Source organism: Papio anubis, chromosome 14 (assembly GCF_008728515.1).
Source record: "Papio anubis isolate 15944 chromosome 14, Panubis1.0, whole genome shotgun sequence".
NCBI lineage: Eukaryota > Metazoa > Chordata > Mammalia > Primates > Cercopithecidae > Papio > Papio anubis.
The window spans coordinates 52,362,108-52,434,196 of NC_044989.1; the positions used below are offsets into that span (position 1 = coordinate 52,362,108).

At 35.9% G+C, this 72,089-nt stretch overlaps 1 long non-coding RNA gene across 1 annotated transcript; it reads right to left on the reverse strand.

Annotated features, from left to right (window-relative positions):
* Window positions 1–9,652: 9,652 nt before the first annotated feature.
* On the reverse strand, window positions 9,653–38,323 carry LOC103876944. Its single transcript, XR_001894110.3, has 4 exons — window positions 37,833–38,323; window positions 33,733–33,846; window positions 13,146–13,213; window positions 9,653–9,760 (listed from the first exon to the last, which is right to left on the reverse strand). It is a non-coding gene; the product is annotated as an uncharacterized LOC103876944 (long non-coding RNA).
* Window positions 38,324–72,089: the final 33,766 nt, after the last annotated feature.

Genomic DNA, 72,089 nt, shown 5'->3' on the forward strand with positions numbered 1-72,089 from the left:
AAAACAAGACAGAGATGAGGGATAGGAAGTGTTGGGATAGGATGGTTTTAACTTAGTATTGGGTGGTTAGGAGAGGCTTTGTTGAAAAGTGACCTTTAAGCCAGGATCCAAAGGAGTTAAGGGAGAGATCTACATGAGGAAGAGGAAACAGTAGATGAGAAGGCAGCCTGTGGCTAGCATTTCTTGAGTTATAACAGAACCTCTAGGTTACAGTGAGCAAGTGGAGAGTAGCAGGAGATAAAGGAAAAGAGATAATGCGGCCAGATGATGCAATGCTCTGTAGGTAATAGTAAGTGAAGTGACATGGTAAGACCTTGGAAAGTTTTGAGCTGAAAAGTGACGTTTTCTGATATGTCATTTATATAAATAAATACACACACACACACACATATAAACATATATATATATATAAAATCTTTTTTTTGAGACGGAGTCTCACTCTGTCACCCAGGCTGAAGTGCAGTGGTGTGATCTTGGCTCATTGCAACCTCCACCTCCTGGGTTCAAGCAATTCTCCTGCCTCAGTCTCCTGAATAGCTGGGATTATAGGTGCCCACCACCATACCTGGCTAATGTTTTTCATATTCTTAGTAAAGACAGGGTTTCACTATATTGACCAGGGTGGTCTTAAACTCCTGACCTCGTGATCCACCCTCCTCAGCCTCCCAAAGTGCTGGGATTACAGGCGTGAGCCACCGAACCCGGCCCTGAGTTATATTGTATAGGTATTTCAGGCTTCTTCCTATGAAAATAAATTGATGTAGGCAAAAAGCTGAGGCAGGAAGGCTAGTGAAATAATCTAGACTTCAAATATAAATTGTGGTGTTGTAGAAAATGTGGGCATTGATAACACCTGACAATCTTTAGTTATAAAGTGGTCATCCAGGTACTGCTTCCATTCATTTTGTTTTGTTTTTTGTTTCGTTTGTTTGTTTGTTTTTGGTTATCACCAACATTGAAACACTTGTTTAAAAACTCTTAGAATCTTGAAAATAAGTTCAAAGACCTCTAACAGAAGTGAGAAGTAAATAGTTCTGTGGCATACATTTAATTTTAATTTTGCAGTTATATTTTTTGTTGCTTTTAAATAAAAACACTCAGAAAACCTAAAAAATCACCCTATCTCAGTCATGCATGGCCATCACCTAAGAGAGTGCCAGAAATGTAGAATCTGATGCTCCACCCAAGACACCCCCAATTTATATGCATGTTAAAGTTGTAGTACCACAGCTCTATTCCACATTAAATTTATAGATTACAAAAGGGACTTCAGCTAGCAAGAGAACAAAGACTCCCTAGATTCTTTACATTCATTTGTGTCTCTGGTTGTTTTAAATAGGTCTTTCCCTGTCTTTGTAACAGGATAATAACCATTCGAAGGCAAATTTCTCATCACAGAAAAGTGTAATATTGTAAAATTTCTTGTAAAAGGGAGATGGGGGCTTGAGCTTTGCTCATTTCTGTGTCTGAAGCAACTAGAATAGTGCCTTAACCAAAGTGGGTGTTTACCAATTTTGAATGAATTAACATACAGATTTGTATGCATACCTCTCATTCTTACTGAAAATGCAAACAATCCAAACACAAGAATGGACAAATAAATGTAAATCTAAAATATAATTAATCAAAACAGTTATCTGCTTGCTTTTGAAGGTTTTGTAAGAAAGGGTTGGCAATGTAAGGATAAGACCCAACTAAATGCGCAAAATAGAATTATACTACATAAAGTCCAGTTTCTTTCTTCATTAAAAAAATTATCTAGAAAAGATTATTTATTTTCTCAATAATCTAATTTTTATTGGATCTGAAGCCACAATTAGCAGTGAAGATAAGAACAAAGGTATAATCATTGGTAAGGTGGTAAGACTTTTTCCTACTTTAAACTTGAAAAGTCATGCAATTTCTGTGTCAATATACATCTAGCTAACCTTTATTATGCTCTTATTATCAACCTCTTCTATTAAATTATCTTCTCCTATATTTGGCTGGTTCTTACTAGTGATATTTAGCTTGTAACTATAAGAAGTAGGAGGTAGGAAGGAGGGAGAGAGGGAAAAAAAAAAAAGAGTAAGGGAAAGGCTCTTGCCTTTACCATATCAGGGAGAAATACAGTTCTTTATGCTAGGTTTGTAATACTGAACAAGACCCTATTTATTAAACATAAGGAGGAGGGAAAAGGAAGATTGCTTTTAAAATTAATTCAAAATGAATTATAGCTCTAAAGCTCTGTAAGAAGATGCAATAGAAAATCTACATGTCTTCTGGATAGGCAAATATTTCTTAGAGTATACACCATAAAAGATAGATGACATACTATAAAAGTTTGATTAATTAAAATGTATTAAAATTAAGAAATATGCTGATTAAAAGATATGATAAGAATAAAATAGGCAAGCCACAGACTGGATCTACATTGACATGGAAATCACATAGCTTTTCAAATTGAAGGTATGAAAAAAACCTTAATATTCTATCTAATGATTATTTATTTATAACAATGTGCTTATCTTTATGAAGAAAGAAACTTTAGAGTTTATAGAGTCTATAGTCTATTTTGCCTATTTAATCTGGTGTTATCCTTCTATTACCAAGCCTTTCTTACAAAACATTTTAAGAACAAATAAATTGACACAATGTATTTCTGACAGACAACTTACATTCAGATTACCTAAATAATAAAAGTTTTGAACAAATGTTTTCTAATAGAAGATAGACAGATGGCCAAGAAATACACAAAGATTCTCAACTAAATAAATAGCAAGAAATTTCAAGGTAAAATCACAATGAGCTACTACTTTACATTCACTACAGTAGTTAAAATTAAAAAGATGGGCAACACCATGGATTGGAAAACATTTTATCAGTTTGTCATAAGGTTATACCTACCCATATCATGACCCAGCAGTTCTTCTGCTATGCATTTACCCAAGAAATATGAAAATCTATGTCTACACAAAGACTTGCACACCAATTCATGGTACCTTTATTTAGAATAGCCAGAAACTGCAAGTAATCTGTGCCATTTGTCAGTTTATTACCTCTCAACTACGAATACACTGTTCATTCACTGCTCTGTGAAAATAGGGCTGTGTGCTTTAAATATTTCTCTTTTGAATAATAACACAATGTTAAGATTTCTCAGTAGAAGGTGCCAGAAGAAAGCACAAGGTGAAAGGACACGTGTTGATTTCAGCAGGCCCCTCTTACCAAGCTCCTTCCACTTGCAGTTTCACTAGTGATGGGCACATGGAGAGTCTAGCTTTTCAAATGTCCAGCCCCTGCTGCATACATTTCCCCCAGTGCCCAGCCCCCAGAATTAGGAGCTTCTCCAGACACAACTTCTTATAATGACTGATAGCCATTAGGGACCCAAATCTCCCACCATACTTCTTACCTGGGTTGGTGAACTGATATCAATAGAGTCCCTCCCCAATGAACATCTTCACCTATACCCCATCAGTTGATTTGCAATGAGTTCCAAACGTAGCATCTTTCTTGGCATGGCTTCTACCAGCACCAGAGAGGGTATATTTTCAGCAAGTTCCATGGATATCTTACTGTCTTCTCTGTCATCCAGTGAACCACATCTATTTCTTCTCCAGTGAAGTCTGGATCTCAACCTTTGATGAAAGAATTCCTCTTCCTTGGGTACTCTATTACATCCCTTGGGATAGTTTGACTTTTCCACTGTCTATGGTTCTTATATTCATTTGAGGTCTCTCTACTTCTTGCTAGCCAATCACATGTTAATTCTATTCTTTGTTATATTTAATACTTTTTCATACTAAAACTTTCTCTGTTTAAATTACTGTTTTTTTCTCCTAGTTGGACCCTGACTGAAACACAACTAAATTGTCTACCAATTTAACAAGTGAATAGACAAATACATAACGGTATGTGTCTAAAAGTGACTACTACTTAACCATAAAAAAGAAGAATGAAGTAATATGCACCAACCTGAAAAATATCTCAAAAACATATTGAATGAAAGAAACCAAATGCAAAATAATTCTTACCATAAAATCCCATTTCTATAACATTTTAGAATAGGCAAAGCCATTACATAGGGAGAGAAAGCAGGTCCATGTTTCCTTGAGGCCATATATAAGGGGAGGGGGAATTAACTGTAAAAGAGCACAAGTTTACTGTGTAGGGTGATTAAAACATTGTATTTGTTATTTATTATGTTGGTAGTTGCATGAGCATATGCATTTGTCAAAAGTCATCAAATTGAAGCAGGTGCATTTTATTTTCTCTAAATTATACCTCAATAATTTGGTTAAAAATTAAAACAAAAATCATTATCACACTAGTAAATATTCACTTATAGTGTTATATTAAGTATGATTGAAAGTCATGGCAATTGACTCTTCTACATCCATTTTGCCCCAGATAATTAGTCTAATCTCTTTGCATTTTGCCATCAATTTGTTAGAGAATGGACATATGATTCAGGACTGGTCAATGAATCATGAGTTGAATTATTCTAGAAGGGTTTGTTGAGAGAGTTTTCTAACTCCTGAAAAAGTGACAGTAGAAACATAATCTTTCTTTTCTTTCTATGTTCTCATGTCTGGAAATGGATTCTGTGAATGCCTATAAACATCTGGTGGGATAAACAACCACAAATCTAACTCACAGACAGCTAGAAGTATGTATTGCTCGTGCAAATGGGGCAATTGGCAAGGCAGCTCTATTAATGTTGGCTAGACTTAGTTATATATCTGAGGATTGACTGGGCTATTGGTTGATCCAGACATGCCTTGCTTAAGATGTCTGGGGTGACTCCATGTGTCTCTCATCCCCCAGCAGGCTGGCCCAATCATATTCTCAAGGCACAAAAGCAAGTCCTTTTTTTAAAAAACCATAGTTTATTTTATTAAGTTCTGGGATATATGTGTGGTACATGCAGGTCTGGTACATAGGTAAATGTGTGCCATGGTGGTTTATTGCACCTATCAACCCATCACTTAGGTATTAAGCTCTGCATGCATTAGCTATGTGACATATGCTAACAATCTGCCAAAGCAAGTTGCACATCCAAATCATTATCAAGGTGCATATGCATAGAGTCCATCTCTTGATTAAGAAGCTGAAATGTAACTTGATAAATGATGTAAAGAAAGGATGAGACAAAAATGTAAGCTTTTAGTCCAGCTAATCTGCCAATTATGCCTATCCTGTTTTAGATCTGTACTTGTCTCATGCAAAGCTGATATACATCTATCTCAGTCTCAAAATTCCCATAAAACCTTCCATGCGCTGCTCAAATATCCTCGTCGTGAATACATCTCTGGTCTTCCCAGCAGGAATTAATCTTTCCCTGTCCTTTGTGTCTCCATATTACTTTCTCCATATCTATAATTCAGCACTCCTTCTTGTACATTATTTTACTTATTTGGGCCTCTTTTCTCCCACCGACTCAACCACTATACATTGCAAAATCTGACAGGTTGCCAAGATATTAAAAAATACTAGTAGACTTCTAACAGAAGGGAATTCTCTAAATTATTACAGAAGAGAGAGAGAGGGATGACATGTTTATGATTTCTATCCTTCCTCTCTGATTTTAGAAGTCCTTATGAAAATTTTATTTTCACTAATTTACTTTGAAAGCAGCCTTTCAAATCAAGGGTTACCAACCCATGGTGCTTGCACAAACTCTGTGCAATTTCTAATTTTGGCTCACCTTGATTTCCCAAGGTGCTACTCTGTGACAGAGTTTGCATTTTCCCTCCTCCCCTTCTATCACTTTCCCTGGTTTCCCAAGCATACTTACCATTGGGATAAACTAAAAGTCATTTTCTTGTAATTAAATGCATTCAAAATGTAGTTCACCAAGCATAAAAACTCCCCTAATCTTCTATCAACAAAAGCCCAATAAGGCAATCTGTATGAATGAGTTCTTAAGTTTAAACCCCACAGGTCAGGTGAGTGGGTTTCACAATTAGTTTTAAAATCACTGAAGTAGGACACAAACATTTTACATACTATTAAAACATAGTAAAGTATTTGTGAAAGTGAAATCATGTAAAAATGTCTGACTCAAGGACATAAGTCATCATTAATGGCAGTAGGTACTTATGAAGCATCTACTGTGGCTTGGCACTGAGGTAGAGATGATAGGAAAGCTAAAAATGAACACGCAACCAATTAGCCAATATGCTACGTTCAGTGATGAGATGTGGACGAACACTTTACATTATCACTAAGGTGATTATAATCATTAATTTTCATATCTGTTAGCTTTATTCTTCTACTTCTGAAAGCCACTTGTGATTCTCTGAACACACATCTTTCTTTTTTACTGAGAAGATGCCAAAAAGGATCGATAACATCCTATTCCATAAAGATGCTGCTTCTTAAATGACATGATCAGAGTGATTTAGGGTATTTAAATGAATTGGTCCCAAGCAAGACAAAATATGGATTTTACCACTTTGAAAGAATTAAAAACAAGTTACTCTGGTTCTCGAATACACTTTTTCTATTACTGTGTGTATTAGTCTGTTCTTGCAGTACTACAAAGAAGTAACTGAAACTGAGTAATTTATAAAGAAAATACGTTTAATTGGCTCACCGTTCTACAGGTTGTACAGGAAAAGTGGCTGGGGAGGTTTCAGGAAACTTTTGATCATGGCAGAAGGGGAAGCAGGCATATCTTACATGGCCAGAGCAGGAGGCGGAGAGCAAAGGGGAGGTGCTACACACTTTTAAACAACCAGATCTCATGCGAATCCACTCACTATTATGAGAACAGCAAGGAGCAAATTTGCCCCCCATGATGTAATCACCTCTCACCAGGACTCTCCTCGAACATTGGGGATTACAATTCAACATGAGATTTGAGCGGGGACACAAATCCAAACCTTATCACTGTGCATTCTGAGGTTCAATTTAGACTTTGATTTATTATTATTTTTTTAAGAGACGACCGCTGCTTTTCAAAGGATGATTTTTTATGTTGCAATTTTGATACAAAAACACAGTGAGGTAGTGTGAATAGATGCTACTATACTGGGTTATCCCCAAATTACAGATGAACAGAGGAACAAGGATTTACGTGATAAGCCCAAGTTCACACTGGTATGCCCGGGAATACAAGTGAGAGTTTCTAGCTTTATGCTCAATGCCCTTTTCAATACAAAAGAGCTCTGGTTACTTTTATCAAAGCAGAACGCCTGAGAATCTAATTATGCACTAAAAGTCTCAGACAGATGGGTTTGTGCTCTTTTCTTATATTTTGAAATTAAATCATCTCTGGATTTTATGGCAAAATATCCTTATCAAACACTAATATTGTGTATACAGTGTACACATTTTATTCGTTTTGTGGCTACCTTAGTCTCAACATCTTTAGCGAAGATCTATTTTCACTATATTGGCATTTTCACAAATAAATTAGTTAACTCATGAACCTGAAGAAAATGACTGGATATAGAACCAAAAAACAATTCAGACAGAATAACAAAATGCTAATTGTTTGATTATGATGATAAATTTAAGATGATGATTTTCTATGATCAACGGCAATGCCTCTGAAAACTGGCTGTCATAGTTCAGTCTAGGGTCGCTTTTTATTAGGTGTGGCTTGGGCTAAGTTATTAAACCTTCTTTATGTCTTAGTGTACTACTTTATAAAATGATGACAAAAGTTAATACCTGACTCATAAGCTTGTAGTAGATTAGATGAACTAATGTATGTAAAGCACTTAGACATGTCATGCATATAAATAAGTACTCAATAATAGTTGGATATTTTATTATGGCCCTAGTATGAGAGCCCACAGGAATTAATTATAGTTATTTTTTAAACTACGACTGAGATGTTCTTTTTCCATATGTGTTTTACAATCTGTCCTATGTCTTTTTATCAATATTCTTTTACTCTCAGAATTTATGAAGATAAAACAGGCTTACAGAAAATTATGCAGCCCTTTACTTTTTATGAAAGATTGTGAAAAAAAAACTTCTAGAGGCATAACCATTATTTAATGTTAAGTGTTAGAACTTTGAAAATCTAATAAACTCCAAGTTATGGAGAGTAGGGGTGAGTTGTTATTCTTATGCAGTCATCTCTCCTTCCCATTCTTTAATCCCCTCTTTTAATTACATTCCTCATTTTCATTTTATTCTTTTAATATTTTTATCTCATCACCTTCCTTCTATATCATTTTGGTATACTCTACTGTCCAAGAGAATAATAAAAAATAGGTATTATTATTTTTAAATAAGTGTATATTTCTTTTTCTTACTTTTTATAATTTGTATATTACTGAGTATATGTCTCTTACAAATGATTCTTTATTTCTATTTGACTCTTGGCTATCTCAAAAGAACCTATAAAACTTTGCCATAAATAACCTCCCAAAAAGATAAAGTCTAATTTGCACTTAGGATGAAGGTAATCTTGATTTTACTAGTCTTTTTCAGCTTTTGTAATTCCTACTCCCACTTTTATATTAAAGAACTGCCATGATGTTCATTTGACATTTGTTCTTCCCTTGAGAGCCTAGGAGGTAACACTTATAAAGTAAATGATAATTTCCTGTTTCTCTGTTACTGTCTAGACGATCCTGTTCCTTGGGGGTCAGTAAAACACATGGTCAAACTGATTTTCTGAGGCCCCCAAATCTAAAGTCTTTGTGGTATTTCAGATAATCCTTTGATGCCATTGTGGTTTGTGAATGCTAAATGGTATTTTTGATCTATGCCAGTACTCATCCCTAGTCAGAATGTCATTAACTTTCTCCTTTGCTGCAAACTTTCATAGAAAGCCACATGGAGGGGATACATCAATTTGGAAATAGTTAATTAGCAGCCTGCTTCTCTTTGCAGTTCTCTCCAACAAGGTCATACACATTAACAGACATATTTTGTGGCACTAAGTCGCCATAAAATTTAGTTTGACAATTTTATTTCAGTATGGGTATTGGTCTTTTCCTTAGTATGTTCAAAATAAAAAAAAAAATGTGTAAAGATGTCAAACATTCAGCACATTAATAGAAGAGTCAGGCACATGCCTTAGAAATGAGAAAAATATACCAAAATGCTCTTTCACTCCTTCTACATTAAAAATACTAACTTGAGGGAAAAAGTCATGTTTTTATAAAAGATGGTTAAAAATTAAAATATATGTGATATTGTTTCAAAAATGGCTATGGCATAATTTTCAACCCATAAATAATGGGATTTTAAACATAGATGTGTGTGCTTTATTGAAAAATCAAGAAAATTATCTCATGCACTTGTCATTAAGGAGTGTATGAAACTGACACATTCAACACCGACAATAACCGGTAGTGATAACAATGGCTTCATACAGTGACATATACAACTATCATTACTGAGAATAATGACAAAATTTATGGTGATACATAGATTCTCAAGAGTCTGAAGAATTTAATATTTTGCCACATATCAGATATCTTACTCTAGTTCTCTTTAATTAACTTAAAACAATCTAACATTTCTCAAATTTGCTTAGCTTTTTATTATGTTTGTTGACACAAGAGAGTTACATGAAATTAATTCATGAACACACCTATCAGAGGAAATTATGCTCACATGATGGGAAAAAAATAAGATGAATGAGCGATGAGCGATGAGCGATGAAATGAGCGATGAAATGGGGATTATTACCAACATTCTTGGTGCTGAGACTTTATCATTTTAACAATCAGTTGCTGGTGCCAAGTGGAACAGGTTAGATACAAAACGAAAATTAGGAAATTGCTCATGTCTTCAATATTCTCAGCATCTATTTGGAGGAAAAATATAGAAGTGAGACTACTTCTAAATTGCATGATTTATTAGAGGCAAAACTGGATTACAGAAAAGTGGAGGTGTGACTGGAGTAAGGTAGATGAAAAGATTAATATGAGTGGTGAAACTTTCTAAGAAATAGTAATGTATTGCTAGCTTTCACCTAGATGGGGAAGTAGAATGATTCCATATTAGGAGAAAAGAATGCTAGAGGCAATAAGAAAAAGTGAGAGTAACTGTGGTACATTCTGGGTATCTTACAAGAAGTTCCAGTTTTATCCAAGGGAGATTTTGATACCTAGAAGAGAAAGCATGAAATTTGGAATTCAAAAGGCCTCATTTGAATTTCTTTTTCTGCTTCTTACCATCTGTGTGACTTGAGCAAGTTAATTAATATCATTTAGTCTTAATTTTTCTCATCTGCAAATTAGAAGAAGTAACAAATAATTTAAAAGTATTTATAGGGATTATATAAGGTAACAAATTTAAAAGTCCATAACAATATCTGAAAATATAATAGGAAATTCATAAATATTTTCTAATGATCCAAACTTGAATTCATAGACAAAAATGTCAAAAACTGAGCTTATGTTTTGGTTATAGATTGGGAGATTCAACATAGTAAAAATGGCAGTTGTCCTCAAATACATATAAAGGTTTAACATAATTTTCATCACATTCCCCGCAAGTAGATATAGATCATTCTAAAATGTATATAGAAAGGCAAAGAGGCTAAAATAGCTCAAATAATTGTAAAAGAGAAGAAGAAAGTGAGAGAAAAGAGTGTAACTAATTTCAAGCTTTTTCACGTACTACAGCAATCAAGTCTGTGGCAGTGCAAGAGGGACAGACACATAGATCTATTGGAATAAAACAGGTATTCTGGAAATAAGCCCAAAAATTTATCACAGAAATATGCCCAACAAATTTTTGACAAAGGTTCAAAAGCAATACAAGAGAGGAAGAATAGCATATCTTGTATTGGAAGAATAAGAATAGCATATCTTGTATTGGAAGAATAAGAATAAGAATACTTATTGATGAGAATAAGAATACTTATTGAAAAGAATAAGAATGCTTATTGAAGAATACTTATTGATGGAATAAGAATACTTATTGATGGAACAATTCACCATCAATAAGTAGAAAACTTAAACTTTTTAATTTAAAACTTATATTAAGTGTTCTGTGTTGTACAAAAAATAACTTTTAAAATGGATCAATGACTATTGAGGTTTAAATGTGTCCCCCAAAGTTCCTGTGTTGGAACTTACTCCCCAATGCAATAGTGTTTAGAGGTAGATCCCAATGGGAGGAACTTAGAGCCAAATAAACCTCTGTTGTTTATAAATTGCCCAGTTTCAGTTATTTTGTCGCAGCAACACAAAATGGACTAAGATAATGATTTAAGTGTAAGATACAAATTTATGAAAAATTTAGAAATTATATAGGAGAAAATCTTCAGAATTTGGGATAAACAAAAAGTTAGAGTTTATACCAAAAGCATAAAAGGAAACATTGATAAATTGAGCTTCATCAAAATTTAAAACTCTCACTCACCAACTACTTGGTTAAAAGATAAAAAGATAAGCGATAGATTGAGCCAAATAGTTGCAAACCACATATCCAACAAAGGACTTTTACTTAGAATACCTAAAGGAGTCTCAAAGCTCAACAGTAGAACAAAACAAAACAACAACAAAAACATTCAATAAGAAAACTTCCAAAAAACTTACACAGATATTTCACAGAAGTGGATACACAGGTTTGTATAGGGAGCAAATTAACACATGAAAAGATATTCAACACCATTAGCCAGAAGAAAAATTAAAATTAAAACAAGAAATTATTACACATCTGTTGTAAAGGTTAAACTTTTTTAAAAGTCACAATGCCAAGTTCTCGCAAATATATGGAGAAACTATAATAGATCAGTCATAAATTGCTAGTGGGAATGTAGTATTGCAGCTATTCTGAAAAATAGTTTTCCAATGTGTAAACAAACAAACAAACAAAACTAAACATGCAGCTAACATACAACCAAGCAATTATACCACTGGGCTTTAACCTAGACAAAAAGTTATGATCACACAAGAACTTATACATGGAAATTTATGGAAGTTTAATTCATAATACTACCCAAATAGAAACAACTCAGATGTCCTTCAAAGGATAAATGGTCAAAAACAAGCAAGCAAATAAACAAAGGAAAATAACTTAGGTACATCTATATAGTGGAACACTACACAACAAATAAAAGCAACAACTATTGTTATGTGTACCAATGTAGGTGAGTTTCTAAACAATAATGCTGAGTTAAAAAATCCAAAAAGACTACATAACGTATTATTGCATTTATATAACATTCTTCAAGTTGCAAATCATAGAAATAGAGAATGGATTAAGTGGTTTCCTGGAGTTAAGTTCTGGGAATTAAGGGTACGTGGTATATAGTGACAACAAGTTGAGTATAACTCTAAAAGGTCAACAGTCAGAATGCTCCTGGTGATAGAATGTTTTGTATATTGACTGTATCAGTATTAATATCGTGATTGTGATATTATAAGCAGAATCTTACCATATACATTTTTATAACTGCATGTGAATCTACAATTGTGTTAATTTTTTTTTTTTTTTTTTCTTTTTGAGACGGAGTCTCGCGCTGTCGCCCAGGCTGGAGTGCAGTGGCGCCATCTGGGCTCACTGCAAGCTCCGCCTCCCGGGTTCACGCCATTCTCCTGCCTCAGCCTCCCGAGAAGCTGGGACTACAGGCACCCGCCACCACGCCCGGCTAATTTTTTGTATTTTTAGTAGAGACAGGGTTTCATCGTGTTAGCCAGGATGGTCTCCATTTCCTGACCTCATGATCCGCCCGCCTCGGCCTCCCAAAGTGCTGGGATTACAGGCATGAGCCACTGCACCCGGCTGTGTTAAAATTTAAAAGTTCAATTTGATTACAAATATATTACAAGAGTTATTTAATTTGTTGTTTTCTATTTCATCTAAAAGTTGGGCCATTTCAGTTTGCAGAGTAGCTCTAATCCAAAAGTTTACTCCGTTATACAGTTCCTTTTCATTTTTTTGTTGTCTCATTCCTGATCCTTATTTCCTTTTCATATTCCTTCTCTGCATAGCAAAAGCTTGATTGCTGCAATATTCACATTCAAACACTGACAACAAGGAAGTAAGAAAGATACAGTGAAAAATTTCTGCTTATGCAGGTGTGGTAGATTTTCTTATTTAATGATGATTATTTGTTGCCTCTTATATCTTTCCATGTTTCCCTGTAGGTGTATACTTCAGCCACTTTTACTTTAGACTTAGCCCTGTGACTTTCTTTGGTCAACGTAATGTAGCCTCAGCTTGCATTCATTCCTTACCTCGTATTCCATCCATCCACTAGAGAATTGCATGTCCCAGATAGTGTCAGCTCCTCTAGACTTAGTTTCTATAAGGAGAAGACAAAAGGTGGTCATCTTTAGCTGATCCATAGCTCTTTTGAGATATAATCAGAAATAAATGAATCATGAGATATCCAGACAGTTTGTTACCATGAACAAATTGTGTTGTTTCTTGGTTGAGTGACACAAGTAAGATGGATGTTGCTTGCCTATTTCCAGTGAAGATCATACTAAGCTACAAGAGGGGCTGAGAAATAAGTTTTGGAAAAGAATTCACATACTCAGGAATAACTAAATCTGGTGAAAAAGAAGGAGTCTTCTACTAACCAATAGTCATACTGTACTTTTGCTCCACTAATCCATCTCTAAACTATATGATACCTTATGTTTTTGAAGTGTGTTCTAGAAGTGCTATTATTCCTTAGCCAAATTCTTTTAAATGTTCATAGTAGCAGGCAGAATTCAAAATTAGGGCAGATAAAAGAAAAATGATGAAATTATGTGAATTATTGAATAATTATATGAATAATATTAGAACAAGCTCTTACGATAAAAAAATGAAGAACTGCATGTTTGAGAAATGCAAAAATTCTTTTAAAGCTTATATTTATAATAGTGATTTGAGAAATAATTTATTTATGTTTTTTCTAACTGCCAACAAGTAAAACGCTCTGCCATGTATCTACTTAACAGAAAAAGCTTTTCAGTTGTTGACAAAGAATGTAAATTAGCCAAGTTAACTCAGGCTTTTAGAAAGCTAAACTAAAATCTCAAAAGTAAAATTTTATATAAACTTTAAATTGGCAGAATATGTGAAATCTTTTCCCTTTCTCTGAGAGGTGATGCTGCTTTTATTAGATGAAAATGCAAAAGGAAGTAGATGTTGCCAAGTGTTACAGGCATAAGAGTGCAAGAACATAAATGCTGGAAACAATATCACAGCTCATTTTTTTGATAGAATATAAGGGGAAAATTATTAGCAGGTTATTCTTCAATTTAAGGCAACAAAATCAAATACATATAAGGCTTTTCAATCAGTCCTGAAATAAATGTCATCTTAAAGGTTGCAACATTTAATTTTTTAAGAAAAGAAACAAGTTTTTTAAAATGTTAGTGAAAGAGATAATCTTAAAGGTGGATAAACAGTAGGTAAACACAAATACTTTTGCTTTCTGTCTGCAGCTACCACTCCACACTGAAAACAGTCTTAAAAAAGAGGTATAATGAGAAACATTCTTAAATAATATGAAAAATACACACACGCACGGCTACACACACATACATACACATAACATACACACACACAAGTAAAATACTCTGCTATCATCTACTTATCAGAGATACAGTTTATACTAGTTTAAGATAAATACATTTGTATGTTCTTTCATTAATTTAGATTTTAAACTAAGTTGGTGCTACACCCATCCTAAAAGAGTGAGAAACAAATATTGTTATATTGAATTAAAACAATATAATTGCACTGAGAAATAAAAAATATAAATACAACAGGATGGTTTACTTACATAATTGGCAGAATATAGTAAATTTAAACACAGAAGTGTACTAATAGAAAAGCTTAAGAAATCTTTTCCTTTTAAAGACAAATTTTAGAAATTATTATATTATTTACACACCAATTTTAAGCATAAAGACAAAAATAGAAGATCAACCTTTAAAATGTCATAACTCCAAAGAAGAGATCAACAATAGATTCAGTGAACTACTCCCTCAAATGTGTTACACTTGTTAAAACTAATTGAAGATTAAAATTTAGCTCCAGCGTTCAGTCAAATGCAGAACATTTTAACTTAAGATAGTAGAATATTATATAACCAGTCTTGGATCTAACTCTGTCATTTCTGGGTAAACGATAAAAGTGTTGAGCAAATGCCAGTGAAACATCATGTTTATGAAAAGTTTTTAAAGAGCAGTAAATCCATATTTACAATGTTATAGTCATTATAGAGTGCTGATATGTAATAAATTTTATATTTCAAAATCTTACTGGAAATGTTAAATAAGAATAGTTTTGTACTGCACTGCTTGGCAGAAATCCCATTCAAGATAGCATATGTTAGGACTCTGTCATGACTCAGCATTCATATGTTTCTTCTTAAATCATATAAAAATTAAGATGAGAGATGTGAGATGAATCATCTCATTTGCTGTTTATTCCTCATTTTTATGTGAAAAATAATGAAATACTTGTTGAGGAAACATGCACAGCTTTACACTAAAATTTTATATAGAATATAGAAATGACTGAAATTCATTCCTAGTGTTTAGTTACTTGATGTATAATAGAAGGCATAAAGATAAACCACACATATGAAATAAAATTTATTAAAAAAAAAAGTTTCTCCCTGATGAAGTCAAGGACTATACCTTTTTAATCTTTGTTTTCTTGGTATACAATATAAGACATTTATTCAATATGTGTTTGCTAAATAAACTAATGAAAATGATACTTGGATGTAAACTTTCGATTTCTCAATTATTGGTTGGGGGAGTATCTACACATAGTAGCTGAAATATTTCTGCAAATAATCTTTACCACTTCTCCAGTTTTTTTTTATTCAATTGTTTCTATCATTGTGAACTTACATTTTTTTCTTATATACATTGGGTTATAATCTATGACTGTCCTGTTAATTTTGTTGTTCACGTTTTTCCAGACTAGCATTGTGAGTTCTTCCAAATTGATTCTTATATCCTTTTAACATACCCCTATCTTATCTTTTTATTTTTTAAAGCACATCTTTATTTGCTTCGGGCCCATCTTATGTTTTCCTTTTTCCAGCAGTGGAATCAGCCGTTTATCCAAGAACCCCTTGGTTCTTTGTAGTAAATCAAAAATAAGACAAAATAAAAAATTTAAAAATGCTACACATAGGCAAAAATATGACCTGATACTTCTCAAAAGAATATTCACTAGTAAAAGAAATACAAATCAGTATCACTACACACATATAAGGAAAGCTAAAACAAAAAATGACAGACCACGTATCAAGCTTTGGTTAGGATGTGGAGCAACTCTAACTTCAGACACATTGCTAGAGTAAATGAAAAGTTAAACAGCCACTGTGGAAAACAGTATGGCACTATCACATGAGGTTTTATACGCACTTATCGTACTACTCAGAAATTTCATTTTTGAGTACTAACTCATGAAAAATAAACACAAAGGCATACACAAAGACTTGTACACTGAATGTTCATAGCAGCGTGATTTATACTAGCTAAAACCACCCAATATACACCATCTGGTGAATAAACAAATTTGAGATACTCATACAATGTTATGGTTACTAGCAATAGAAAATAACAAAATATTGGGCCGGATGCGGTGGCTCACGCCTGTAATCCCAGGACTTTGGTAGGCCAAGGCAGCTGGTTCACCTGAGGTCAGGAGTTCAAGACCAGCCTGACCAACATAGAGAAACCTCTTTTCTACTAAAACATACAAAAATTAGCCGGGCATGGTGGCGGGCGCCTGTAATTCCAGCTGCTTGGGAGGCTGAGGCAGGAGAATCGCTTGAACCTGGGAGGCAGAGGTTGCAGTGAGCCAAGATCACGCCATTGCACTCCAGCCTGGGTGACAGAGCAAGTCTCCATCTCAAAAAAAGAAGAGAAGAGATTAATACATGCAACAGCACGGAAGATACTCAAAAATATTATGCCAAGTGAAGGAAATCAAACACAAGTGACACATGCTACATGGTTCCATTACTTGACTTTCAAGACAAACTACAGTGACAGAAACAGATTAGTGGTTGTCTGAAGTTGAGTAGTAGAGAAGGGATTGATTGTAATGAGGCATAAGGCAACTTCTTAGGGTGATGAAACTATTTGATATTTTCATTATATTGGTGGCCAGATGATTTTATATAATTACAGATGATTTTATATAACTAAAAAAATTTACCTGATTCTAGAATGTTTTCTACATTATCTATATTTTAAATGTAGATGATGTTTATTGCATATAAATATGTCATTAAAAATAAAAGAAGTTAGCTATAGCCTCTCAATAATAAAATTATGTTAATATCTTAAGAAAATGTACTCTGGATATCACTTTACTTATATTCCTAAAAATTTAATCTTTCAAATATCTTTTGGAAAGAGGAAGAGAGAACTTTTTTAAGCTGTCACATTCTATTTATCTGCTATTCTTTATAGTCAGACTTCTCAAAAGACATGTATTCATACACTTTTCACTCCACTTTTTTCTCTTATTTACATTTTAATCTACTGCCATTTGGCTCCACTTCAATGCAATTCCACTTATCAGTGTTACCAAAACCCAAATATTTAGGGACAATTCCAGTGGGCTCAAACTCTCATCAGTATTCAACCATCAATTGCCCCTTATATTTTCAAACATTCTCTTTGTTTCCATGACACTGATTTCTCCCCACCTGATGGCTGATCTTTACAATTGTCTTCCAAAGATCTATATTCACTGTCTAAGTGCTGAAGTGCTTAAGGACTCATTACAAGGCCCTCTTCTCATTATATATTTCACCTTTATTCATTTCAAATTAGAATCTCTGACACAGACCCCTCCTAGCTTTAAATCCAAATATCAAGTTATCTCCTTAATATTCTTAACATGGATATAACATTCTCAAAATTAACAGTTACACAACTTAATTCTTTATTCTCTTCCCACCCTTTTCCTCACTACCCCTCTTTTCTATCACCATATTAATTTATCCCATGCACTTCCATCTAAGCAAAAACAACACCATATACTTTAGTAATCAAGCCCCATACTTACTTTCGCCATTTCCTTGTGCCTCATAATCAGACTATCAATAAATTTATTTTTATATCATTATAAAATATATCCTAGATCCCTTTGGTTTTCACCCTTTCACTGCTACAGGCAAAGTACAAACAAGATATTGAAACAATAGATTCATAATCAGTTTTTCTGCTTCTACTCTTGCTCTGCTTCATTTCATTCTCCAGAAAGTGGCCAAATTAATATTTAAAACACATAAATGAAATTAATGTCATATACTATCCTACTTTAGCACTTACAATAAAGTTAAAACCTCTTGCAGACCTATGATGCACAGCATGAGCTGGCTTTTGCCTTTCTCCAATCTCATCTCATCTCACAGCCTACCTTGTTCGGCACACTTCAGTCACACTTCCTTTTTCTCAGTTCATGTGCTATTCCCAGGTTTTCCCTTCTTCCAGTGTGTTGCTTTGTTTGAAATATATACCCTGCTACTGTTTGCAGAGATTTCTCTGTCTCAGCCTTCCATTTTCAGCTTACATTCCATCTTTAGAGAAAAAAACTCAGAATTTGTCCTTTCTTTCACACCATTCTGCTTATTTCCTTCAGACCACATCATGCAATATATAAAACTTTATTTGTGTCTTTACTTATATATTGTCAACCAGTCTTGCTAGACTGTAGGCTGCGTGAGAGCATGTATATGTATATATGTATATGTATCTTGTTTCCCACCATGTAGTAATCATCTAACATTGGGCATGGTCATGTTAGCTACTCAGTAAAGATTTGTTTATTGGAAAGTTTTGTGTAGATTTAAAGAAAATAAAATGTTTCTAGACAGTACTATATATTTTTTCATTGCAACCGTTACGAGTATTAGAACCATTTTTTCCAAATATAATAGTGATATTGTATATTATGACTCACATTCATTTTTCTAAAATAACATGTAATTTTCTGTTTTACCTTTTATAAACTCAGTGAATGATTTTCATATGATATTCAGTGGATTATTTAAAGTTTCCAAAATCCCATGAGAATGGAGATGGGAAAAATGTAAGTAAGAAAGAGTAGAGGGAGTGTGCGAGAAAGAAAAGAAAGGCAAAATGAAGAAGGAAAGAGAAGAAGGCAAAAGGAAAGACAAATAAAAGATGCTACTTAATTATAGAGGGTTAAAATGTGAACATTTTTAAAATTAGAAAAATAAAACATGGTTATCTAATATACATGTTCTCTAATGCCAGTTGGATTTGCTCAACATTTTCCCAAAATAACCAAAGGAAAGTTTAAAAGTAGTATAAACTTTAAAAATAATGGCTCTATTTTTGGAAAGGGCAAAGACAAGAACTGTTAATGTTGCCACAGTATTGAGATTCTTTGGACATGTACCAATTTTTTTAGAGTACTTGACAAGGAAAGCTAATTCCATGCATATAGTTCTCCAAATTTCATGTGAAAGACCTGAAAATATGATCCCTTGTAAAAGTATACATTTTTAGACCAATGGACCTGTGATCAAAACCATCATTATACAAGCTATAATCACATTTCGTTTGCAGCAGATGCAAATTATCCTTAAAGGTTCTTGGCAATGCATTTATTTGGAATAGGGACAAACTCAGACTTTCAAACACAGGGTTTTCTCTTGTGCATTCCCCTCAGTTCCCCATCATTTGTCTTCTATTTTTGCTTATAAATAGATCAGGAAAGACTTCCAAATCTTACTCTTTTTTAAATATGGGTAAGAATCTTTGTCTACAATTGTCTGGAGATAACCATGATCCCCCCTTCCCCGCCCAAGAACAGTAGCTTTTGTTGTTTTAGAGGAAAAAATCATTTTTGAAATCTTTTTTTTAGGATAATAATCTGAAATAATGTTACAGGCCTCTTCACAAATGTTGGTCAGACTATATCATTAAAAAATGATTATTCATCTCTTTAGCATAATGAAGTATAATAGTATACTTAGAGCATATTATTATAAAATGATTATACATCAGTTTACTAAATGTATACCCTATATATAATAGTACTGTGTTGAAGCACTACCATATTTTTTCCTCACTAATAATTTGAAAATTCATGAAAGATATTATTAAAGTAGCAACTAGTACTCAATGGGTGTTAACAGAGCAAGACCTGTTTTCCCTAGTTTCCGCTGAATTAGTAAGATATTTAATCTACCTCCAAAAAACAGAAAAAAAAATATAAAATTTTGACTTGATGATCCCCCAAATATGTCTGTTTTGGCAGTATCAATGTCCAATGAGACTTCTTAGCACTTAGGAGTCCCAGGAGACACTATTTGAGGCTATTTTGCCTGTCTTCAGATTTTAGTCCAGCACTCTCCTCCACTACAGGAAATCCTGAAGAAAAGGGAAGATGTCTCCAATGATGATTAATATCACTTACATGAATTCCTGAAGCTACCTGCTGCTGAAAGAGTGGTCAGGAATAACCTCTCTAGTGTAAAAGCAATAGTGTATTCATATTCCAATTTTTAAGTTAATGTTCATTTGGAAGTAATGTTCCCCAAAAAGATCAGTTAGTCATTCACTGTCCACTGTTGGTTTTAATAACAAATGCAGCATGATGAGAATAAATTACTACTATTTTGAAGCACTGTCACATTTTCCTCAGTAATAATCTGAGAATTCACTGAAAATGCTATTAAATAAGCTACAACTATTGCTTAATTGACAATAATACTTCATTTATCCAATATTACTGAAAAATACTGTATTCCACTAAAGATTTGTCAAGTAACTGAGGCTTAGCCTTCTAATCAGCCAATGTCATTGGTAATAGACATCTTTTTGAAGTGAAAAGAGGAGTTGTCTAACATCTTGAGCCACAGAAGCAACCAATCGTGTTTATTTAATGAGGAAGAGGTTTATCTTACCTATTATTACAGCAGCAGTTTTGCTTGGATGCTGCATAGTGAGACATGGAGGCCCTGTGGAGTTGTGCAATCTTTCCTGCTTCTGCACTATGTCACTCTAGATGTTTCTGGCTATTGGCTTTCAATGACTGCTTTTGTACAAAAATTTAATTTTTCATCTATGTTCATGTCTTGTAGTTTTATGTTTGTTTCTATACATTTGTGTCAAGTTTCACCAAGGTTTGGTAAGGGAAACAAAAAAAACCACATGAGAAAAAATATGATGAGATACTGATAATACCTTTATATAACCTGAAGGATGTTGTATTAGTCTGTTTTCATACTGCTATAAAGAAATACCTGAGACGGGGTAATTTATAAGGAAAGGAGGTTTAATTGACTCAAGGTTTCACATGGCTGGGATGCCTCAGGAAACATACAATCATAGTGGAAGAGGAAGCAGTCAGCTTTTTCACAAGGTGACAGGAGAAGGAAGAGCAAAGGAGGAACGTCCAAACATTTACAAAACCATGAGATCTCTTGAGAACTCATTCACAATAATGAAAACAGTATGGGGAAAACCACACCCATGATCCAATCACCTCCCTCCCTCAACACATGGGGATTACTGGTCCTTCCCTTGACACATGGGAATTATAATTTGGATGAGATTTGAGTGGGGACACAGAGCCAAACTACATCAGATATATCATGACAAGAAGAGTAAAATTCTAATACTTTCTGGCTTTCTAGTTGTGAGAAAGTCTCTTATTTTGCAACATGACTGAGTTTGGGCAGGATGATCTGGTATCCCTGCAACTAAAAATGTGTGTATGTATGGTAATAGAGGTACAAAAAAGACAGAGTATTATGACAGAAAGATTGTTAGCATAGTTCAAAGCAGTAATAGGGAGCCAGGTGAGAGGGAGGATCAGACAGGCAATCATCAACAAGATACTCTGAATTTAAGAATGACCACCACACAGTAAGAGAACTGGAATTTGGAGGAAAACTTCAGCTCTGTGAGTTCTGTCTCTCCCTAATAAACCTACCCTACTCTTTAGAAAACACACAAATGAATTAGAACATTAATAAATGTAGTGCCTTAGACTAGAACTCTGGAAGCCATGGATTATAGAATAAGAATCTTTTTCAGTAGTTCACATGAATTCAGAATCCATTTCTAAGATAGATTCTTATTTGGGGGACTACATTTAAATATATTGTAGATTTTTTTTCTTTTTTTTTCTTGAGATGGAGTCTCACTCTGTCGCTCAGGCTGGAGTGCAGTGGCACGATCTCAGCTCACTGCAAACTCCACCTCCCGGATTCAAGCAGTTCTCTGCCTCAGCCTCCTGAGTAGCTGGGATTTCAGGTGCCCGCCACCAAGCCTGGCTAATTTTTTTGTAATTTTAGCAGAGAGGGGGTTTCACCGTCTTGGCCAGACTGGTCTTGAACTCCTGACCTCATTATCCACCCGCCTCAGCCTCCCAAAGTGCTGCGATTACAGGTGACAGCCACCGCGCCTGGCCTATTGTAGATTTTTGAAGTCACAGAAGATCCTATTGTGTTTTAGTCCAAGACTGGATAAGGGAGGTGAGAATCCACTGCATTTTTTTGTGAATAGTGTTTTCTTGATCAGAAGTGTCAGAGAGTTGATTTTGGAAAACATGATTTTTGAAGGAGATGAGACTAAAGAGAAACATGGGTGATAAAATATAAAATATCAACTTTAATTTGCTTTTTAATTTTTTTAATGTTTTAAATACTGAATTACAAATAATTTATTAGAAATGTGTTCCTATTTTAGTATCCCAGCTAGTCTTAGCCAGTCTGTTTCTCTTGTAGTAACAGAGATATAAAGAATCAAAACTACCCTACTATTTGTATAAATGTGTTTTATAGATTATTGGTACTAGAAATAACTGATATGCTTCTTAAAAATGCTGTCATTTCTACCTGTCTCCCATAGATTTGTATTCAGTAGCTGAGTTGTAACCCAAAAATGTATGTGCTTAATAAACAACCCAGTGTGATTTTTGCGATTGAAATTAGAGAGTCACTTAACTATATTTTGTAAGAGGTGACATTTAACCAAACCAGATGAAGAATTTATTCGTACCATCTCAGAGAAGAGGTTTGATATATAATTATATGATGCAGATAGGTAAAGAGAAAGTATTTTAATTTCCTTAGGAAATTTTCGATTGGATATTTTAGCACCATTTAAATGGAAAATGGATGCTGTTAATTTCAAATGGGTCTCATCTAGTCATTGAAGGCGATCCAGCTGAATCTCTAATTATAAAATGTTTGATAGCAGTTAATTAAACTGAGTGTGTAAAAGAAATAAAATGGTATATATTTGGAATTTATAAATCATGATTGTCATTATTTGATACTCAAATTTTTCCAAATAGGTTCTAATTAATAAGGTTATAAAATATGAGAAAACTCCCTCCAATATGTTCCCTTTAGAGATTTCAAGGCAACAAATTTTACACATAATATATAAAATTTATATCAATTTTAATATAACTTAATTTCTATGTATATTTCAGTTTTACATGTCAGCATACATCCAAATGTCTTATTCTCCTTCTGTAGTATAAACTCAGGTTTTTAAAAAATATATATTTAATGCATTTAATATGTTATCCTTGTGGTGTTACTGAAGATAATTTAAAAAAACAACAGGAGAAATTATCCCTGAGTAATTGCTGTATATTTTCTTGTCTGCCATAAATAGAGACAAATGGGGTGGGAGATTCAAAACCTCAAAAAAACCAAAATTAGAACAGATGTATAGCAAGATATTTTGTGTAACTATTTTGTATATTTCATATAATTGATTATTATATTCACACTCACATGAAATAAAACATTCCTTACTGATGAATTCATGAATTTCTGTAGTGGCATGTAAAATAATCAGGAAAGAAAGAATAAACTCTACATTTAAAGACTTGCACATTTCTTGTGGTTTTATGTTTATTTCTGTACATTTGTGGCAAGTTTCACCAAGGTTTGATAAGGGAAACAGAAAAATACATTAAGCATTTCAACAGAAGACACTTTGTATAAGGTATCTAATATCTTTTTTGTAAAATATGGCTCAAACTTTTATTGATGGGGCTTTGTAAGGCTGTTGCTGGTACCTGGCTGGGAGTAGTGGGGGTGAGGGATAGGTTGTTGATGAGACTTTTTATAGGAATTCTTAAAAAGGCTAACATCTACAACCAACTGTCTCCGCTAGATGAAGTGTAGTTGGCTGAAACAAACTTCTGCTAGTGAGAGAAACTCTCCCTGCTGATACTGTGCTGAAGAGAAAGTACAGTTACTTCTTCCTGCCTGCCTTCCAGTCCTCTATACCCTCTGTTGGCAAAAGGTAACTGGAAGCCAGATAGCAAAGGTTTGTGGGGAATGTAATTTGCAGAGTTCAGTCACAGCACCATAGATCACAAAAGAGTGAGTCTGAAACTAAATGAAATTAAGTAGTAGCTAATGGATGTTGTCTCCATGAATGTTCAAAAGGACACTATTGTATATTTGTGATTATCCTTATGTAAGTGTTCTGAGATTAAAAAAATAAATAAAAGGCCAGTTAGGACAGATGAACATGTAGAAGATTTTATACTTCCTGCAAAAGGACAAGAATAAATTCTTACTGTAACACTGGCCACATTTTTCCTTACGGTTACCTGACTGCACCCCTACCCCACATTAAAAAGTGAGTTTTCTATGTGATCTTAATATTCCTGGTGCAGAGCATGTTTGGGATACGTTAAGTGTCAGGAAATGTTGAATGAAATGAGGACACGGATTAACTCAGAATGTCATCTCAGATTTGAAGATAATAATAGCATATCTTTTCATAACACTAAAGGAATGAAATTTTCTGCTGTTCCTTCCTAGTTTCTACTTTTAACTAAAATGAAAAGAACACTCTTCCAATTAAATATTAAACAAATTCAAAAATATTGCAAGTAACATTTAGCCAAAAGGAGAGGACTAAGGATAAAAATGTAGAAACTTTTTGTGCTCATTACTTTTGATTATATAACACTGAAAACAAATTGCTTATTTCAAATTTAGTAGCAGAATTCTTTATATCTGCATGTCCATCTATATGCAAAGCTTGGTGTTTATTGTGTGCAGGTTAATCAGCTCTTTGTTCCTTTTCTCCCAAGCAGTCACAGTCCCATTTTTTTCTTTTCCATTACATTTGACTCCTAAGTCACTCTGCAAAGAAAACTTTATGCCTCCTCCCACATTTTTCAAATTGAAACAATCTTCACGACCACCATATTTTTCTTTATTTTTTTTCTTACTGTGACTTGATTCTATGGTAAGCATGAACTCATCCAGTTTGAGTTTGAAACCAGTGACTTGTCTTGAACTTTAGAGCTCTATGCTCTATCTAGGTACCGTAGAATCTCAATTGGGAATTCTGTTTGCATCTTTTTGACTAAAATTGACAAGCATAAAGGAAACAATATTAAATAAGTTGATATATCTATCCTGCCTCTGTTGTCCTAGTGATTTGTCTTTCTGATGTTATGGTCAAACATTAGTAAGGCATATAAAGAACATAGATAAATGGGTTTTAAATATATTTTGTGTAAGATTGATCCTTACCTTTGCTCATATAGAATATTTGAGGTAGCACTGAAACTTTCAGTTACTATGGCTGCAAAGTTACTCTAGAACTTAGTAGCATACAACAAATTAAGTTCACAGATTCTGTGGGTCAAGTGTTTAGGTATCCACATCAGGGAAACATGTCCCTGGTTTACAATATCTGTAACCTCAGTTGGTATACACAAACCACTGGGGCTGGAAGAGCTAAAGTCTGAGGACATCTTTCTCTTTCTTTATATAGGCTTTCCAAGTGATCGCTCCAGTATGTCAACAACTAGAAGCCATATGTTTTATATAACCTAATTTCATATGCCCTGCATACAAGCATAGATGCTACCACTTAATGGACAAGTATCAACATCATGTTTTAGTAAGTCCTATGGTTTCAGTATCCCCTCCAAAACTCATGTTGAGGCTTAATTGTCCATGAGGCATTATTGAGAGGTGTAACCTTTAAAAGATGTTTAAATCGTGTGGGCTTTACCCTCATGAATAGATCAATCCACTCATGGATTAATGATTAACAGGTCTGTGAATTAACAGGTTATCATGAGAGAGGAACTGGTGGCTTTATAAGAAAAGAAAGAGAGACCTGAGTTAGCATGTTAACACTCTCAGCCCCCTTGCCATGTGATAACATGTGCCGCCTTAGATGCTGCAGAGAATTTTTACCAAAAAAGGCTCTAACTAGAGGTGCTCCACTTTGGAATTCCCAGCCTCCTTAACTGTAAGAAATACATTCCTTTTCTTTATAAATTACCCAGTTTAAGGTGTTCTGTTATAAGCAATAGAAAACAGACTAAGACAGAGGGCATGAAGGATGAGATATAGATTGGAGTGGCCATTGTTGGAAAATACAATCTGCCATGGAAACTCATAATATTATCTGCTTACATGAGCCAGATACTATGCTAGTTCTCAAGAGGTTTATCACACTAAAAAAATTATGTATAGTAGTTGTTAATAGCACCTTTTATGATATGGAAAAGCTATGATTTAGAAATGTTAGGAATTTTTACAGTGATCAGTTCATTTGTAATGCATTTATTAAGCTATGTATTTGGCTTATTGACAGTATTTTAAAAGCCTCTCTATCTGTCCCATGCTGTACAAAGTATATAACAGAAACTCAGTCTACAAGAAACTTAAAATGCAGTGAAAAATAAATTCCCAATGAGTATTCTTATGAAATGTATGTACTTTTCATTAAAGATGTAGACAAGGTATTCTGAATTTACTGGCTAAATATTGAAGGTTGAACTGAACTTAGCCAGTTAAAGTAAAAGAAAGAAGAACATAAGGAAGGAAGGATAAAAGGTAAGGTTAAAAGGTAAGGTAGCTCATTCTAAACAGATAGGACTAAATCAGAAAGACTTGGTGGGAGGAAGTAGGAAGCATGTCAAGTTTCAGTAAACCTAAAGTAATTTGTACGGCAAGAATGGACAGAAGGGAGCAAGGGAGGAAGACAGTGTTAAGATCTTCAACACGCACATGAGGGAGACAGGCTTCATCCTGTAGGCTGTGGGGCAGGGAACACAGGATTTTGACAGAAGTGTGGTGAGATCAGACAGATCCCTGTAATTTCTATGTGGGTAATGAGTTTAAAAGAGAAGGAAATGGGCAGGGGATAGGGAAGAGGCTGGACCAATGTTTGTGCATTTGGGGTATGCACGTGCACGCCTGTATGTGTGTGCATAGGCGTTTGTGTGAGAGATGGGAGATATAAGTGACAGTTATGTAGAATATAGAGGAAACATTGCTGATTCATGGAGAGAGAGGTAATTTTAGAAATACATGTCTACCTACTCTCTGATGAGGACTGTGTTGTTCGAGCCAGGGCACAGTGGTGATCTCACCAGGAGCACTGAGAGAAGCTTGGCATAAGTCCATCAAATCCTGTTCTACAAGGTGAAAAGGACAGACATCAGTAGATTGAGAGACTAGAAAATGAGAAGACAATGTAATGAGTACTGACACTTCTTTTGTATAAAAGGCGATGCCTTATGTCTGTGGGTCCGTGAAGAATGTGCCTCATTGGCACATTCTGAGAGGCTATAAATCTGCCACCAACACCCACCCTCCCTGAGTGAGAAGTGTCTTGAGTGTTAACTCTCTGGCATTTCTAGTGTGCCCTACAAGAGGGCAGATCACACTTCAATTGCAGATTTGCCTGTATGCAATATCTCCGGAACGTGCTGGCATTCCTGACAACTTCAGCAGGTGACCCTGTGGAAGGCTGCAAGGCTGGAGGCACAGAAGCAACCATGTCTGAGTTAGATAGAGAAAGCTAGGGCAACCACTACTCAGGTTTTCAATAGGATTTTTTTTTTTTTTAAATAACTTCTTTGTGTGGGCTTGTCTTTTAGGAGAAATAAAAGAAAAAAAAGTTGTCTAAAGTGACAACTTCAGACAACTTCAGAAAAGTGCCTGAACTGTTTCTGGGTAGACAGGGTCTCAGATATGAGTAGGCTTAGATTTAGGATGCTGGGGCTAGGGAAAGAAGGGATTGAGCCGGCCCAGAAAACTGGAGCAAAAATCAAGTGGAATTAAAATATAGGGTCTAGGGTCAAAGGCTTTATAAATTAAGCTTTAATACAAAGGTACAGAAGAAAAGAAAGGGGAAAATCTGATATAAGAGTGTAAGCAGAGAAAACACATGAAAGCAAACCACTTCTGCAGAGAAGAGGGAATGGAGACAGTGACCAGGGAGGCCCTACAAGGTCATGGACACAATCAGGAAGGCATTTACCGTTTTCTTTTAAAGACCCTGTACTAAGAAGCAAAAATTGTTCTTAGTGGTAGACTGTAGGGTGCTGAATATTTAAGAAGAAAACAACTCTCATTCAAATAATGCATTTAGAGAAAGGTAAGGAAAATTTTCACCGAAGGACATGGTGAGGGTGAATACATTTTCCAGGAAGTGTTGAAAGAAGATCTGTAAGAAAACAAAATAAAACTTATTTTTTCTCCTTAGTTTTGAGCAGGAATAATCAGGTATACCAGTAAATCAAGATAAAGACCAGAAATAGAACAAGGATATGTGTGATTATGTCATTTCCACTGAAAATGGTATAAAATCAAGATAGAGAACTGAAATAGAATAAAGATACGTGTGATTATGTCATTTCCACAGGAAACAGTGTAATGTTCTCCATCCTCCTGCCCTCCACTGCAGCCCCAAGCCCTCCACAATATGACATTTCCTAAATATTGGCCACTGCATTGAAGACTCAGGTCAAGTTTTCTTTCACACAGACTGGCAACATTGTATTGCTCTGTTGAGTAGACAAATTTTAGATAGTTCTCTGCTTGATTACTTCATCCGACAAAATGTTTACTTCCATTTGAGTTGATTTCTGAAAGGGAGGTTGGGAATCCAGCTTTTTATGCCACCTTTCACAAACTAGAGGGCAGTCTTTTTATAGAGCTCGTAACCCTTGACTGTGAAGGCAGGAAGCTCTCAAGTAGGCTTAGGAAGTATTGAGCATATAGGTGAGAGATGGGCAGGAACAAAGAAATCAGCTCTCATGAGACCAGATGGCATGGGGTGAAGGGCTAAGTGGAGAGACAGGATTAGAGTTTTAGATGGTAAATATTATGCTTCTCCATTTTTTTCTGCAAAAATTTTTAATTTTTTCCCATTTGGTTTTGGATATCCTCTTCTATGTGGTTGGGGCAATATAGATGATCACTGTTAATGTCCTCAATTTTCTACAAAGTTGTAAGAAAGCAGTCTATTTAGAGTGAATGGAGACAGATTGGAGGTGCAGTGCTAAGATTTTAGAAATTATTGAGAATATTGGGAAAAATATCAATGAGCAGAATAATTTCAAGAATTGTCAAGAAAAGCTAAAAGATCTCCTGAATTTGGAGACATTTAGTTCATAGCAGTTCCAATTTATCTATTTCTTTTTTATTTGTTTACTTGTTTTTGTTTCTTTGTGGTTTTCACTTTTGGTATTAGTTCAATGAGTTGATATTGGTACAGAGAGAAAAAAAGTGGTTTTGAAGAAATGAATTTACAAAGTTAGAAAGAACCCAAGGAAAAAGTTACTTTTTTGGTATCTGATATGGTTTGGCTCTGTGTCCCCACCCAAATCTCAGCTTGTAGCTCCCATAATTCCCACATGTTGTGGGAGGGACCTAGTGGGAGATTAAATTATGGAGGTGGGTCTTTCTTGTGCTGTTTTTATAATAGTGAATGGGTCTCATAAGATCTTATGGTTTTAAAAAATGAGAGTTGTCCTGCACAAGCTCTCTCTTTGCTTGCCACCATCCATGTAATATGTGACTTGCTCCTCCTTGCCTTCCACAATGATTGTGAGGCTTCCCCAGCCATGTGGAATTGTGAGTCCCATTAAACCTCTTTCTTTTGTAAATTGCGTAGTCTCGGGTATGTCTTTATCAGCTCAACATAGAGCTCAATCCGTGGCTTCAGAGGGTGTAAGCCTCAAACCTTGCAGCTTTTACATAATGTTGAATCTGTGCATGAACAGAAGTGAGGAATCGAGGTTTGAAAACCCCCATCTAGATTTCAGAAGATGAATGAAAATGCCTGGATGCCCAGGCAGAGGTTTGCTGTAGGGGCAGGGTCCTCATGGAGAACCTCTGCTAGAGCAATGCAGAAGAGAAATGTGGGATTGGAGCCCCCCTACAGAGTTCCCACTGGGGCACTGCCTCGTGGAGCCGTGAGAAGAGGGCCACTACCCTCCAGACCCCAGAATGGTAGACCAATTGACAACTTGCGCCATGCACCTGGAAAAGCTGCAGACACTCAACCCCAGCTCATGAGCTGCCCAAGACTATGGGAACCAACCTCTTGCATCAGCATGACCTGGGTGGGAGACATGGAATCAAAAAAGATCATTTTGGAACTTTAAGATTTGACAGCCTGCTGGTTTTCAGACTTGCATGTGGCCTGTAGCCCCTTTGTTTTGGCCAATTTCTCCCATGTGGAATGGGCGTATTTACCCAATGCCTGTATCTCCATTGTATCGATGAAGTAACTGATTTGCTTTTGATTTTATAGGCTTATAGGTGGAAGGGACTTACCTTGTCTTGGATGAGACCTTGGAGTGTAGACTTTTGAGTTAATGACTTTGGGGGGCAGTTGGGAAGGCATGACTGGTTTTGAAATGTGAAGATATGAGATTTGGGAGGGGCCAGGGTTGGAATGATATGGTTTGGTTCTGTGTCCCCACCCAAATCTCATCTCATAGCTCCCATGATTCCCACATTTGTGAGACAGACCCGGTGGGAGATGATTGAATCATGGAGGTGGGTCTTTACCCTGCTGTTCTCATGATATGAATGGGTCTAGTGAGAACTGATAGTTTTAAAACATGGGAGTTGCCCTGCACAAGCACTGTCTTTGTCTGCCACACTCTGCATGAGATGTGACTTGCCTTCTGCCATGCCTTCTCCTTGCCTTCTGCCATGATTGTGAGGTGTCCTCAGCCACATGGAACTCTGAGTCCAATTAAACCTATTTCTTTTTAAATTGCCCAGTCTTGGGTATGTCTTTATCAGCAGTGTGAAACAGACTAATACAGTACCCTTACACATAAGAGATTTTAGGGAAGCTTTTGCTACTGCTGTTGCTGCCACAACCTCCATCAGCATCATCACTATTGCTATTAATATATTATCTTGGTTGTTTTGTATTGCTTCTTAATCAGTAAGAATTATATTAAACATACCCTACTATTTTACAATTACATGACTAAAAACTACAATTGAATTTGTCTCTTTTTTCTGTCATTATCTGGTTCCATAAGTCTAACTCACTGGATAAAGGCACATTGCTAGAAAGCCCCAAAGCCAGCATTAGAATTCCATAGTTTTTTTTTTTTTTTTTTTTTTTTTTTTTTTTTTTTTTCCACTATACCAGAGTATCTAATCACTTATTTTTCAAGAGTCCTAAATCCTTACAGGTCTCTCAGAGACTTGCAGAACTATTTCTAACACAGAAAAAAATTATAAATCAGGACTTCCCAATGTGTGTATGAGTTGCAATGAGAAACCTGTGTGACAGTTCCTCATTGTTACTGTTATTATTGATGAGTCTTGTTATTATAAATGTTATATATATGAAAATGCAAGTGTATTTTGTTCACACAGGAGATTAATACAAAGACATTTTCTCACTTATTAATGTGTTTTGAAGTTTTTTATATATTAGCATATATAGATTTGCTCCATTTATTTTAAGAACTGCATAGAAACCTACCATATGGTAATACAATGACTAATTTGTTGATTATTCTTTCCATCTTGAAACACTCTACTCCAGACTTTCACGACACTTCTAATTCTTCGGAACCTACTGTCATGTCTGCAATTCTACTTAATACTGAATTAGCCTTGGATAATTATTCCCTGTCTTCCTCTATATATACCCTCTTCCTGAATAATACCCAATAAACCAATGGCTTTAGATATCACATCTTATCCAAATGACTTCCAAAATTCTATTTCCAATGGTAGCATCTATATTGAGCTCCATACTACACATCAGAAAGTACTTGAAATCTCAAAATTTTCACAGTGCAAACAGGCCTCTGCTGAAAACTCCCAATAACACCCTTCTGTCTCATGACAGTATATGATAACATTATGTACCTTGTTACTCAAATACAAACTTAAGGCTCCAACATTTTGTCATTGCCTCACCTCCCTTGGCCCCATATCCAATTAATCTGCAAGTGCCATTAGGTTTTCCTCAAAATGTATTCTAAATCTATCCACCCCTATTGATCGTCTCTATAATAAAGCCACTGTCACCTCTCACCTATACCATAGTTGTAGACATAATTTCCTTCCTTTCTCTCTATTCACAATCTAATTTATATACCACACATAAATATTTTAAAATGCAAAACAGAGTAAACATTCTCCCAGTTTTACAATTCCAGTGTCTTTCCATTGTGCCTAGAATAAAATTCTGACTCCTGGCCATGACCTAAGTGGCCCATTCTGAGTCAACCTTTACCTTTTCAGTCCGATCTCATAAAACTTTCTCCCTGTACCATAACTGGCTTGGCCAATCACAGTTGCCTTCTTCCTCTAAACAAAGGAAGGCTAAAAACTGCATTTCCTGGATTTCCTTCCAGCTGTGTTTCTGGATAAATATCAGGAATGTTAATCAGATATACTTGTGCAAACATTTGGAAGGTAGAAGAGTGACAGTAGGCATCTTCCTGCCAGCTTGGCCTCTTCCTTCTGTCAAGCAAATTTGAGAATGCAAAGCATTCTCACAGCCATGTTCAAGTGTCCATTCTCTAGTTTCCTGGATGTTGAGAGGCAGGTGTTGGGGAGGCAGTGGCTAAATTTCTTTTTCCAGTGTCTGTTTACCAGCCTTCTGAATGTGGAGCATTGGCACCTGTGCAACTTACCCTGACTCGCTACAAAATAGCTTTGGCAGCATGTGCTGAAACTCAGCAAATCCAGTGGTAATCTCAAAACTCCTAGCTCCCCTTCCAGGCCAAGTCACTGGTAGCCATTTCTGGAAAGCCAGATTAGAGCCTACTCCTCTAAGATTTTTAAAACCTTTAATTTTCCTTAGAATCTCAGTTCTGTTTGAAAGACTTGGCATGTTTGTTTTTTACCAGGGCAGAAAACTTACTGAAACCAATATTAACTATTCTTTATTACTGTGTCTTTCAACTGGCTCTGATCTTGAACACCTTACCCTCAAACATCGCAGAGACTCCTTCATAGTATCCTTTAGCTTTCAGCTGAATTATCATCTTCTCAGAAGAGTTTTCCATGAACACCCAATCAAAACTATTCACTCATTATATAGCTGTCATATTGCCTTATTTATTGTATTAACAAAATGTACCATTATAAAATATGTATTTTTTAAACACTTAGCCTGGGTAGCTTATAAACAGCAGAAATTTATTTCTCACAATTCTAAAGGATGGGAAACCCAAAATCAGGACAGTGACAGTAATTGGTGAGGGCCTGCTACCTCATAGAGAGTGCTGTCTAGCCGTGTTCTCACATAGTGGAGGGGGCAAAGGAGCTCTCTGGAGCTTCCATTATAAAGGCACTAATCTCATTCATGAGGGCTGTGCCCTCATGACCCGCCCAAGGGCCCCACCTCCTCATACTATCACCTTGAGGGTTAGGATTTCAACATATGAATTTTGGGACACAAATATTCAGACCTTACCAGCATCCTTACCAAGAGCATCTTTGCATAATAGGGACTGCAAGGTAGCAGTCTAGAAGTAAGATTTGGGGAGTAAAAGAGCACACATACTTTAAATTTTAGTATTTATTACCTAATTTCTTTCAACTATGTTACATCAGTTTCCACTGCAATGAATAATATGTGAGTGTCCATTTAACCAGCATGAGCCACAAAATAAATGTCAAAATTTTAAATCGTTGAGAACCTGAAAGATAAAAGGGGTTTTCATTATAATATATTTTATCTTTTAAATTATAAGTTAGGTTAAACATTTATGCTGATTAACATTTTGTAGTTATCTTTATAACTAGATGTGGATCACTTATTTTCTATATTTTTGTGTGAACTCTGTTCATTAAGACAATTAATGTTTGTCACCTATGTTGCAATTTTTAAAATCTTTTGATTTTGCTTTAGATAACATTTTTCCTTGTGGGTGCTCTTATATTTTTTAGGCATTAAATTTATTACTTCTCTTTTTGTGGGTTTTGGTTCAATTATTATTCTTCACAACAGTATTTTTTGATAGATTTTCTGTGTTTATTTTTTATTGTGGGAATCTCAGCCATGTGACAAATTTGTATAAAGATACAGCTGTGTGCTTTTGAGGGTAAAATTTTTGCTTGATTATGTAAAGGCAGTCATTCTAGCGTAAAGTTCAGATCAACTTTAAATGAGTTCCTATTTTCTCTGACTTTATTTCTCCCTTTGTTGTCCTTCCACTTTTATTATGTGCAAATGACTCTTTGTTTATATTTTTAAAGCTTAGCTGTGAGAAATAATCAAAATAACGGTAGCATAAACAATATGAAAATCTATAGGCAATCAAGAGCTAGTTTGTACTCTATTCTGTTCTATGAACTCGTTGGGCACTCAGGCTCTTTTCAGTTCTTTTTTTTCTTTTAAAAATATCATTAGGGTGATCTTTGGATCACTCATATGGACTAAGTTGTAGACAGATATCTATGTTATGGGAACAAGAATGGAGAAAAGCATGGTTAAGAAGGGCCTGGGGCTGAATATTAGCACCCTCTGTAAAGGAACACCTGGAAAGCTTCTGCAGGACATTTCTGCTTTAGATGGCATTAGACAGAATTTAGTAACATGTCGACATCGAGCAATTCTAGAAATTGTCTATCTCATTGACCATTTTACTTGCAATAAATGAAAAAAATAAAAATAGTTAATTTTGTCTGACAAATTAATTGTCTTTCTTTAAAAAAATTTTTTTTTCTACCAAGCTATTCTAGGTTTTCTGATTTCCCCTCAAAGGCCCAGGAGATATTTACTGAGAATAATGTATTTTTTTAAATTTATTTAAGCATATTTATCAAATTTAAGGGTAGTCAACACAAATGGAAGGGCCAGAATTAACTAGTATAATGAGAAACTCATTTTTAATTTGAGTATATGTATCAACGACCTGCTTTTTTTCCCAAGACAGTTCAGAATATAACTAGTAAGACACATAATAATTAAAACAAATTAATAAACTGTTTGGAAAAAGGATATCCTGTACTAGACTATGATCCAATTTAATGTTGTAACAAATTGAAATTATAGCTTTCATATGACTTGCTTAATTTTGTTGATAACATTTTGATATGGCTATAATTTATGGGCACTATCACATTTATTTCAAAAAGTAAGATAAAATATATACAGCTTGTTTTGTTCCCTAAAATTTACACATAAACTTAAAAACAATTTTGAAGTAGAACTACTAAACACGCTTTTCTATGTTGTTGGGAAATCAAATAAATTCTCTCAGCTTCAGTTGCTTCACTTACATCATGGGAACATTTCACTTTAAATCCTTGAATATTTGCTTTATAACTAGATTATCTTTTACATTCCTTCCAGTAATAAACCTTTTGTTCATGTGATTTATGAATTACATTTAGGTATAATTTTCTGTAAGCACTTTTGCTAATGTTAATATAAAATGACTACGCAATTTATTGTAACTCAATTTTCAATTTTCCCAACTGAATGAGGCAAATAATTGAATGCTTACAAATATTTTCATTTTGCATTCTGTAACTGTGCTAAATATTCACCTGTAGTATCCTAATTAGAAGATATTATTTCAGGAACTAATACTACAGGTTTAAAAATAATGACTGCTATTCTTGTGTCTCACTTATTCATTTTATAAAATATTCAAAGGCGTTTGATCACATAGAATTATATTCTGCCAAACTTGTGCTTCTCAGAAACTCACTTGGAGACTAATAAATATTATTTCTAAGATAGGTGTAGTTTGAGTTTTATCATTTGCTAACAACTTACTCAGCATTAAAATGGGGATCTACCTCAGGGCTACCGCACTGAAAGAAGGGGAAATCTATCTGTACAATCTTGATTGTCCTGGTCTGTGTTAAACAACTCTTGAGTGTGGAATGATAAGATTGTTACTTGCTCACGGAATTTACTAGAGAACAAACAGGTTATTCTCAGGAATCTACTAACATAATTCCTTTTTTAGAGTTTGGGCCTCTAATAATGAGGATATCTGGGGAAAACTACAGGAAGGTCCTGATGTCTGGATGTCACTTCCTTATTATTTTATTATCCTTTTGAGATTTTAGATCATTTCTCACTGTCTTTTCACACATAAGCTAATTTAGTGTGCTTTAGACATAAATAACTGTCAGTTACATGATAGCAATGAATAAACTATCTTAGAGACCCAGATTTCCATACCTCAGTGTCAAAGAATACACAATTCAAGATTATATACATTTATGTTTCCAAAATGCTTTGTAAAGTTTAAATGTAAGCATTAGGTAATAAAAAACTAATTAAAATATTATTGCATGTCAGTGTCATATAAATCATTGCAATGTGATTTCTGATTTCATGCAACTTTGACATAAAATATTTCAAAAATAACCTTGTTCAGAATGCTGAACTCAAAAATAGTGAAAACATAAAATAATCTCTAAGAGGGTTATTTTTCTTCTTTCTTTGCCTTCTCCCCAGTATTCAGTTTATTAGCAAGTCATTCTGACCAGAAAATATAGATTTTCTGACTTCCTAAGTTTGTCAGACTCATTTTATTTGTGAAGCCTTCACAAGTGTAAAGTCAAATTTTTTAAATGTGTAAATGTTTGCTAAAACCAGAAACACCAGGATATGGTGAAGTAGAGTAATATATAACTTGCTGGAAATAAGAAGTGAGGCATAATATCAGGCAAGGACCAGGAAATACTTCCATGAATGCATAAGGAAATGCAGTACAAATAAGCTACGTTTTACTCAAAGGTAGCAGAGCACTGAAAGGTAATCAAGTGAACAACACAATACTTAAGCGAGATATATATGATATTCTCTAAACTGATTTTTCAAACACTTGTTTATATTGTAATTCCTTTCTGTTTGACACACAAAATTCCATTATTCAAATGTGCATCTCAAGCACTTAAAGGTTGAGTACTGGTATTCTATAAACATGAAATCTAATTGGAGAAACAGTAAATATTTTACCAACAATACAAGGCATTGGTTTTAAGTTGCAAAGTGAAAGACAACAATTGAAGCTGGAAATGTAGAAAAAGGCAGATCAATGTGCGTTGCTCTTATTTTGTTTGTTCTTCAAAATACTGTAGTGTAGTGATAATTGAATACATTTTTAAGGAATTATTTAATATAAAAACGTTTTTATTGGTAACAGAATAAAAGACATTTCTGTGTTCTCTGTAGAATAATGTGGCAAAGGCTTGGTTTTAAGCCTCAGAGTCATACTGAATGGCAGTGAATATATATATGATTTAAGAAAAACAAAAGTGAAAGCACAGAACCAGAAGCCATATTGAGAGACAGGACTAGCTGGATTTCCTAGGCCGACTAAGAATTCCTAAGCCTAGCTGGGGAAGGTGACTGCACCTACCTATAAACCCGGAGCTTGTAACTCAGATTGCACCCAACCAATCAGGTAGTAAAGAGGCCTCACTAAAATACAAATTGGGCTAAAAGCAGGAGGTAATGAAATAGTTACATCATATATCACCTGAGAGCACAATGGGAGGGACAATTATCGGGATATAAACCCAGGCACTGGAGCAGGGAGCAGCAACCCCCTTTGGGTCCTCTCCCATTGTATGGGAGCTCTGTTTTCACTCTATTAAATTTTGCAACTGCACCCTTCTGGTCCATGTTTGTTATGGTTGGAGTTGAGCTTTCACTCACTGTCCACCGTCCACCACTGCTGTTTGCCGCCATCACAGACCCGCTGCTGACTTCTACCCCTCCAGATCCAGCAGGGTGTCCACTGCGCTCCTGATCCAGATGAGGTGCCCATTGCTGCTCCTGACTGGGCTAAAGGCTTGCCATTGTTCCTGCACAGCTAAGTGCCCAGGTTCGTCATAATAGAGCTGATCACTAGTCACTGGGTTCCATGGTTCTCTTCTGTGACCTACGACTTCTAATAGAGCTATAACACTCGCTGCATGGCCCTAGGTTCCATTCCTTGGAATTCGTGAGGCCAAGAACCCCAAGTCAGAGAACAAAAGGCTGGTTGCCATCTTGGCAGCAGCCGCCACCATCTTGGGAGCTCTGAGAACAAAGACCTGCCAGTAACAATATGGAAAATAGATAAAAAGACATAAATAGACATATATAGTTTGTGTGCGTGTATGTATTATCAGCCCTTACACATATGAAGAAATGCTCAAATTCAATCACAAATCCTGGAATTTTAAAAACTAAGACACTAAGAAACTTTTTCTCCCATCAGATTGCTGAAAATCAGCAATTATTTGAAAAATTTATTGATTTACATTTGCTCTAGGACTTAGTATTTTTAGAATGCTTCAATTTTGTCAATTGATAAGTACAAAATAGTATCTTCTTTTGGTCTTTATTAGCATTTTTCTGATTGCTTTTGAGATTGAATTTTTTTTAAATTTTTATTAGCCATACATATTTCCTCTTTAGTTTAATGACTGTTTATGACTTTTGGTCATTTTTATTCTTTTCCTTATGTGTTTATAAGCATTTACTAGGACACTAAAACTTTTGAGTTATATCCATTGAAAGTATCCCGTTCCACTTGCTAGCTCTATTTCTTCACTCTAGCTGAAGTGTTCATGGTCAATTCTTACCTTTAAAATATTCAGATTTATCAGTCTTTTAAGGTTAGTGCTTTTTGTGTGTGGTTTATGAAAACTTCCCAATGTCTAAATTAAAAACATATATATTTTCTTGTGTTTTAATATTTTTATTTTGACATTTAAGTAGAGTGGTTGGGTAAAATACTGGACATGAGTTATATTTGATTTCAGATAAATGACAAAGAACTTTTTAGTGTTACTATGACCCGACTATTACTTGGAAAACACCCATACAAAAAATTTATCTGAAATTCAAGTTTAACTACTATAGTCTATTTTTGCTTACTAAGACTGTCAACTCTACATTTAAATTCTTACTTTCTCTCTCCCTCTGTGTCTTTCTCTCTCTCTCTCTCTCTCTGTTTCTGTGTGTGTGTGTAATATAAGGTAGAGTCTGATTTTCATTTTTTCACTTTTGTGTGCTATTTTTCCTGCTTTATTTGTCCTCAGTCCCTTTTTCTCTAGTTGTCTGACATGCTAAATTTGAAGTCAATACTAGTTCCTGTATTAGTCTACTTTTGCATTGTAATAATGAAATAGCTGAGGTTGAGCAGTTTACTTAAAAAATGTTTAGATGGCTCACTGTTCTGTAAGCTGTACAGGAAGCATGGTGCTGCCATTTGCATTTGGTGAGAGTCTCAGGGAGCTTACAATCATGCCAGAAGGCAAAAGAGGAGCCAGCACATCACATGGCGAGAGACAAGCGAGAGAAGAGAAGGGGCGGTTCAGACTTTTGTAAACAGCCAGAACTTGCATAATCTAACTGAGCAAGAAAACTTATTCATCACCAGGGGGATGGCACTATGCCATTCATGAGAAATCCACCCCCATGATTCAGTACCTCCCACTAGACCTCACCTCCACATTGCAGATGACATTTCAACATGAGATTTGCAGGGGACAAATATCCAAACCATATCAGTTCCATATATTTTAATTTAACAATACAGAGGTAGATTGTCTAGGCTGGTAGGGATGTTACCATCTTCAACTCTTGTCTTCACATTTTGTCCAAATGACTGGCCCAACTCTTCGCGAAGTCTATACTTAGAGTGGCAGGAATGAAGAAAACAAGGGAATGTATATCCGCATTCATTTTAAGACCATGCATTCGAAGGGAAACACATCATTCTATGCATATAGTGCTACCCAGCATGTAATCACATGGCCACATCTGGACAGAAAAGAGGTCATGGAACATTAGCTGCACAGTCAATCCTTATTCCACTCTATCATATAGAAGTAGGGGAAAATGGCTTTTGGAGAAGGGTAATAATCTCAATCGCAGTCTTCTTTTTACAGTATCTTTTGTGACACCAGGGAATACCTGTAAGCCCATGTTTCACTTAAAAATCTATTATCTCGGATTCAGGAAACCCACCCTCATATCAGCATGGTGTTTATACCTTTTAACCTCTAGGTAAGTAATCATTTCAGAAACATTTCACATCTTAAAGTTAACTGAGGTAAGAAGCAGCATCCATACTCTGGCCCTTAAAACTATACAAGGATGATTTTCCCTAGAACTTTGTCTCTTACATTTTTTTAAATGTACAGTGTTTCCAGATCAGACACACTCCAATGACAGCTGATAATTAGATTTCTAAATACTTTAATTTTATCTCAGGCTGAGCTCTATCTTAATAATGTAAATTATTTGCAAAGCTGGTATACCTAATCTCATTAAATAAAAAGTACCTTTATTATTGAAGCAACTAAAAACTTAGATGTTTATAAAAGGTCTCTTACAGGGTTTCAAACCAAATACAACATGGGTTTCAAACAAGATGTATTTTGTTTGAAACCTACTTAACTGTATTCATTCTACTGCCAAAATTACTCCTTAGAATCAGGGATTTTTCCCTATGTGATTGAATTTATCAACTGATAAGGGCTCAAAGAACATAATGAAATGACTTCTTCTGAACACTTAAATCTGAGGCTTACATGCTCAAATGAACATATTTTAAGTGTCATCATTTTCACTTTTTAATATTTACTACAAATAGGATACTATACTAGACATCATGATAAATATGGAAATGACTCTTATGTCATATCAAATATCCAAGTTACTAATGTGAAATCAAAAGGTTTTAGATGGCCAACTATTATAAGAGAGGTAGTAATTGCAATGTGGGGAGAGTGAGAAAGAGATTATTTGTGGCTTTGAAGGTATCTTGGGGAAAATGCAATTTGATGAGTGTGTTGAATGATTGATGCATAGGATGTGATATGAAAAATGTTCATGACCTTCTAAATCAGAATTTTATAAAATCTCTTCCGTGCCCTAGTAATTCAAAAAGCAGATAATGCCTAGACAAGCTATCAAAATGAGGTAAAGACATCCTCACCCACCAACCATCACATCATGGGATTAATTTTATTTTGGTATTGGAAATGTTATTTTACACAGATTCTTGTTATTTATACAAAGTTTAATTAAATCACTATCAAAAGTGTTTAAGAAAATTGAATACATATTGAAGGGTTAACTTATTTGGATAATCTTGCATCATAATTGACAATGTAATAGTATTAAACGTATCCATTTTTAGAGGATTATTTTATTTTGAAAATATCTTTATTTCACTTTTATGTTTGAAAAACATTTCACTACATTTAGAATTCTAGAATAACAAGTTTTTCTTTTTAGACCTTTAAAAATGTCATTCCTTTGTCCTGTGGCCTCTATTACTTCTGACAGATATTTGTCCATTTATTTATTTAGTTAGTTAGTTAGTTAGTTACATGAGTAAGTTCTTTAGTGGTGATTTGTGAGACTTTGGTGCATCCATCACCCGAGTATAATACATTACACTCTATTTTTAGTTGTTTATCCCTTGCCCCCCCGACTCTTCCCCCAAGTCCCCAAAGTCCATTGTGTCATTCTTATGCCTTTCTGTCCTCATAGCTTAGCTCCCACATGTCAGTGAGAACATACGATGTTTGCTTTTCCATTCCTGAGTTACTTCACTTAGAATAATAGTATCCAATCTCATCCATGTTGCTGCAAATGTCATTAATTCATTTCTTTTTATGGTTGCATAGTATTCCATCATACAACTATACCACAATTTCTTTATCCAGTTGACTGGTGGGCATTTGGGTTGGTTCCATGATTTTGCAATTACCAATTGTGCTGCTATGAGTGTGCAAGGATCTTTTTCGTGTAATGACTTATTTTCCTCTGGGTAGATACCTAGAAGTGGGATTGCTGGATCAAATGGTAGTTCTACTTTTAGTTCTTTAAGGAATTTCCACACTGTTTTCCATAGAGCTTGTACTAGTTTATATTCCCACCAGCAGCGCAGAAGTGTTCCCTGATTACCACATCCACGCCAACATCTACTGTTTCTTGACTTTTTGGTTATTGCCATTCTTATAGGAGTAAGGTGGTATCTCATTGTGGTTTGGATTTGCATTTCCCTAATCATTAGCGATGTGGAGCATTTTTTCATGGTTTTTAGACATTTGCATATCTTCTTTTGAGAATCGTCTATTCATGTCCTTAGCAAACTTTTTGATAGGATTGTCTATTTTTTTCTTACTGATTTGTTTGAGTTTGTTGCAGATTCTGGATATTAGTCCTTTGTCAAATATATTTGTTGGGAAGATTTTCTCCCATTCTGTGGGTTGTCTGTTTACTCTGCTGACTGTTCCTTTTGCCAAGAAAAGCTCTTTAGTTTAATTAAGTCCCAACTATATATTTTTGCTTTTGTTTTGTTTGGTTTGCTTTTTCTGAGATGGTGCGATCTCAGCTCACTGTAACCTCCGCCTCCCAGGTTCAAGCAATTCTCCTGCCTCAGCCTCCCAAGTAGCTGGGATTACACGCATGTACCAGCATGCCCAGCTGATTTTTGTATTTTTAGTAGAGATGGGATTTCACCATGTTGGCTAGGCTGGTCTAGAACTCCTGACCTCAAGTGATCTGCCTGCCTCGACCTCCCAAAGTGCTGGGATTACAGGGTGAGCCACTGTGTCTGGCCTATCTTTCTTTTTATTGCATTTTCTTTTGGGTTGTTGATCATTAAATAAATCCTTGCCTAAGTCAATGTCTAGAAAGGTTTTTCCAATGTTATCTTCTGGAATGTTTATAGTTTCAGGTCTTAGGTTTAAGTCTGTGATCCATCTTGAGTTCATTTTTGTATAATGTGAGAGATGAGGATCCAGTTTCATTCTCTTCCATATGGCTAGCCAATTATCCCAGGACCATTTGTTGAAAAGGGTGTCCTTTTCCCATTTTGTATTTTTGTTTGGTTTGTCGAAGATCAGTTGGCTATAAGTATTTGGCTTTATTTCTGGGTTCTCTATTCTGTTCCATTGGTTTATGTGCCTGTTTTTATACCAGTACCATGCTGTTTTGGTGACTATGGCATTATAGTATAGTTTGAAATCAGGTAGTGTGATGCCTCCAGATTTGTTCTTTTTTCTTAGTCTTGCTTTGGCTATGAGGGCTCTTTTTTGGTTTCATATAAATTGTAGAATTGTTTTTTCTAATTCTGTGAAGAATGATGGTGATATTTTGATGGGGATTGCACTGAATTTGTAGATTGCTTTTGGCAGTATGGTTATTTTCACAATATTGATTCTACCCATCCATGAGCATGGGTTGTGTTTCCATTTGTTTGTGTCATCTATGATTTCTTTCAGCAGTGTTTTGTAGTTTTCCTCATAGAGGTCTCAAAACTCTTTGGTTAGGTATATTCCTAAGTACTTAATTTTTTTTTGCAGCTATTGTAAAAATGGTTGACCTGTTTATTTGTTTCTCCACTTGGTCACTGTTAGTGTATAGAAAAGATACTGATTGGTGTACATTAACCTTGTATCCAGAAACTTTGATGAATTCTTTTATCAGTTCTAGGAGCTTTCTGGAGGAGTCTTTAGGGTTTTCAAGGTAAACAATCATAGTGTCAGCAAACAGGGACAGTTGGACTTCTTCTTTCCCAATTTGGATGTCCTTTCTTTCTTTCTCTTGTCTAACTGCTCTGGCTAGGACTTCAGTACTATGTTGAAGAGGAATGGTGAGAATGGGCATTCGTGTCTTGTTCCAGCTGTCAGAGGGAATGCTTTCAACTTTTCCCCAATCACTATTATGTTGGCTGTGGGTTTGTGATAGATGGCTTTCATTACATTGAAGTATGTCCCTTGTATGCCGATGTTGCTGAGAGTTTTAATCATAAAGTGATGCTGGATTTTGTTGAATGCTTTCTCTGAATCTATTGAGATGATCATGTGATTTTTGTTTTTAATTCTGTGTATGTGGTCTATCATATTTATTGACTTGCCTGTGTTAAACCATCCCTGGATCCCTAGTATGAGACCTACTTGATCATGGTGGATTATTTTTTTGATATGTTGTTGGATTAAAAGTTAGCTAGTATTTTGTTAAGGATTTTAGCTTCTATGTTCATCAAGAATATGTGTCTGCAGTTTTCTTTTCTGGTTATGTCCTTTCCTGATTTCAGTATTAGGGTAATGCTGGCTTCATAGAATGAACTAGGTAGGGTTCCTTCCTTCTTTATCCTGTGGAATAATTTCAAAAGTAGTGGTACCAGTTCTTCATTGAAAGCCTCATAGAATTCTGCTGTGAATCCATCTAGTCCTGGGCTTTTTATTTTTGGTAATTTTTAAACTACCATTTCAGTCTTGGTGCTTGTTATTGGTCTGTTCAAGGTATCTAATTCTTTCTGATTTCAGCTAGGAAGGTTGTGTTTTTCCAGGAATTTATCCATCTCTTCTAGGTTTTCTAATTTATGTGCATAAAGATGTTCATAGGAGCCTTGAATGATCTTTTGTATTTCAGTGATGTCAGTTGTAATAGCTCCTGTTTCTTTTCTTAATGAGGTTATTTGGATTTTCTCTCTTATTTTCTTGGTTAATCTTGCTAATGTCTATCAATTTTATTTATCTTTTCAAAGAACTAGCTTTTTGTTTCATTTATTCTTTGTGTTGATTGTGTTTTCAATGTCATTTAGTTCTGCTCTGATCTTGGTTATTTCCTTTCTTCTGCTGGGTTTGGGTTTGGTTTGTTCTTGTTTCTCCAGTTCCTTGAGGTGTGACCTTAACACGTCAGTTTGTGCTCTTTCAGTCTTTTTGATGTAGGCATTTAGGGCTATGAACTTTCCTCTTACCACTGCCTTTGCTGTATCCCAGAGGTTTTAATAGGTTGTGTCATTATTATTGTTCAGTGTAAAAAGTTTTTAATTTCCATCTTGACTTTGTTTTTGACCCAATGCAAATTCAGGAGCAGTTTAATTTCCATGTATTTTCATGGTTTTGAAAGTTCCTTTTGGACTTGATTTCCAGTTTTATTCCTCTATGGTCTGAGAGACTGCTTGATACAATTTCAATTTTCTTAAATTTATTGAGGCTCATTTTATGACCTATTATATGGTCTATCTTGAAGAAAGTTCCATCAACTGTTGAATAGAATGTGTATTTTGTGGTTGTTGGGTGAACTTTTCTGTTAAGCCCATTTGTTCCAAGGTATAGTTTAAATCCATTGTTTATTTGTTGACTTTCTGTCTTGATCACCTGTCCAGTGCTGTCAGTGGAAGAATTTCTCCACTCTTACTGTGTTGCTGTCTATCTCATTTATTAGGTTTATTAGTAATTGTTTTATAAATTGGGCAGCTCCAGTGTTAGGTGCATATATATTTAGGTTTGTGATCATTTCCTGTTGGACAAGGCCTTTTACCATTATATAATGTTCCTCTTTGTCTCTTTTAACTGCTATTTGTTTTGTCTGATATAAGAATAGCTACACCTGATCACTTTTGGTGTTCATTTGCATGAAGCACCTTTTTCCACCCCTTTACTTTAAGTTTATGTGAGTCCTTATGTGTTAGGTTAGTCTCCTGAAGGCAGAAGAAAGCTGGTTGGTGAGTTCTCATGTATTGTGCAGTTCTGTATCTTTAAATGGAGCATTTAGGTCATTTACATTCAATGTTAGTATTGAGATGTGAGGTACTATTGCATTCATTGTGCTATTTGTTGCCTGTGTACCTTGGTTTTTTGGGGTTTTGTTTTTGCTTTTGAATTTGTATTTTTGTTTTATAAATCCTGTGTGATTTATGCTTTCAAGAGGTTCTGTTTTGTTGTGTTTCCAGAATTCATTTCAAGATTTAGAGCTCCTTTTAGCAGTTCTTGTAATGGTGGCTTGGTAGTGGCTAATTCTCTCAGCATTTGTTTGTACCGAAGAGACTGTATCTTTTCTTAATATATGATGTTTAGTTTCACTGGATACAAAATTCTTGGCTGATAATTGTTTTGTGTGAGGAGGCTGAAGTTAGGACCCCAATCCCTTCTAGCTTGTAAGGTTTCTACTGAGAAATCTGCTGTTAATCTGATAGGTTTTCATTTATAGGTTACCTGGTGCTTTTGTCTCATAGCTCTTAAGATTCTTTCCTTCATCTTAACTTTAGATAACCTGACGACAATGTGCCTAGGCAATGACCTTTTTGTGATTAATTTCCAGGTGTTCTTTGTGCTTCTTGTATTAGGATGTTCTAGGTCTCTAGCAAGGCCTGGGACGTTTTCCTCAATTATTCCCCCAAACAGGTTTTTCAAACTTTTAGGTTTCTTTTCTTCCTCAGAAACACTGATTATTCTTAGGTTTGGTTATTTAACATAATCCCCGACTTCTTGGAGTCTTTGTTCATATTTCCTTATTCTTTTCTCTTTGTCTTCATTGGATTGAGTTAATTCGAAGAACTTGTCTTTGAGCTCTGAATTTCTTTTTTCTATTTGTTCAATTCTATTGCTGAGATTTTCCAGAGCATTTTGCATTTCTGTAAGTGTGTCCAATGTTTCCTGAATTTTTATCTTTTTTTTTAAGCTATCTATTTCCTTGAATATTTATTCCTTCACTTCTTGTATCATTTTTTGAATTTCCTTGCATTGGGCTTCACCTTTCTCTGGTGCCTCCATGATTAGCTTAATAAGTAACCTCCTGATTTCTTTTTCAGTTAAATCAGGGATTTCTTCTAGGTTTGAATCCATTTCTAGTGAACTAGTGTGGTTTTTGAGGGATGTTAAAGAGCCTCATTTTATCATATTACCAGAGTTAGTTTTCTGGTTCCTTCTCATCTGCATAGGTTCTGTCGGAGGGAAGGTCTAGGGCTGAATGCTATTGTTTAGATTCTTTTGTCCCATGGGGTGTTTCCTCGATGTAGTATTCTTCCCCTTTTCCTATGGATGTAGCTTCCTGTGAGCCAAACTGCAGTAATTGTTGTCTCTCTTCTGGGTCTAGCCACCCAGCAAGACTACCTGGCTCGGGGCTGGTACTGGGGGTTGTCTGCACAGAGTCCTGTGATGTGAACCATCTATGGGTCTCTCAGCTGTGGATACCAGCACCTGTTCCAGAGGAGGTGGCAGATGGGTGAATGGACTCTTTGAGGATTCTTCGTGTTGGTGATTTAATGATCTATTTTTATGCTGGTTAGCCTCCTGCCAGGAGGTGGCACTTTCCAGAAAGCATCAGCTGTGGCAGTATGGAGGGGAACCAGTGGTGGGCTGGGCCCTAGAACTCCCAAGATTATATGACCTTTGTTTTCTGCTACCAGGGTGGGTAGGGAAGAACTATCAGGTGGGGGCAGGGATAGGTATGAATGAGCTCAGACTCTGCTTGGGCAGGTCCTCCTGGAGCTGCTGTGGGAGATGGGGGTGGGGTTCCCAGGTCAATTAACTTGTGTAGCTAGGAGGATTATGGCTGTCTCTGCTGAGTTATTCAGGTTTCAGGGAGGCGGGGTGGGGGAAGATGGCAGTCACAGACTTCACCCAGTTTCCGTGCAAACCTAAGGGCCAGTCTCGTTCCACTGCATCCCTCACTAACAGCCCTGAGTCTGTTTCCAGGCTGTGGGCAAGCGGGGCTTGAGAATTTGCCTCAGGCTACCTGCCTCCCAGCTGTGAAAGTAAAGGGCTTGGTTCTTCCCGTGCCTGTGGAGTCTGCTCACCAAATTTGCGCCCTCCCCTGAGTTCTGGCCAGGAGGTTTCTTGCCCCGTTCAAATTGTTACAGAGTTCAGCTGGAGATTTCCTTCTCCCTGTAGTGTTCCCCACCCCCTAGCTCCTCTGGCCACTCTTCTCGATGGATCGCTGTGGTGCCAGGCAGGAATGACCTGCCTGGGGATGCTGCGAGCTCCCAGGGCCTTACCCACTGCTTCCTCTACCCAGATATTTCACTTGACTCCCTAAATTGCCTCAGCTCCAGGTAAGGTCAGAAACTTCTCCCTCAAACAGATCTTCAGTTTCTCCAGTGGGCTTATGTATGTGTTTGCGTATGTGTTTGAGGGAGGAGGATTTTCCTTTCCCTCTTCTGCAGTTGGGGAACTCACAGTATTTGGTGGGGTGATCTCCCGGGTCCTGCAGGAGCAGTCTGCTTCCTTCAGAAGGTTTGTGGGTCCTCTCAGGATTGCTGGTTTGTTCTTACAGTTGATCTAGAGCTAAAATTCACATGCAAGCCTCTGCAAGCTGCTCTATTCATCCAAGTCAGAGCTGCAATCTAGTCCTCCCTCCTGTCCACCATGATAATCTAGAGGAGAAATTTATCCAGGATCCAAATAAAAAGGAGCTGGATTCTCATTTGTAAATTTATAAATCATTTATAAATTCCCATGGCAGATTTTCTTCTAAGAAATGCTCAGGATTAGGCTTATTTCACTGATCTTTCAAAATTAGGGAATTTTTTCAGGCCATCTTATTCTCGTAACCATGTAACAGAGGCAAAGGCTAAAGACGGATTCTATGCCAAAACACAGTAAAATAAGAGCCTTTAAATTCAGAAAGAAAGCTTCAGACAAAAAATTAAAACATAAAGCAACACAAAAAACTACAATTAGTAAGACCACCAATTTGATCATAATCTTCTATAAAAAGTTGTATCCACATCCCCCTCTCGTGTACATATTGCATTTACATTTCTGTCAGCACCCTACCTTCAGTAAAACATTATCTATCATCAACTGCATTGTCAGTGGATTTTTTGTCTGACTTTTTTGTTAGGTTCAGAGGGTACATGTGCAGGTTTGTTACATGAGAAAATTGAAAGTCACTGAAGTTGGGGGCATAAATGATCCTGTCACACAGGTAGTGAGCGCAGTATTGGATGGGTAGTTTTCCAACCCATGCCCACCTCCCGCCCTCCAGATCATTCTGTCAAAAAGACACATTCATTTGTATGCTCGTTGCAGCACTATTTGCAATACTGAGACATGTAATCAACCTAGATGCCTATCAACAGTGGAATGGATGAAGAAAATGTGATACATATACTCCGGGGAATACTATGCAGCCCTAAAAAGAAATGAAGTCATGTCCTGTGCAGCAACATGGATGCAGCTGAAGGCCATTATCCAAAGTGAATTAACATAGGATTAGTGAATTTTAATGACGAACAAAACCTACATTGATTTCGTTATGTGACTTTCAGTAGGAATGGCACTCCTCTTCAGTGAGGGTTGCTATGTTCTGCCCATTCCTTTTTATGCTAGACTTGGAGAAGCTAAGAATTTGTTTTACAAGGCTATAATTTTCATCTAAAACTGTGTCACCTGTCCCAAGCCTTAGAGGTGAGGGCCAGCAGGGGGAGAAAGAAAAAAGTAACTTCCCTAGTAGTTAGAGCCAGAATACGAATGGAAATGGAAGAATTAACTTTAGGAAAAATGAAGTCAAAATGAAAAGAGGTAAGATTGAATGCAGGTGCCAATATAATGTTCAGGTGAAGGTAAGCAGAAAGTTTTAGCAAATCTCACCTGACAGTCCCTGTTTTCTCTGTGAAGTAGAAGCAAGGATATGTCTCAGCATGAAGGTAGAGAAGATGGAGGAAACAGAGCAGGACCTGCTTTTAAGAGTCATTGTGGGAACTAAGAGGGAAAATGAATAGCATAATTTGTATAACTGTATGATCTAGGATTGAGTGATTTGTCCAAGCAAAAGTATCAATGTGAGAGGAAAGACATGAGAGACAGAATGTATTTTGGAGTCATACTGCTCTGGTCTCAGATATCTGCTTTTCTTTCTTTATAGCTAGGTTTTCTTTGGCAAGTTACTTAACATGTAAACTCCATGTTCTCTGTTGGTACTAGTGGAATAAGAGTGCCTAGGTTACAGGGTTATGTGAGGATTAAGTAAAGGAATGCAAAGTGCTTGTCATATTGTAGATGTTGAATAAGAAAAGCCACTGTATTAGGAAAATAAATGGTCAATAATAAAAGTGTAAATTTGTGAGTATTCAATGGATTTAGAAGAAAAATACAAAATGAAAGTGAAAATACTAGATGAAAATGAATTAAAATAATCATTTGACATTAAGATAATTGGGTTTATAGGCAAGATAAGACTAGTAGTAGTTTGTTGCCATGATGTAACAGCTGACTTTATTCTATCAGTTAATTTCAAGTAAAGTCATAAGTTTAGCTTTAAAAAGTATACTTTCATTTTTAAAGAGCTTTTCGTTTGTAAAATATGAATGTAGAAGTAAAAATATCTTATTATTTAAATTTTATATAAAGTAAGTAATTAAAAATTCAATTTCCTCACTCCCCAAACTCTTTTTGCTGAGCTCTTTTAATTCTTCATTGCAAAGGAAAACCAATTTTCTTTTCTCTTTCTCTCTCTATCTTTTATCAACAATTATATCTAAAAAATTTGCTGTTTTTTGAATCATTCTCCTCTATACTGAGGGCTGGCGAATGACCACCTATAGGCTAAATGTAGTTTTTATAAATAAAGCTTTATTAGAACACCATGACCCTCATTCATTTACATATTGCCAATGGCTGCCTTCATAATAGGACAAGGTTGAGTAGTTTTGACTAACCACAGGGCTGTGAAGCCTAAAAAATTTACTGTCTGGCCTTTTACAGAAAATCTTTGCTTACCCAGGTTTACTTTGGCCTAATCTGTTGCTTACTTTTCCTTACTTAATTTGGTGTTATGGTTGTCTCTCTAGGTCAATATATAGGTGTGTTTTATTTATTTAAATTATTTCAGATTATACTCTGAAATTATTCATGTTAATTTGTTTAATCACCATTGGAAGTTTAAATCGTTTTTAGTTTTGAAGATATACTAAAGTCACATTTACTAAGTACATATTAACAATTGCTAGAATGTGGTATATATATTTTAGAATGTTATAAGAAAGTAACAGCTTTCTCTAACATATTTAGAGATACTATGTTCCATGAAGATTCCAGTTCATTATAAAATAAAAAGTAATGAAACCATGAGGAAAATTCAAGTGAGTAAAAATAGTATTATGAAAATGACTATTAAACTAAAATAAAATTAAATAATGACTCTCAAATTTGAAGGGTATTGTATCATAGAGCATATCAAAATTAGTGATTACTAGTTATTTTCTCAGTAGAAGTCCTGCTCCCCTTTTATTCTTATGGATAGAACTCCAATTTAGCCATGTTCCATTTAAACATACTTGGTATCCCAGTCTTCAGTGCAGTTAAGGGCGGCCTTGTAATACTGCTTTCCAAGTAATTATGGAAAGAAATGCAGACAGGACACCTACAGTTCCAACAACCATCTGATAACCTTGATTTGAGAAGCACTGTTTTAAAGGCTTATATTTTGACATATGATGAAGTGGGAAGCCAGAAAATCATGTGTCCTGATCAGGCCCTTCAGCCATGGTATTAGCCTTAAATTTACTTGTCCCTGACATTTTGTGGTGTGGGCCAATTTAGCCCCTACCTTTTAAAAGCACAGTAGGAGAACTTTCTGTTATTTGAGACAGATGCAGTCCTAACAAGCAACCAGCAATCCGTAATGTGCTACAGTAAGTTTCATTTAGTCCAGAATTAACTTTCTACGTAAGCATGTTATTTTCCCCGCAATTACTGTAAGAACATTGAACCCAGGAAGTTTTTATAAAGTCGGTGTGTAATACATATATCCACAGCTTTAAATCCTATTTATACTTCACCACTCCCAAAATTTCTGTTTCTCAACCAAAATTATCTTCTCAGATCAAGCTTTACATAACCAACAGATTTTTGTCATTTGGATGTCTGACACAAATTTCAAATTTAACACATGCAAAAACTCAGTGCTTAATCTTACCTGCCAAATCTCTCTCCTCCTTCAGTCTTCGAAGTCCCTATCCACTCTGTTACTTAGGCAGAAACTTAGGTCACTTCCTGTTCACACCCATCATTACCAAAATTCAGTATGTCACCAGAGTCTCCGAAGTCGGCTTCCAAAATCTTTCTCATCCCTCCATTTCAGCATCATAGAATATGCCATCAACCCCCACCACTGCGTCTGCAATTCTCTCCCTAAATGACACACTCTGCTTTTCCTTTCTGCTCCCTTCATTATATTCTCTATACTGCCATGATCTTTTAAAAATATAAATCTATTGTTACCCTACTTTACTTTCAAAGGTTTTCTATTTTACTAAGAAAAATGGGATCTAAAAATGCCCTGCATGATCAGCTCCTGCCAACCTCTCCAACCTTATCTTGTATCATTTTCATACTTGTTCTTTATGTTCACAGCATCCTGTGTTCCTTCAGTTCCTAAAACACTCTCCGTTCTTTTCTACTCATCAGACTCTATACATGCTGACCCCCTTCATTAAATGTCTCTCTAGATAATTTTTACTTTTTCTTTAGGTCCCTTTAGTTTTATAGAAAGATGTACTAAATTCACATTAATTAAGTACATATTAACAATTTCCAGAGTATGGTATATATCTTTTAGAATGTTACAAGAAAGCAAACAGCTTTCTGTAACACATTCACAGATATTATGTTCCATGAATATTCGAGTTCATTATAAAATAAAAAGTAATGAAACCATAAGGAAAATTCAAATGCATAAAAATAATACTATGAAAATGACTATGACAAGAACTAAAATAAAGTTAATGGGCCGGGCGCGGTGGCTCACGCCTGTAATCCCAGCACTTTGGGAGGCCGAGACGGGCGGATCACAAGGTCAGGAGATCGAGACCATCCTGGCTAAACGGTGAAACCCCGTCTCTACTAAAAAATACGAAAAACTAGCCGGGCGAGGTGGTGGGCGCCTGTAGTCCCAGCTACGCGGGAGGCTGAGGCAGGAGAATGGCGTAAACCTGGGAGGCGGAGCTTGCATTGAGCTGAGATCAGGCCAGTGCACTCCAGCCTGGGCAACAGAGTGAGACTCCGTCTCCAAAAAAAAAAAATAATAATTAAAAAAGTAATAAAATAAAATAAAATAAAATAAATTTAATGACCCTCAAATTTGAAGGGTATTACACCATAGAGTATACAAAAGTTAATAATTACTAGTTATCTTCTAAACAGAAGCCTCCCACCTGTTGTATCCTTATTAATAGAACTCCCATTAAGTCATGTTCCAGTTAAACATACTTAGTATCCTAGGTGTCCATGCTGCTAGGGATGGCATTGTAACACTGCCCTAGACAACTATTACTTTTTCTTTAGTCCTGGTTTTAACATTATTTACTTCCTCAGATGGTCCCTTACTGTATTGGTCCATTCTCACATTGATATAAAGAACTGCCCAAGACTGGGTAATTTGTAAATGAAAGAGGTTGAATTGACTCACAGTTCCGCATGGCTGGGGAAGCCTCAGGAAACTTACACTCATGGTGGAAGGGGAAGCGGGCAAAATCTTACATGGTGGCAGGTGAGAGAGAGTGTGTGAAGGAGGAAGTGTGAAACACTTATAAAACCAGCAAATCTTGTGAGGACTCACTATGATGAGAACAGCATGGCGGAAACTGCCCATATGATCCATTCACCTCCCACACATGAATATTATGGGGATTACAATTCAAGGTGAGATTTGAGCAGGGACACAGAGTGAAACCAAATCACTCACTTATACTCAATCTAAATTAATAGCTTCTTCCCATCTTTCCCTACTTACGCAGTTAGTACTTTTGATAGCTCATAGCACAATTACCTTTTCCTAAGCAATACTTTATTAAAATGGCTGGGGCCATCTCCATTTGCTTCTTTAGTTCTTAAAATACATAGTAATTGCTCAGTAAAAATATATAAATGATAGACAAATGAATGGCAGAGTGAGTTTCCTAAAATGTCTTGTGAATGGCTATATTAAAGAACTTCAGAACCAAGAAGTCACAATGAATGATATGAAGATATTATTCATTTATCTGGAATATTTTAATATTATAAAATCGGAATCCTTAAAATTTCGTGGAAATATGATATTCAGTATTTGATTCTGGCTGCCTCTCTTTTTCTTTCTTACAGAGAGTTATACAATAGTTATCATTTAAGAGGTACATTCATAGTTCAGGAAACCTCCCCTGATTACTGTGTACAGTGCAGCCTATGATTTGCCGTCAAGCTCCTGGATAATGGTAACCATCTGAAATGGGGTTAAGGATGTGGTTGAATAATTGGAGACACTGACCTAAAATTTGCTTGCAAAATATGTTAAACATTTCAACAGACTTATATTAAATAAAATTAAAATCATGCAGTCAGCATGAAAATCTTCCCATGTTCTCTGAATTCATGAATTTAGCAGTATTAATTCATCCATTCACACAAAAAGTATAAAAGGAGACTAAAAGAACACAGTTTAGGATTGTAGGTTATTTCAAATGTCAATTTTGACAGAGAATGAATGTATTATACATTTGTCCTACTTTCCGAGTGAAGCAACAATTTCTTTTGTTTAGTTTTCCCATACACACATAGAAAATATCTTTTTCAAGTTACGGTTTATCTTACGTGTATTGAATGTTATTGATGAATATGAACCTTAATGTGATCTAGGTAAAATGTTGGCTAAATTGATTCATTTATCCCCTTCAGCATTTGGTGCTGTGTTATAAATCTTCATTGTTTCACATTTTGTTGGTTTTTACCTTAATGAAAAAAATAGCTTCAATTTTTTTTCTTCATAGTAAATATTTTCCTCATTCATATGCTTTATTTCTTGGAATAATAATTTCTAAGAATTATGTTTTTGTTAGGCATTACTAAAATGTATTCATATGCAATCTGATTTAGTCTGCCAAAAGGCCAAGTTTGAATTACTTCACTAAATAATCCAACAGATATTTCCCTTTATAGATAGGGAATATTGACTGTAATGACATTTTTGTAAAGAACATTCACAATAAAATGAACAACTCAAGAAATGTAAGCAAGCTATGTAGATGTAAGAGGCTAAAAACTATAAGCTACAGTATTTTTTGAGACAGAGTCTCACACTGTCATTACTGTATTTCTTTTTTTTTTTTTTTTTTTTTGAGACGGAGTCTGGCTGTGTCACCCAGGCTGGAGTGCAGGGGCGTGATCTGGGCTCACTGCAAGCTCCGCCTCCCGGGTTGACGCCATTCTCCTGCCTCAGCCTCCGAGTAGCTGGGACTACAGGCGCCCGCCACCACGCCCGGCTAGTTTTTTTTATTTTTAGTAGAGACGGGGTTTCACCATGTTAGCCAGGATGGTCTCGATCTCCTGACCTCGTGATCCACCCGCCTCGGCCTCCCAAAGTGCTGGGATTACAGGCTTGAGCCACCGCGCCCGGCCTGTCATTACTGTATTTCTAAACTGATTATTATACCTTTTATGCATGAATTCACTTAGATTAATGTCTTTATATTTTTAAAAGTAGTTTTCATTTGGGATGGCTACTGTTAAAGATTTTATCCATTTTTCATTTAGATTTACAAAAATCAATACAGGATTAATGTAAGGAACTTAAAATATAGAAGCATACAGCATGAAACTTAGGGCCCCTCATCATTTCACTCTCCTCAACCAGGCACAATTTAAGTAATTCAAATTATCCTATTAGAGATTGTGTTAAATGTTTGATTTTTTTATTTCTAGATAAATCAGAACAATTATGATAGAAAAAAACTGCAAAAACGTAACTGCCATGAGCAAATGTACATTAATTTCTCAAAGCATGTGACATCTACGGTTCTGGCTTTCTGCTAAAAGTTGAAATCAATGATAGCAGATTTTCCTCCATGAGTCACTCTCTCCTAAATTTCTCTGTAAACTCTTCAGCATTCTAACAGAAAGTTGTGTGGTCCTTCAGTAGTCTTTATCTCAGTCATATATGTGGGTGTAAGTATATATTTGTGTACAGTGACAAACATGTATGTATACAGAGAAAAAAATGTACATGTGAGTCTCTTTCTAATATGTGTATGTTGTGTATTTGTGTATATATGTAAACACATACTCACATATATATATATGTTGCCATTAATGTACCTAAATCCAATTCAACTCTCCCCAAATTTTCATTCAGAAAAACACTTTTTCTTTAGAATAAATGAGCACACTTTTATAAAAATAGAAGGTCCTAGGCTTTCCTTTCTAGTTCCCTTATTTCATGATAAATAATACCTCAGTTTCTTACTTATTAATCTCTTCATTGTTTTGACATAAAATAGATTGTAAATGTTCTCGCTAATTTGTATTTTAAAACAAGTAATAGATTATCAAATATTCTCTATGGGAAAAAGAAATTTTTTAAGTGAGGCAGTATTCTACAGGATATAATTTTGAGTATCTTTTATAAAGTCTATTAAAGTAAACAAAATAAGCAAACATTTTTAGTTGGAATCTGTGTAATCATTGTTGATGACAATCAGCAGTTTCTTCCTTCCTTCTTTCCTTCATGCCTCCTTTCCTTTTCTCCCTTCCCTTCCCTTCCTTTTCCCTTCCCCTTCCCCTCCCTCCCTCCCCTCCCCTCCCCTCTCTTCCCTCTTTCCTCCTTTCCTTCCTTCCTTCCTTCTCTCCCTCCTCACTCCCTCTCTTTCCTGCCTCTTCCCTTCCCCTCTTCTTTTCTTCCTTTTTTAAATTTTAAATTAAATTACTAAGTCCTACCCTTAGAGGAATCAGGTGATATCCATAATGCCAACTCTTGCAAATTTTACATAGTTGAAAGGCAATGTTTCAAAGAGTTTTATTAAACTTAAGCTATAATTGCCATGCCATTATATGGGGTTCCTTGCTACGACATACAAACAGGCCAATAAAGAAGTTGTGACCCTAGCAGGATAATTGACACTGTTAGTCTTAACAGCTATAACTGCTGCTCTACAATGAACACACACAGGAGTATGTTTTGTTCTAAAGAGAGTCATTGAGAGATATTTTCATGTTTGTAGGAACTGTGGCCTCAAAGTAGACAGGAACATTTGGCTTAGACCTCAGTGATGAAGGTATGATTATCCTCAGAGGACTATAAACCTAATACATCAGTAATTGCAGCTTTTGTTTGGTTTATGCTCAATAAAACCACTTTGAGATATAAAAAATTTCTTTTTTAACCATGTTATTGAGGAACAATATATATAAATAGGCTGTACTTATATATACTACTTGATGAGTTTTGAGATAAGTACACACCAATGAGATCATCACCATAATCTGTGTCATAAATATATTCATCACCTCTGGAAGTTTCTTTCTTCTTTTTTTATTTTTTTTATTTTTATTTTTATTTTTTTCGCGATGGAGTTTCCTCTTGTCACCCATGCTGGAGTGCAATGGCGCCACCTCGGCTCGCTGCAACCTTCACCTCCCGGGTTCAACAGATTCTCCTGCCTCAGTCTCACAAATACTTGGAATTACAGTCACCCACCACCACGCCTGGCTAATTTTTGTATTTTCAGTAGAGACGGGGTCTCACAATGTTAGCCAGGATTGTCTCGAACTCCTGACCTCAGGTGACCCACCCACCTTGGCCTCTCAAAATGCTGGGATTACAGGTGTGAGCCACTGTGCCTGACCTCTTTCTTTCTTTTTTGTTTATACTATCACTTTTTAATGATAAAAAACACTTAACATAAGATTTACCCTCTTAGCAATTTTTTAAGTATAATATTGTTAACTGAAACACTGTGTTGTAAAGTAGATCTCCAGGACATATTTATGTTGGATAATTGAAACTTTCTATTGTTTGATTAATACCTTCCATTCCCCCCTCTCCATAAGTACATTTTCATTAGTATTCTTATAAGATGCTCATTTTCTCTGTTGTATTGTATTCCATTTTATGGCCATAAAAAAAAGCAATTTTTCTAGGGAAAGCAAGATAAATGTTTCTAAGATGTTCAGTTACACACAATGCTACCATGAAAATTCTTGTATGTGCTTCTTGTAGCTTATAAGCAAGACATTCTCTGAAGTTTTCAGAGTCATAAGATGTATATATTTTCATTTATATGGTAATGCTATATTTTTTTCCAAAGTGATTATTTCAATCATTTCTACAAGCAGTGAACAGTTTCCAATACTCTCCATCTTGACAAACATCTGAGCTAATTCACTAATTTAATTTTCTTTTATATTTTTGACAAATTAATTTATTTTCTATTTTATCTCTTTGTGGTTGCAATTTGCATTTTCTTGATTACTAACGAGGGTTGATCTTATCTTTTTAGTGCATATTTGTGTTTATGATTCCTGAATTATCTGTTTATGTTTCATTTTTGCCTACTTTTGTCTTTTTTTATTTGCATAATTTCAATTTATCCAATATAAATTTGCTGGTTTATAGTTTCAAACATTTTTACCTGGTTTGTAACTTTTCTTTATACTGTTTTTTGTTGTCACGTCTTTTAATGAACAAAAAAAAATGTATAATTTTACCTTCCTGCATTTTTCAAGCATTTATTTTGTAATGTATAGTTTGTTTTTTCTCTTAAGAACTTTTCTACATGGTAGTCATACAAATATTATCCCCTATACTCTTTTAAAAGTCTTAAAATTCTGTTTTACATTTGGATCTTTATTCAACCTGAAATTAATCTTTGATTAAGGTGTGAGTTAGAAATGCTTAAGTATTATTTTTTCTATTTGTATAATAAATTATGTTATTCCTCCTTTGGGTAATTTTTTTCTTGTATTTTTTTTTTGACTTTTTGTTTTTTACTATTAATGCTTTGTGATATTTCCTTCCAGTTTTTTACCCATCTCTTTAAAAAAAGAAAAACATGTTTACATAGATAACAGAATACTATGTCATAGATAGTATTACAGATTATTTTTGCATAATCATATAAGCATTTCTTTATAGTTTTACAAAGTCTTAAAACTTCAGTTTTAATTGCTTTTAAAAAGCACATCATAAAGATATTTCAAAATTGTATTACCTTTCATTTTCTTGCTATTAGATATTGAAACTATCTCACATTTGCTTTTTTTATTACACATATTTAAGGTGTACAATATGATGTTTATATATATGTAGTAAAGTGATTACTAAAGTCAAACAAATTATATTCATCTTTTTACATTTTTTTTCTTCTTTTTGGTAGTGAGAGCACTTGAAATCTATTTTCTTAGAAAAATTTTAGTTTATAATACAGCATTATTAACTCTCAACATCATACTATACAGAAGCCTTGTACAATGTTAGTGAAAAATTAGATTAGTACAGCAACTATGAAAAACATTATAGAGATCCTATACAAAGTTTAAAATAGAAATACCATTTGTCTAGCAATTTCTTTTCTGGTATATGCCTAAAGGAGTTGAAATCAGTACCTCAAAGAGATGTCTGTGCTTCTATGTTCTTTGTAACATTTTTCACAATATCCAAGATATGGAAACAACCTAAGGGTACCTTAAACGATGGTGAATAGTCTCTCCACCTTGAAGAGTGACAAGAAGCTCCATTTTGAATTATCAGAGCAAAGATCCTTTTCCCTTTTCTCTTTAGCTCTGCCATATTTCATAATTTTTTTTTTTATATTTTAAGAAAAGAGATACACATATTTAGTATAAGATAGCAGTTGAGCCAGGAGAATGGACTGTTCACTCAAAAAAGTGTTATAATTTAAATATAATATTGGAATAATAAATTTCTTTAATTTTGTTGAATATGGAATATGGAATATGGAAAGCTTCCCCAGAAAGAAAGAGTCTGGATCATTTGCTAACCCATCAGTGTCGTAAGTTAGAAAAAGAGTATGTGGAGGTAGATAGGCTATTATTGAAATGTGGCCTTTCTGAACTTCAATTGGGAACTAGAAGAAAATAACAAAAGATTACTGTGTTCATCGAAAAAAAAAGTTATAGTTAGTGTGGCATATAATGCATATAATGCAGCAGATAAGCTTTGGTAGACATCTATTGTTTTAACTTCCATCTAAGACCCTCAAACAATTTTAAATGCTGATTCCAGATCTTGTAGTAAATACTCAATTACTTTTCAATACCTATTAAATTAAAAACAGGTAGACATTCAGATTCCCTCACAATATTCAAAGGAACATGTGTTTCAATTTCTTAGATATTTGCTTGTGCCAGGCGTTTCTTACACCTAAAATATATCTTCCAAATTTTGCCTGAAAAAAAAAATCCCACCTAATCCTTAGCAGTAGCATTCCTGAACTCCATTACTGTGGGATATGGCATCACCTTCTAGATATCTATATCTCAATGTCACTTTAACTGTTTTCTCCCTGATTGTCTGTTAGCTTTGTCACCAAATAGACTAAGCTAACTGAGAGCAGGAAATACTTTTTAATTGATACTTTATTGTATTAGTCAGGGTTCTCTTAGAGGAACAGAACTAATAGGAGATATATATATATGTATATCAAACATGGTCCCACAATAGACTGTCTGCAAGCTGAGGAGCAAGGAGAGCCAGTCTGAGTCCCAAAACTGAAGAACCTGGTGTCTGATGTTCAAGGTTAGGAAGTATTCTGCATGGGAGAAAGATGTAGGCTGGGAGGCTAGGCTCATCTCTCCTTTACATGTTTTTCTGTCTGCTTTATATTTGCCAGAAGCTGATTAGATTGTGCCCACCAGATTAGGGGTGGATCTGCCTTCCCCAGCCCACTGACTCAAAGGTTCATCTCTTTTGGCAACACCCACACAGACACACCCAGGACTAATACTTTGTATCCCTCAGTCCAATCAAGTTGACACTCAGTATTAACTATCACATCTATACTTATATGTATTTATAAACTGTCTATAGATAAATATTTATCTATCAATAGGAAGAGTGTGTGAGAAAGAGAGAAGAGTGAGAGTGAGAAGTGAAAGAGCAACTCTGTACCAGCGTTCAGCTAAGTGCTACGCACACACACATGCACACACACACACACACAATATTTAAAGGTAAATCTTTGCTGTTCAGTTAGTGTCATTAGGCTGTACTACCCTGTTCATTAAAATTCATAAAATCTTACAAACATCAGAGCAATAAAAGGGCATCAGGAATCATCATGTCTAGGGGATTCAGGAATAGCAGTTGTGGAATTTAAACGTGTACATTTACGGCCCCAGTCACAGAAGTTCTAATTCAATAGTGTAGTGGTGAAGGCCTAACACTTGCATTTTGTTTAATTCTAAAAGCTGACGCTGATGCACACTCTTACTTGAGAAATTCTGATCTCTTTGACCATCCCCTTCCCACCCTTCTTATAAATTAAACTACTGCCATGAGCAGTAACTCATACCAGGTCACTGGAAATTTTGAGGATGGAAGTAGAAGTCAGATGTCTTGTGACATCTTGAAATGATCTTTCTTTCTTTTCCGCTGATATTAGCTTCCTAGTACAGGAAACTAACAGCAATCTGATATTTCTTGATTTCTTCCTATTTTGCTACTACCTTTGTAATTTTCCACAGGCAATGTCATTTTTTTAACTGCAGCCTTGAAGTTTTGAGGCTGTCAAAATCACCAGGCAAGAACAGTGGCTCTGTGGCAAAAGTTGATACTGGAGATGATGCTTCTGATTACACCTGAGGGAAAATCCGTGTTTTTTTCCACTGAGATATGGAGTTGTGCTAGCATTTTCTTCTGTCTCAACTCAGATAAAAATATGAAGACAAGCAAGATAAACTCACTGTTTCACAGACAGAATATTCATATGTATGTCTTCTAAATAGGTACTCTACCCATGGGAAAAAGGAAACACTAAATTCCATAGTATAGCTGGAATGACTCCAGTCTCATTAGATGTTGTCACCTTTGATTAATTTTCCCCATATTCTAAAATTATTAAATATGTAAATTATTCCATAAACTCATCTTTAGCAGAATCAGGGTAAGATCTGCTTAATAATGGTTATAATGCATTTCAGATATAGACTCTGTAATTAAATATATATATATATATATTTGTGAATTGTTTCTTTTATTTTGAAACAGCAAATCACAAGAAATAGCTAATTCTACCCATATCTTATTAAACTCCCTGAAAGTGAATATTGTGATTGTAATTATTGAAGAATTTGATATCTACAAACCTGATCCTGGCACCGATGAAGGTATCTTGAAAGGAGAGATAGGACACAGATTAATGCACAGAGCCAAGATAACTACCTCAAAATTTCCAAGGGGAACAGATTCTTCCTATAAAGTTAATAATCCTAGAAGGAGAGCTCAATCCATAAAGGAAAAGTTAAAAGAAGATATTTGTAAGCTTTCATGTTTAAAGTTAAAATTCATCATGGATTCCTTTTAATAATTTCATCCAAAAATAGAAGGAAGTATTAATTCCATTATTACTAAATTATTATTGAACTTGGGGCAATCAATGATTTAAATCAAGCTGGGCTAATTGAGAGTGAATTATCATCATCCTCTGTGAGAATATTGCTCATAAATTACTTCTGAAGTCCAAATAATTATTATACATTTATTCTTATAAATTATGGCTTCATGGTAAACTGGATGAGATTTTAATATTTTAGCATTCATTAGATTGTAACGGCTTAGAGCCAGCATAGTGATCAGCAAGCCTGTTTTGTCCTCTAATGAGAATAATTCTGTTACAGTTAATTGCTATAATTATCACAAATGTATATAAATTCAGATTAACCTATAGAATTAAAGTTAATATTTAAACTGCATATTTTATCTTAGAATTAAAGGGTACAGGTTTGGTTTCTGCACTTAAACACTTAATATAAAGAACTTTAACATGTGCAATGTGGATAATCATTTTATTTTAGACTTAGCATGCAAAGTACATAATTAAAAGCTAACTTACATAAGCTTATGGAAGCTTATCTGAACTGTTACTTAGTCTGTGTCATTATGTGCTCATTTGTTTTCACACTTGTAACCAGTAAATAATTCTGCTGAATGACTGCAGCAGCTGGAGGAGAGGGTAGCTTCTCTAGAGGCACAAACACTTCATGAGAATGAAGTGAAACCTCATGTAGATGAAGCGCACATCTAAGCAAACATAGAATATAGAATTGTCTCTCATCTGTTCTACAAGTCACTCATTTATTTATTTAACAAGTATTTATGACTAATTAACTTTATTTAACAAGTATTTATTACTAACCTACTCTTTGGTTGGTATTTCAAAACCAACAGATGAGGGAAACTAACGTTTACTTTCTGTCCTCACAGACATCCTAGTGTAGGAAGAAGTACTCATAATCAGTCACTTGTTATAACTGTCTGTTAGAAATTACAGATAGTGGTATGGTTTGAATGTGTCCCCCAAAGTTCATGTGTTAGAAACTTAATTACCAGTGCAATTATATTCAGAGTAAAACCTTTAAAAGGTAATTAGATCATGAGGACTGTGCCCTCATGAATAGATTAAAGTTATTATCACAAGAGTGGGTTAGTTATCACAGGAGTGGGTTCATGATAAAAGGATAAGTTCTCCCCCTTCCTCTCTCATGCCTGTGCACACTCTCTTGCCCCTTTACCTTCCATTATGGGATGACACAGTCAAAAAGGTCCTTCTTGACCTTGGACTTCCCAGTCTTCAGCACCGGGAGCCAAATAAATTTCTGTAAATATAAATTATCCAGTATGTGATATTCTGCTATAAAAACACAGAACAGATATGGAAGTAAATACTAAGTTGAGATCCCAATAGTGAATAGGCATTATTTTTATGAAGAGAACAGAGGAGAATTTGTATGCTATGTAGAGTGACAGACATTAGACTGGAGAGACTTTGCCACTTTTAAAGTTCTTTTTGGTGGACAATGTATTAGGGCACAGAAAGAATGAAGAAGGATAACCTAGGCTGAAAAGCCAGCAATGGCTGGAAAGGGTAGAGCTCTGTGAACCAAGTTAACGATTAGGTCACGTGAGAAATGAAAGCAGCTTAGGGCTGTGGTGTAGACATTCAAACTAAAGAGCATGTAAAAAGATGTGAAATCAAAGGGTACCAGAATGTGCACTCCAAAATATGCCACTTTATATTCTGTAAGGGATAAACATTTATTTTTCCTTCTACCCTTCTAAGATATGCCATCTAAGGATGATTTTGAGCTAAAGGCAATTGAGAATGGGAAGATGCACAAAAAGCTCTTTAGCTCCCCCTAACCAACTAAAAGTAAAGTTTAAATTTCTCCTTCAGTAAAGGAAATTGACATTTCTAAAGGAAATTTTTATTTGTACAGCTGTCTCCCCTACACTAATGGGGCCACTCCAGGAGGCAGGCTTATCTCCTGAGAGACTCTTACTAGCATAACAAGAGAACTCTTATTTACTATCAGCCTCTTCCCCTCAGCTTCCCACAATTTACCTCCCTGACCTAGAAGTTCAAAATCCATTTTCTTCTGGTTAGCCTAAAACGTATATAGGCCTCAATCACCTGGCCACTTCTTTAAGCAACAGTTTTTTTTCTGAAGTCCCGTGCTTATATTTATAATAAAGTTGTTTTCTTTCTTGTTAATCTGTCTTTCATCAGTTTGAGTTATGGGCCCCAGTCACTGAATCTAGATGGGTAGAAGAAAAAAAGACTTTTTCACCCCTAGAGAATATAATTAGTAAATACAGTAGTAGAGTTTAGTCGTCTTTTACTCAATGCTCAGAAAAGTCCAGTTTGGCAAATGTAAGAGCTGGTGGAGTTTGTTCAAATTCACTCAAAATGTCCTAGAATAAAATTAAAATCCAGGTATTTGAGTAACAGTGCCTGAGAGTGTCTGTTCATGTGTGTGCACTCGAAGTTACATATCATGATAAATAAAAAGCACATATTGAATTTAGCACCTTGAAAGTTACCTTTGGGAATGTCATTGCTTTGTTTGTTTTGGTTCTGTGTGTTGAAGTATGTATGTACCCGAGTCAGACATTTTTGGTTTGAATCCTGGCTTTGACATCTAGCAACTATGTGACCTAAGGAATGTAACTGAACTCTTTGTTTCTTCACCTATAAAAACTGCATAACCTTAATTCCTAGGTTATCAGGAAGTTAGGAGCATTAAATGAGTTAGTAATTGTAAATCAGTGTCTGGCATACACTATATGTTCAGTATATGTTATTGTGCCAGTGATGATAATGGTGATGACTATGATGGTGGTGGAGATGAAGGCTGATAAGCTAGCTTTTATAGGTTTTAAGGGTAAAAGAAAGATAAACAAATACAAATTAAAAGTATAGGTAACTCTTTTTTTTTTTTTTTTTTGAGAGCTAATCTCGCTCCGTTGCCCAGGCTGGAGTGCAGTGGCTGGATCTCAGCTCACTGCAAACTCCGCCTCCCGGGTTTATGCCATTCTCCCGCCTCAGCCTCCCGAGTAGTTGAGACTATAGACGCCCGCCACCACGCCTGGCTAGTTTTTTGTATTTTTTTTTTTTTTTTTTTAGTAGAGACGGGGTTTCACCATGTTAGTCAGGATGGTCTCAATCTCCTGACTTCGTGATCCGCCTAACTCGGCCTCTCAAAGTGCTGGGATTACAGGCTTGAGCCACCGCGCCCGGCTGGTAACTCTTTTTATAACTAAATTTTTGAAGTGGTGCATGAGATCGGGCTCTAGTTGGTAAAAATAATCTGACTTTCCCCAAAGAAAGATATCTGCTGTTTGCCCTCAGTTTCTTGGAGTTAATTCTTGTTTGCCTAGAGGACTTGGGGTAGCCAGACAGAAACAATGTGATTTAGGGTGAGGATTGGCCATGCCTGACAATCAATATATGTAACAACTGCATTGGTTCAGTCCAGAAAGGCAGGGACAACTTAAAGCAGGGAGGGGGCATCCAGGTCACAGGTAGGTGAGAACAAATGGTTATAGGTGTCCGACATGCCTCCTTATATCTTCCTCCTGTTGGAATTCAGGCAAACTGACCAGCATTAAGACTAGAATAGAGAACTTAAAACTAATAGACTCTTTAAGTCTGATAAGAGACACTCCCTTCTATGGATTCTGGATTCTGTCTTCACGATGGGAACCTTGGCCTCCACAATTCTTCATCTTAACCCATTTATGCCAAAGGTTGCAAATGTTTTCTGTGAAAATCAGAACTTGGCAATGACCTTGAACAGCAGGATACAAATAACTCCCACAAGCTTAGCGTTCCAATAATGGAACACTGGGCATAAATGAGTTAAACCAGATATTCCCTTCTATTGATTCTAGATCTTTAGACAATAATTTAACTCTTTAAACCAGTTGCCAATTAGCAAATTCCTGAATCAACCTATGACCTGGAAACCCCTTCACTTCAAGTTATTCCACCTTTCTGGACTAAAACAATGTACATCTCACATGTAGCAAATGATGTCTATGTCTCCCTAAAATGTATATAACCAAGCTGTAGCCCCACCACCTTGACCACACGGTTCTCAGAATCTCTTGGGGCTATGTCGCCGGCCATTGGTTACTCAAATTTGCGTCAGAATAAATCTCTTCAAATATGTTACAGAGTTTGACTATTTTCATTGACACAAATCATCATCTTTTCTCAAGAATAAGCTCACTAAATTTTGAAAGAATTATGAGAACTATTGAAAATTTAAGTACTTTAAAAATTGTTGTTTTAATATACAATTAAAATTGTATATTAAAATTGGCTTTGATATACTCCTTTAAATTACAAAGACATTATGAAAAAAATTACAAAGAAATTTGTGTATTTAGAAATATTACAAAACACTCTGCTCTTACATCCTGATTACGTGCTTAAATTACTTTTATTTTAAAGGTAACCACCATTCTCCAGATTTCTAAACTCAGCCTTAAGTCTAAGTGGTTTCCTCTCAAAATTATTCATTTTCAATGGCTTCCTCATTTCTGAATTTTTTATTTTGTACATATCTCGGTTGACTGAATTTATCATTGATTTTCTTCAGTAATATCTGTGAAAGGAAAACCTCCAGTCCCCAAAATTACTAAGCTAAGGAAAAAAGTCAAGCTGGGAACTGATCAGAGCAAAGCTGTCTCCCATTCTATTCAAACTTCTCCCTCTGCTCATTGAGATAGATGCATATCTGATTGCCTCTTTTGGAAAGGTTAATCAGAAACTCAAAAGAATGCAACCATTTGTTCTCACCTACCTGTGACCTGGATGCCCCCTCCCTGCTTCGAATTGTCCCCGCCTTTCTGGACTGAACCAATGTAGTTGTTACATATATTGATTGATGTCTCATGTCTCCCTAAATGTATACAACCAAGCTCTGTTCCGACCACCTTGGGCACGTGTAAGGACTTCCAGAGGCTGTGTCAGGGATTCACGTCCTCAACCTTGGCAAAACAAACTTTCTAAATTATCTGAGACCTGTTTCAGATGTTTGGGGTTCACACATCTAATAAATGCAACCGTCCAATAAAATGTCTTCCGATTTACTTCATTCACAATTTGCTGATATAATATCTAAGATGACAATTTATTTTCTCATAGTTTTGGTAATAACATTTTCATCTAGGCTTAAAAGTTGTGCTTAATGTGATGCCAGTCTTATCCTCTAAAGTAAAAATTATTTGATAAAACATATTTTTAACAGATAATTTATTCATTTCAAATAGAAAAATGTTAGGTAGTTTTCAGACTTTAAAGGGATGAAGTTGAATGTAATACTCATTGATCTTTAGCTAACAAATTTCAGAATTTCAACTATCAGAAGTAAAGAATAAACTACTAGGAGGTATTTGAAATTTATTTTCAATAAGAATTAGAAACAGTAGCAGCAAAAAGTACAGGAGTAGTCTGTTTTCATTCAGCTGTGTCAGCATTGGGTTTATACTTGACAATTTCTGAAATAGGTTGTGTGTCAGCCAGAGTGATGTCAATCAGTTAAAGGTCTCAAAGCTGAGAGACAACTTGCATGGGAAAAGATCAACAGAAAAATCTGAAACATCAAATACCTTTACTCTAGTTTCTTTTCAAACAGCATTATAACTTCAAATGTCCCCACAACTTCATAGTCATTACCACTCAGAAAATAAATTTTAAATGTATGACAGTTATGGTCAACAAAACTAAATCAAAATCAAATCAAAACAAAAACATGAAGGTACTTCCTAGCATTACTTAATAATCTATAGTCAGAATTGTCATGCGCGTCTGTGTGAAGAGACCACCAAAGAGGCTTTGTGTGAGCAATAAACCTTTTTAATTACCTGGGTGCAGGCGGGCTGAGTCCGAAAAGAGAGTCAGTGAAGGGAGTTAGGGGTGGGGCCGTTTTATAGAATTTGGGTAGGTAAAGGAAAATTACAGTCAAAGGGGGTTGTTCTCTGGAGGGCAGGGGTGGGGGAGTCACAAGGTGCTCAGTAGGGGAGCTTTTGAGCCAGGATGAGTCAGGAAAAGGAATTTCACAAGGTAATGTCATCAGTTAAGGCAGCAACAGGCCATTTTCACTTCTTTTGTGGTGGAATGTCATCAGTTAAGGCAGGAACTGACCATCTGGATGTGTACATGCAGGTCACAGGGGATATGATGGCTTAGCTTTGGCTCAGAGGCCTGACATTCCTGTCTTCTTATATTAATAAGAAAAATAAAATAGCATGGAAGTGTTGGGGTGGTGAAATTTTTTGGGGGGTGGTATGCAGAGATAATGGGCAATGTTTCTCAGGGCTGCTTCAAGCGGGATTAGGGGTGGCATGGGATCCTAGAGTGGGAGAGATTAATCTGAAGGAAGATTTTGTGGTAAGAGGCAATATTGTGGGGTCGTTAGAAGGAGCATTTGTGGTATAGAATGATTGGTGAAGGCCTGGATGCGGTTTTGTATGAATTGAAAAACTAACCAGAAGACACAAGGCCCGAATAACAGAAAGAGAAAAAAAAGGTATTAAAGGACTAAGAATTGGGAGGACCTGGGACATCCAATTAAAGACAGCCTAAGGGGGTTCAGCATAATTACTTGCTTGGTGAGTTTTTATGCTTTATCCAAGTTTTTGCGGTGTAGTTCAAGTTGGGCTGGTGTCTAGAATGAGACTGGGACCTAATAAAAAGGAGTGTCCACATAGGAGCTCAAATGGGATATAACCTGTAGCATTCCGAGGACAGGCCTGAATTCTGAGAAGGGAAAGTGATAAAAGTACTGTCTAGTCCTTTTTAAGTTGGTGACTGAGCTTGGTGACGTGTGTTTTCAAAAGACCATTAGTCCGTTCTACCTTTCCTGAAGATTGAGGACGGTAAAGGATATAAAGGTTTCACTGAATACCAAGAGCCTGAAAAACTGCTTGGGTGATTTGACTAAAAAAGGCCGCTCTGCTATCAGACTGTATAGAGATGGGAAGGCCAAACTGAGGAATTATGTCTGACAGGAGGGAAGAAATGACCGTGGTGGCCTTCTCAGACCCTGTGGGAAAGGCCTCTATCCAGTGAAAGTGTCTGCCTAGACCAAGAGGTATTTTAGTTTCCTGACTGGAGGCATGTGAGTTAAGTCAATTTGCCAGTCCTGGGCGGGGGTAAAACCTTGAGCTTGATGTGTAGGGAAGGGAGGGTGCTTGAGAAGTTCTTGAGGAGTAGTAGAATAGCAGATGGAACACTGAGAAGTGATTTCCATGAGGATAGATATCTACAATGGAAAGGAAATGAGAGGTTCTAAGAGACGGACTAGCAGCTTGTAACCTACATGCAAGAGGTTATGAAATGACGACAAAATAGAATGGGCCTGTGAGGCTGGAAGGAGATATTTTCCTTGATCTAAGCACCATTTGCCTTGTGTAGGAAGAGATTGATAGGTGGAAGTTTCAGCGGGGTAGTAGGTGGGAGTGACCAATGTGAAGGAGAAAAACTGACCGTGAGGGACAGAAGTTGGAACTCTAGCTGCCTTTTTAGCTAACTTACCAGTGTAAGCATTGTCCTGAGCGATGGGATCTGATGCCATTTGATGGCCCTTGCAGTGAATGACTCTAGCTTCCTTTGGAAGTAAAGCAGCTTTGAGAAGCATTTTTATTAAAGAGGCATTAATGATGGACCTTTGCATAATGAGGGAAATCTCTTTCAGCCTACATAACAGCATGGTGGTGCAGAATATGGAAGGCATATTTAGAGTCAGTATAAATATTAACACGTAGTCCTTTTGCAAGAGTGAGGGCCTGAGTTAAGGCAACTAGTTCAGCTTGCTGAGAGGTAGTGGAGGGTGGCAGAGCGGTAGCCTCAGTGATAGATGTGGAAGATACTATAGCATAGCCTGCCTTTGCTGGTGAGTGGCAATTAGGCCTGGTGGAACTGCCATCAATAAACTAAATGTGATCAGGGTGAGGAACAGGGAAGAAGGAAATATGGGAAAATGGAATGAATGTCAGGTGGATCAGAGAGACGCAGTCATGAGGGCCAGGTGTGGTATCTTGAATAATGTGGGAGGCTGGATTGAAGTCCGGTCCAGGAACAATGGTAATTGTGGGAGACTCAACAAAGAGTGAGCATAGCTGAAGGAGCCAGGGAGCAGAGAGTATATGTGTCAGGTGGGAGGAATAAAATAGATTTTGGAAGTTATGAGAACTGTAGAGAGTGAGTTGAGCATAGTTTGTGATTTTGAGGGCCTCTAAAAGTATTAGGGTGGCAGTGGCTGCCACACGCAGACATGAGGGGTAGTAGGCTAAAACAGTAAGGTCAAATTGTTTGGATAAAAAGGCTACAGGGCACAGTCCTGGCTCTTGTGTAAGAATTCTGACCTCACTAACCATGCCTAGGAAGGAAAGGAGTTGTTTTGTAGAAGGGATTGGTGTTTGGGAGATGAGCCTGACACAATCAGCAGGGAGAGCACGTGTGTTTTTATGAGAATTACACCGAGATAGGTAACAGATGAGGAAGAAATTTGGGCTCGACTGAAGTAATGGGGGCTGTCTGTGAAGCTTTGCGGCAGTACAGGCCAGGTAATTTGCTGAGCCTGATGGTTGTCAGGGTCAGTCCAAGTGAAAGTGAAGAGAGGCTGGGATGAAGGGTGCAAAGGAATAGTAAAGAAAGCATGTTTGAGATCTAGAACAGAATAATGGGTCGTTGGGGGAGGTATGGAGGATAGGAGAGTATATGGGTTTGGCACCATGGGGTGGATAGGCAAAACAATTTGGTCGATGAGGTGCAGATCCTGAACTAACCTGTAAGCCTTGTCTGGTTTTAGGACAGGTAAAATGTGGGAATTGTAATGGGGGGGTGGGTGGTTACAGGCTTTAAAAGGCCATGCTGTAGCAGGTGAGCGGTAACAGTCTTTAATCCTTTTAAAGTGTGATGTGGGATGGGATACTGGCAATGAGCCGGCTAAGGGTGATTAAGTTTTAATGAGATGGTAAGGGGTGCATGATCGGTCACCAAGGAAGGAGTAGAGGTATCCTATACTTGTGGATTAAGGTGGGGAGATACAATGGGAGGATGCGAAGGAGGTTTTGAACTGGGGGAAAAGGCAGCAATGAGGTGTGGCTGTAGCCTAGGTATAGTCAGGGAAACAGATAATTTAGTTAAAATGTCTTGGCCTAATAAGGGAACTGAGCAGGTGGGAATAACGAAAAAGGAGTGCATTAAAGAATGTTGTCCAAGTTGGAACCAGAATTGGGGAGTTTTAAGAGATTTAGAAACTTGGCCATCAATACCTACAACAGTTATGGAGGCAAGGGAAACAGGCCTTTGAAAAGAAGGTAATGTGGTGTGGGTAGCCTCCATATTGATTAAGAAGGGGATGGACTTACCTTCTACTGTGAGAGTTAGCTAGAGCATCTGTGTGATGGTCCTGTAGGCTTGTGAGGCAATTGGGCAGTGTCAGTCTTCAGCTGCTAAGCTGAGAAGATTTGGGAAGGAGTCAGTCAGAGAGCGTTGGGTTAGAGTTCGAGGGTCTCTGGAAGTGGCTGCCAGGTGAGTTGAACAGTCCGATTTTCAGTGTGGTCTCACACAGATGGGACACGGCTTAGAAGGAATCTTGGGCTGTGGACATTCCTTGGCCTAGTGGCCAGATTTCTGGCACTTACAGCAAGCTCCTGGGGGAGGAGGTTCTGGAGGAACCTCTGGTAGCTTCAGTTCAGACATTTGGAGTTCTTGTCCCCTGGAGATGTGGCTGGGGTTTCTCTCACAGTGGAGGCAAGGAATTGCAACTCACAAATGTATTGCTATTCGGCTGCCTCTACTTTAAGGGGTCGCGACATGGAGATAAGGGGTCAGGAGGTTCTTGCCCTCCAGAAAAGTGGGAAAGGGGTTGGGAGGTTCTTGCCCCCTAGAAA